This window comes from Myxine glutinosa, chromosome 1 (assembly GCF_964187855.1).
Source record: "Myxine glutinosa chromosome 1, kmMyxGlut1.1, whole genome shotgun sequence".
Lineage (NCBI taxonomy): Eukaryota > Metazoa > Chordata > Myxini > Myxiniformes > Myxinidae > Myxine > Myxine glutinosa.
In genome coordinates this window covers 90,909,752-90,977,489 of record NC_136261.1, presented here as the reverse complement: position 1 = coordinate 90,977,489, position 67,738 = coordinate 90,909,752, and the positions used below count along the sequence as shown (strand labels likewise).

At 41.9% G+C, this 67,738-nt stretch overlaps 2 protein-coding genes across 3 annotated transcripts in view; one reads left to right on the top strand and one right to left on the bottom strand.

The window, feature by feature from the left end:
• The window catches only part of LOC137426115 (ribose-phosphate pyrophosphokinase 2), a gene marked incomplete in the record, with an annotated part of 39,609 nt that extends 35,036 nt beyond the window's left edge, over positions 1-4,573 (top strand). Inside the window, 3 exon segments of the mRNA XM_078774593.1 lie at positions 3,095-3,268; positions 3,382-3,541; positions 3,673-4,573. Coding sequence (XP_078630719.1) covers positions 3,095-3,268; positions 3,382-3,541; positions 3,673-3,765 — 427 coding nt within the window.
• A 2,434-nt stretch (positions 4,574-7,007) lies between these two features.
• Positions 7,008-49,922, bottom strand: LOC137426132 (uroplakin-1b). 2 transcript variants are annotated; one of them, XM_068114828.2, is made up of 9 exons: positions 49,845-49,922; positions 38,137-38,236; positions 35,787-36,002; positions 35,513-35,587; positions 35,204-35,302; positions 34,913-35,098; positions 30,987-31,070; positions 22,717-22,757; positions 7,008-7,198 (listed from the first exon to the last, which is right to left on the bottom strand). In XM_068114828.2, exons 2-9 carry the CDS (start codon positions 38,200-38,202, stop codon positions 7,186-7,188), a joined length of 780 nt encoding a protein of 259 aa, XP_067970929.2. In that variant the 5' UTR covers positions 38,203-38,236; positions 49,845-49,922; the 3' UTR covers positions 7,008-7,185. The 2 variants fall into 2 exon arrangements, with proteins under 2 accessions (XP_067970929.2, XP_067970937.2); XM_068114836.2 differs by lacking the exon at positions 49,845-49,922 and adding an exon at positions 48,816-48,932.
• Between the last annotated feature and the right edge of the window lie 17,816 nt (positions 49,923-67,738).

The following is a 67,738-nucleotide window of genomic DNA, read 5'->3' as shown; positions in this document are numbered from 1 at the left end:
TGTTTTACGTGCAGAAAGTGAATGAGTGTATTCCTCGCATGAAGCACGACTCAAATACATCTGACCACTAGGCAGAGCAAGTTGCACATGTGCATTGCATTGTCGTGTGTGGTTGATGTGCACATTAATATGTACACACCTGGTCGGTTGAAGTGGGGAGGGGAGTTGTGGGTAATCAAAATTCTGCTTTTCACATCCCATTGCAGACAGGTCAGTGGTCTGTGTTATACCACCTCCTTTCTGGTCTTGCACCCTCTATGCTCTTTCCGTGCTTTGTATCCTGAACTCCCACCCCCCCTCCTCCCCCAACCACCTCTCCCCCTCCAGGCTTCTACATAGTGCACACAATTCACCATCTTCTACATAGGGCCCTGTGCTTTTTCTGGTCTTCATCAATGATCTCTGTGACTCTCTTGAAAATCCTCTCTATCTCTTTGCTGACGACTCTACTCTGTCGCTCCATTCCTCATCCCTCAGATCGGCAGTCTGCAGCTTCCTCACTCTCTGCAGACCTGGACAAAATCACAGACTGGTCAAACAAGTGGAACATGTCTTTCAATCCTGACAAATCTCACACTCTTACAATGTCTCTCCGAAAGGACCGACTGGACAACCCTCCCATCTACTTTCTCAACAATCCTCTCCAAGAAGTTCTATCGCTCAAGCTTTTGGGTCTCACTATCTGCCATGATCTTTCTTGGGAAAACCACATTTCCAAGCTGGCCTCCAAAGCCAGTCGCCGACTGGGCATCCTCCGTCGTGCGAAGCCCTTCCTTGGCACACCTGAGCTCCTCACCACATACAAGGCTTTCATCCGCAGCTCAATGGAATACTGTTCCCCCCTCTGGGCTGGTGCTCCTGCCTCACACCTTGCTTGGCTTCACGCTGTTGAGGCCAAAGCTTTCAGAATCATTGGAATCTCCTGCGATGTAGTCAACACCGAGGGCCTTTCACTCACTCACCGCAGGCAGGTTGGTGGTCTTTCTGTCTTCTACCGACTCCTCTCCGGCCTTGCTCCCCCAGCTCTCTCTGTGCTCTGTCCCCCCAATATTCCTTCAGGTCGCACAAGATCTGCCTGCAACCCTCTTATGGTTAAACTGCCAAAGTCTAGGCTCTCTGCTCACCTTCACTCTTTCATTCCCCTTTTCTCCCGCCTCTGGAACAAACTCCCCCACTCCCTTCAATCCCAATCCTCCCTCCAGGTCTTTAAAACAGCTGTTCACCACCATCTCCTATCTTCCCCCATCGAAAACCTTGATCTTTTCTACCCCCAGTAATTCACCCCAGAGTCCTTGCAGTGTTCATATGTTTTATTCCTCTCCCACCTCCCCCCAAGTCCTCCCGATGTCCCTGCTCTCAAATGTTGTGTTTGTGTCCTTCCCCCTCTTCCCCCTCTCTTTTGTGTCCTTCCCCCTCTCTCCCCATCTTGTCTGCCGCTCCTTGTTTTTTGTGTTTTGTGTGTCAGTTTGTCTTTTTGTGTGATTAATGTTAGCTCTTTCACGAGCCTCGATCTTGTATACAAAAAAAAAAAAAAAAAAAATCTCCCTGCTAGTGAAACTACCTAAATCCAGGATCACCGCTTACTTACACTCATTTGTCCCTCTTTATGCCCCACATATGGGACCAACCTCCACATCTTCTTCCATCTCATTCTTACCTCCAAGTCTTTAAGACGACTCTTCACCACCATCTCAGATCATGCCCATCTAAAAAACCATATTTTCTATCCCAGTTAATCCCCCATCCTCAAGGTCACATTCTTCAAAATTTCCAGTTTTTCCTCCTGATAACCTGTTTCTGTGCCGATCTTGTCCACCCCATGCATTAATCTCCTACCCCTCATTCCTCCCCACACGCATTTTTTTTTTTCCCTCAGTCTCTATCTTTTGTCCTTCAACTCTGCTGTCGATGTTTCACTCTCCCCCACCCCCTCAAGCTCTACTGTTTATTTTGTTCTGTTATGTTGCATCCTGATGGGAGGAAAAAAATCAAAACGAATTTCTTTGGATTTGGATTTTCTACTTTGGGAAAACGCCATGTTAAGGTTATAGATAGCACCTTGAGAGTAGTTTCATGCAATCATGGAATTTTTACAAGGCCACTTTCAATAACAAAAGTAATAACAATAACGATATCAGCTTAATATTAACATTATTAAATAATAAACAATGACCCAACCTGGTCATTTTCGTCAAGAGTGGCTGCTTCTCGTGTTCAACAAATGGACAAGGAAAGGAATGGGGGAACTGTTTTTATCGTTCCGGTTTGCGCCATTCTATTGCTTTGAGTTCCTTAGGCTATGTCTAGACTCTAGATACCAATATTGTCTGGTTTGAGGAAAATGGTGGCGATGACGACTGGAAGAGAGTACAGAGTTAGCAAAGTGTCTGACGAATCTAAGGAGCCAATCAGCGAGGGAAGGAATATTAAAATCATGTAAAAGGTCAGCATCGGGAAGATTCGGAAAGGTGATCATTCGCAAAGCTCTTTTGGAGTCTATCAATATCTGCAACTTGAGGTAACGAGACCTGAACTCCATACCAGTGCTCAAATTTCTAAATGGGGCGATTGTACATCTTGTAGGCCATTACCAAGTCTCCAACTTTCACGCCATTCTTCTTGAGCTAATAGAGATGTACGTACGTACATGCGTCCTCGAGGCATTGCTAACCATGTCTGTTGATTCCACTTCAGATTGTCCTGAATTATGACACCGAGAAGATTCATAACCGAAACGGTTTCCAAGGAAACACCATTGATCGCTAGTTCAAGAGGAGGTAGTGGGTTGTGAAGAAGTGACATTCACATTTCCCTACATTTCTCACTGCACCATTCACTAAATAAGTCCAAATGTCACCACATGTAAGACTTCAGTTTGTTGCAATATTTTGGCGTTACTGAGGTCATCAATGTATTTCCTTTGGTCTATGCATGCAGTGGCGGTGTCGTTGACCATCACGAGTTAGCGAAATGGTTTGCAGGGAACAATCCTCAACCGTTTGTCCATTATGTACGGTTTTGTTTGTTTTGAGGAATCCTGCTCTGTAGAATGGCTCAACACCATTTCCTTTCAACTTGCATTTCATCACTCCAGGGTGACGTCCATTGCCGATCGACTGAATGTGGACTTTGCATTGATCCACAAGGAGCGCAAGAAGGCCAATGAAGTTGACCGCATGGTCCTTGTAGGTGATGTGAAAGATCGAGTCGCTGTGCTTGTGGATGACATGGCGGACACATGTGGGACAATGTGCCATGCTGCAGATAGGTATGCTTTAATTTCCTGTTTGACTTGGCACTGCAGATTTGCGCACAAGACAACACAATTGAAACAGCATGCTGAAATTCCACACTGACCATGTACCTGTGGTGCCCCTCCAGACTGGTCTCTGCTGGTGCTACCAAAGTGTATGCCATCTTAACCCATGGCATCTTCTCTGGACCTGCCATCTCACGTATCAATAGCGCGCAGTTCGAAGCGGTCGTTGTCACAAATACAATTCCTCAGGAAGAGAAGATGAAGCAGTGTGCCAAAATTCAGGTATTTTTGTGATGGGGTTTGCTTTTGATGTTTGGGGTTTGCCTGTTGGTAACGTCTTTAGATGTAACTACCTTTATGGGAGGTCATGTGAGGCTTCAGAATCTAATCAGAATTATTCCTTTTCTCACCAGGTGATTGACATTGCTATGATCTTGGCTGAAGCAATTAGGAGAACACACAATGGAGAATCGGTCTCGTATTTGTTCAGCCACGTTCCTTTGTAATAGGTTAGAGCACTATTGGTCTTTGGCGAAAAGTCATGGTGGCAGGCAGACACAAGGCATCCCGGCTATTAAAGTGAAATGGATTTGTGCGTCTAATTGTTGGAGCATTTCTATTGAAAATGGCGAAGTGTTAAGGATAAGGGGAGGAAAGCCAAATGCTTTTTTTGTATCTCGTGTGCTCCTCTTGTTAGACTGAGGTTGCATTCAGCAACCCTGTCATTAGCTTTACTGACACGCAGATGGAAACTATGAAAACACAACTCAGGTCACATTGATCTGCTCTCAGCTTGGACAGGATTGGAGTCGGAACGTTGTTCTCAGCAGCTTTGTTTTTTGATCAGGGAAAGTAACGGGGATGGAAGATTTCATAGGTTTCCTTCTTGTTGATGCTTTTTTTTTCTTTCTTTTTTTTCTTTTTCTTGGTGTTTTTTGAACAGACCAGATTTGTTTCAATATCATCTCGTATTTTCTTCTTTTGCATGGTTTTTACTCGCCATTTAATTACAGCTGTGAAGTTATCAAATGATATTTTAATGTTGCTTAACCACTTCCTCATGGTTTTTTTTTTCTTCTTCTATTGTAGCAGAGCTGAAGAAAGTTGAAAGTTTACTTCGCTTAACTTCTGCCTTCAAAACTGTAATTGTTCATGATTGTCTTGAAGTAGTTGCTCAAAACTAGCAACAATCAGTCATGTTGCTCACTCTGCTGTAGTGCGCATCAAAACATCATTATTCACGAACTCTGCAGTTTCTGTGTGTAAGGAGTTTCTTTGAACTTGCTTGGCTTAAATAAACACATTTGCCATTTGCTTTGAAGTATTTTCATTTGGTGACATTAGTCTTGTCCTGAAGGGGATGCGAGACCTCCAATGCCCCTGTCTCTGTCCTCGTCTGTATATGTTTTGCTTGAAAAATGTTTTTCTTTTCAACCAGTTGTCCGATCGATGCGAAACCTTAAACATAGGAAGGACTCCTCATGGAGAATATTTTATTCCGAACTCTGACGTCATAGGTCCACATGGTATGGCAGCCATATTGAATTAAAGGGAAAAATTGGGCATTTTCTGCAAAACCACACAACCTAAAAAATTGAAACTTGGCATATGTCATCAACTCCTCATGGGGGTTAAAGGGTGATAACGATGATGTTATTGAAGAATTGGTATTCCAGCCATAATTGATTGAATTGAAATTCCTCCCTGAAAAATCTGAAACTTCATATCTTATATATGACCTGATGGGAGTGAAGAGTTAAATTTTAGACGTTCATAACCCATGCGACAAACCTATGGCATAATAGGGTGCATGGATGACACGGGTATATGGGCCATAATCGTGGCGTGTTCAGTTAACGATGGTACATTTGTTCAGAATGAATGCTCGAGGCAAGACTATGTACCCTACGAGTTTGCCATTGTAGTTCTTCAAGGAACAAGACCCGAGACAATTTGGGGAGTCTCCATGCTTTATCAATCATGTATTAAACTGTCAAGTTATTTTTGACGAGACATTACATCTGAAAATACTATGTATCTGACTTTTTTTCCCCCAAAAACTTTTGATTATAAACCTGTTTTTGTGTTGTATAATCTGAGATTGAGGGCATAAGATCTGACGATAAGCTAATCGTGTATGTTGAGCACATTGCAGAGATGCTTGGTTGGCTGCTATCCTGTCTGCAGCAGTGTATGGGAATGATCAATGATGGTATTTAGGCTGTTGTTGTTTTTTCTGCCCCTTTATTGTAATTGAGAGGAGAGTAACAAAGAAAGTAGGTGTTATGACTTCATTAGGCAAAGTAACCAAATAGCACACGCCTGTATCTTCTGCAGGTGTCGCTATAGCAGGAAGTTGAAATTTGACTACATGGCTGATGTGCGGATGGCTGATGTGCGGTCTGCTTTTCAAAGCATTTTATGATCTAATATTGGTGACGACACTGATGGTACTGGCAGTTACATTGTGACTTTGTACACAGTTCAATGTCAGATTGAGGAGGGAGAAGGGAGCAAATCGTGTGCGTATTAATTCATAATAGAAATTGCTTTCTTAGGGGCCCAAGTAATCAATCGAGTAATCTTCAACCAGGCCTACCTTAAACGCAATTTAGTTTTTACAAACATAAACTCTAACCATTGAAACCACGTTTATGTGTACAAACAGTTTATGTTTAGCCGAGTGGAAATCTACTCTACTAATTTCATGGGATATATGCCCTCCAGAGCACTTTTGGAGCTGCACGTGACTGATTGGACCAATCACCTAAATACAGTAAACATGACAAGTCAAACATTTTCAGTTTCCTGCAAGGCCATGTGGTATCCCTGTTAAAAATCTGTGTCCAAGCAGCTGAGAGGTCTTCAAATGCAGTGGTGGGTGTCTGCTTGTGTGTGGTGCCGGCAGTACCCCACACAGTATCAGCTTGAGGGTTTTCCTGCCACTCTCTTACACATCCCACCCATCAGCACCCTTGGCTGGTGTCCTCCAGTCGCTCGGTGTCCTCCAGCCCCATCGTCGACTGAAGCTGACACCTCCACGTAGGGTGATGACCTCTACCCTAGATGAAGCCGTGTTGGTTCCTGGCATCAATAGTTGACAAGTATTTCACCATAAATGGTTGTGTGCTGTCCATATGCTAAATTACATACTTTGAGTTTGCTCCTTTGCTGTTTAAAGGTTATAAGCTCTGCTGCTGTACTACATGATCTTCAATCATTCATTCTTCTTTGCATTTTGTGATAAACTTCCTCATTCTGATTTTCTTGTCAACATGCCTTCCACATCTTTCCACACTGCTCGACAATCACCAGGTCTCGAGTACTTTTGCTCTGTTCTTCGTCGTTGGTATGCAGTACAAGGCTTTGGGCTGGTATCATTGGCTGGGGACGTGGCTGTGCCATTGATATAATGCCCTCTGCTGGTTAGGTCAGGAATTTGTAATTTGATTCAGGATGCCGGCGATAGCTCACCTAGCCTATGCGAAGGACAATGGGGATCTTTAATATTCATCAAAAAATGCGGGCAAACGTCCATCCATTGATGAATCACCCTGCCTGTGAAACACCACGATGGCAGTTTATAGCTGGCTCGGGGTTCAAACCCGGGCTAGACAGCTTAGAGGTGAGTGTGTATGCTTTTATTGATATCCCTTTTGCTCTCAGACATATCTTCTTAATTCTGATAGTGTAAACCCCATCGTTTAATTTTTTATGAGCTTTGACAACGATATAAAGGGTTCAAATATGGACATAGTGATATGAATTTTATTGTTTAAAAATAGTAAAAGGATCATGTATATATTTCCAGAACCCCGAGCTCGACAGTCTTTGTTCCACTTTGTCGTTTGGTGAGTGAGCTCTGCTGTTATTCCCACACTCCGATGTGCTTCCATCTCCCACCCATCTCACTTGTCTTCCTCTTCTCACAATATTGAGCTGTGAAGAAAGACACTGAATGAGCAACAAGGTTGAGCTAAAGATACAATATCGATGATATGGTAAAGACAGGAATTTAGGTTTTATTTTATAAAATAGTGAGAAAGGAAAATATAGAACCATAACTTATACAGAGAGAGGCTGCAGTCATGGAGAACATCAAGTTCTTGAGGACATTAAGCTGCAGAAATTAAATATTGCATTAAGAACTAAGAAGAGAAAGTGTTTCACAAATGGGCACAGTGCACAACACCAGGCGATGATTCTCGAAACCGACAGTAATGTTCTTTGTGGATGCCTGCTGTTTACCTTTGTTGGTGTCCCTTGATATCGTTTTATTATCTAGTACGATGAGGAGAAGCAACTGACCGTGTGTGTGGTGTGTGTAGTATGTGTGTGTGGATCCAGCATGCTTGATTCTTAACAGTTCCTGGTGTCACGCAAAAATAAAAATGGCAAAAACTAATAATCGATTTATTTGGTCGGAAAGCTAATAATCAATTTCCTTGGTTGGAAAGCTTATAATAGATTTTCTTGGTCTGAAAGCTAAGAATTGAATACCTTGGTTGGAAAGCTAATCATAGATTTTGTTGGATGAAAGCTAATAATCGATTACCCTGGTTCGAAAGCTAATAAATTTCCTTGGTTGAAAGCTAATATAATCGATTGCCTTGGTTGGAACGCTAATAATTGAATACCTTGGTTGAAAGCTAATAATAAATTTCCTTGGTTGAAAGCTAATAATCGATTGCCTTGGTTGGAAGGCTAATAATTGAATACCTTGGTTGTAAAGCTAATAATTAATTTCCTTGGTCGGAAAGCTAATAATCGATTTCCTTGGTCAGAAAGCTAATAATAGATTTTCTTGGTTGGAAAGCTTGTAATAGATTTTCTTAGTCACAAAGCTAATAATCAATTTCCTTGGTTGGAAAGCTAATAATCAATTTCCTTGGTCAGAAAGCTAATAATAGATTTTCTTGGTTGGAAAGCTCATAATAGATTTTCTTGGTCGGAAAGCTAATGATGGATTTTCTTGGTCGAAAAGCTAATAATCGATTTCCTTGGTCAGAAAGCTAATAATAGATTTTCTTGGTCGGAAAGCTTGCAATAGATTTTCTTGGTCGGAAAGCTAATAATCGATTTTCTTGGTCGGAAAGCTTATAATAGATTTTCTTGGTCGAAAAGCTTATAATCGATTTTCTTGGTCAGAAAGCTTATAATAGATTTTCTTGGTCGGAAAGCTTATAATCGATTTTCTTGGTCGGAAAGCTTATAATAGATTTTCTTGGTCGGAAAGCTTATAATCGATTTTCTTGGTCAGAAAGCTTATAATAGATTTTCTTGGTTGGAAAGCTTATAATAGATTTTCTTGGTCGGAAAGCTTATAATAGATTTTCTTGGTCGGAAAGCTTATAATAGATTTTCTTGGTCGGAAAGCTTATAATAGATTTTCTTGGTCGGAAAGCTTATGACAGATTTTCTTGGTCAGAAAGCTAACAATCGATTTCCTTGGTCGGAAAGCTAATAATCTATTTCCTTGGTCAGAAAGCTAATAATAGATTTTCTTGGTCGGAAAGCTTATCATAGATTTTCTTGGTTGGAAAGCTTAAAATAGATTTTCTTGGTTGGAAAGCTAATAATAGATTTTCTTGGTCGGAAAGCTTATAATAGATTTTCTTGGTCGGAAAGCTTATCATAGATTTTCTTGGTTGGAAAGCTAATGATCGATTTCGTTGGTCGGAAAGCCAATCGATTTCCTTGGTCAGAAAGCTAATAATCGATTTTCTTGGTCGGAAAGCTAATAATCGATTTTCTTGGTCGGAAAGCTAATAATCGATTTTCTTGGTTGGAAAGCTAATAATCGATTTTCTTGGTCGGAAAGCTAATAATCGATTTCCTTGGTCAGGAAGCTTATAATCGATTTTCTTCGTTGGAAAGCTTATAATAGATTTTCTGGGTCGGAAAGCTTATAATAGATTTTCTTTGTTGGAAAGCTTGTAATAGATTTTCTTGGTCGGAAAGCTTATAATAGATTTTCTTGGTTGGAAAGCTTATCATGGATTTTCTTGGTCGGAAAGCTCATAATCAATTTCCTTTGTTGGAAAGCTTGTAATAGATTTTCTTGGTCGGAAAGCTTATAATAGATTTTCTTGGTCAGAAAGCTAACAACAGATTTTCTTGGTTGGAAAGCTCAAAATCAATTTCCTTTGTTGGAAAGCTTATAATAGATTTTCTTGGTCGGAAAGCGAATAATCGATTTCCTTGGTCAGAAAGCTAACAACAGATTTTCTTGGTCGGAAAGCTAACAAGTTCAGATACATTCAAAGTACACCACCCCCATGCCAAATAATTAAATATCCGACAGCGCGGCATTACCGGGGTGCCTCCGGCGCCCGGCAATACCGCAGTGCAGCTCATTGAGGCTGCATTGGGAGGGAGAGGTGTACGCTAATTGATTGATTAATTGTATAATTAAAATCAATAAATATTTTCTTAATCAATTGGCGAAAGCATAACTAAACCACGAGTGCTTCATCCGAAGATGTATCTTTTAGAAATTTAATTAAATAGGTCATTAATAAAAAATTAAATAATTAATTGATTAATCAATAAATAATTAATCGATTAAATGATTAATCATTAAATCAAAACTATCCTTGATAGCCACATCACTTGGTCACTCATGTCCAAATATTAGCTTCTGAGCTCAAAAGGTGCCTGAGATATTGGCCAAATGAGAAAGAAAATAAATGATTAATAATGAAAATAAATAAATAATAATCATTAAAAAATTAAATTATTAATCAATTCGGTCATAGAACACATAAACCACCACCATTTCATCAGAATCTGTAACTGAAAAAAAATAATTTTTTTTTAGTAATTAATCGAATAATTAAATAATTAATCGATAATTGATTAATCAATAAATCAAAAATATCCTTGATAGCCACATCACTTGGTCACTCATGTCCAAATATTAGCTTCCGAGCTCAAAAGGTGCCTGAGATATTGGCCAAATGAGAAAGAAAATAAATAAATGATTAATAATGAAAATAAATAAATAATAAGCATTTATTAATCAATTCGGTCAGAGAACACATAAACCACCACCATTTCATCAGAATCTGTAACAAAAAAAAAAAAAAAAATATCATTAATCGAATAATTAAATAATTAATCGATTAAATGATTAATCAATAAATCAAAAATATTCTTGAGAGCCACATCACTTGGTCAGTCATGTCCAAATATTAGCTTCCCAGCTCAAAAGGTGCCTGAGATATTGGCCAAATGAGAAAGAAAATAAATAAATGATTAATAATGAAAATAAATAAATAATAATCATTTAAAAAAATTAATTATTAATCAATTCGGTCAGAGAACACATAAACCACCACCATTTCATCAGAATCTGTAACTAAAAAAAAAAAAATTTAGTCATTAATCGAAGAATTAAATAATTAATTGATTAATTAATAAATCAAAAATATCCTTGATAGCCACATCACTTGGTCACTCATGTCCAAATATTAGCTTCCGAGCTCAAAAGGTGCCTGAGATATGAGAAAAGAAAGAAAAATGAGAAAAGAAAGAACCACCTTCAGAGGCCATTTTTCCCTGCAGAGCAGGGGTTGACCTTTTTCGGGCACCATGGTCCCCTTTTTGAAGCAATGTTTTACGGCCGGATGCCCTTCCTGCCACCAACCCTGTTAGTCGACTCTTGCGACACAGGGAATTACCAGTGAACTGGTGCTCAATTTGCCGACCTCGGAAGGATGACAGGCTGAGTCAACCCCCCTGGTGTTAATTCAGCGATCGACCAGGATTCGAACCCAGGATCCGAGGATCCCAAGCCAGCACCCTAACCACTAAGCCAACACCAGGCAATAGGCCAAATAAGAAAGAAAATAAATAAATGATTAATAATTAAAATAAATAAATAATAATCATTAAAAAATTAAATTATTAATCAATTCGGTCATAGAACACATAAACCACCACCATTTCATCAGAATCTGTAACTTTAAAAAAAAAAAAATTCGTCATTAATCGAATAATTAATCGATTAATTGATTAATTAATAAATCAATAATAGCCTTTGCAGCCAAATCACCTGGTCATTGGCATGTCCAAATATCAGCTTCCTAACTCAAAAGGTGCCTGAGTTAATGGTCAGAAGAGAAAGGAAATTTGATTAATTAAATAAGTACTTAATTAATCGCTAATAATTAAATAACTCCTCAATTTATTGATTAATCAAAAAACAAAAAATACCGTTTTTGACAAAGGACTTGCTCACTATTGTGCCGAAATTTCAGCTTCCTAGCTCAAAGGATGGCTGAGATATCGTCCGGACAAACAAACAAGCAAACAAGAAAGCAAGAAAACAAACAACGAGAGTGAAAACTGAGTACTCTCTTTCAGCGTGCGTCACTGCCGAGCCCCCTTCGGTGCCCGGCAATGACGATTTGCAATGCCTGGAGACGGCATAGGAAAGGTGCGGTGTACAACAAGAAAGAAAGAAAGCTAGAACACAAACAACCAGAGTGAAAACTGAGTACTCTCTTTCAGCGTGCGTCACTGCCGAGCCCGCTTCGGTGCCCAGCAATGACGATTTGCAATGCCTGGAGATGGCATAGGAAAGGAGCGGTGTGCAACAAGTAAAGATACATTCAAAGTACACCGCCCCCCTTCCAAATAATTAAATATCTTACAGCGCGGCATTGCCGGGGCACCTCCGGCGCCCGGCAATACCGCAGTGCAGCTCATTGAGGCTGCATTGGGAGGGAGAGGTGTACACTAATTGATTGATTAATTGTATAATTAAAATCAATAAAAGATTATCACAAAATATTTTCATAATCAATTGGCTAATAGCATAACTAAACCACTAGTGCTTCATCCGAAGATGTATCTTTTAGAAATTTAATTAAATAAATAATTTTAAAAAATTAAATAATTAATTGATTAATCAATAAATAATTAATTGATTAAATGATTAATCAATAAATCAAAAATATCCTTGATAGCCACATCACTTGGTCACTGTCATGTCCAAATATTAGCTTCCCAGCTCAAAAGGTACCTGAGATATTGGCCAAATAAGAAAGAAAACAAATAAATAATTAATAATGAAAATAAATAAATAATAATCATAAAAAAATTAAATTATTAATCAATTCGGTCACAGAACACATAAACCACCACCATTTCATCAGAATCGGTAACTGAAAAAAAAAAATTTTTTTTAGTAATTAATCGAATAATTAAATAATTAATCGATACATTGATTAATTGATTAATCAATAAATCAAAAATATCCTTGATAGCCACATCACTTGGTCACTCATGTCCAAATATTAGCTTCTGAGCTCAAAAGGTGCCTGAGATATTGGCCAAATGAGAAAGAAGACAAATAAATGATTAATAATGAAAATAAATAAATAATAATCATAAATTTTTTTAATTATTAATCAATTCGGTCAGAGAACACATAAACCACCACCATTTCATCAGAATCTGTAAGTTAAAAAAAAAAAAATTTGGGGTCATTAATCAAATAATTAAATAATTAATCGATTAATTCATTAATTAATAAATCAAAAATAGCCTTTGCAGCCAAATCACCTGGTCATTGGCATGTCCAAATATCAGCTTCCTAACTCAAAAGGTGCCTGAGTTAATGGTCAGAAGAGAAATGAAATTTAATTAATTAAATAAGTACTTAATTAATCGCTAATAATTAAATAACTCATCAATTAATTGATTAATCAAAAAACAAAAAATACCGTTTTTGACAAAGGACTTGCTCACTATTGTGCCGAAATTTCAGCTTCCTAGCTCAAAGGATGGCTGAGATATCGTCCGGACAAACAAACAAACAAGAAAGCAAGAAAACAAACAAGTACACATACATTCAAAGTACACCGCCCCATGCCAAATAATTAAATATGCTGCAGCGCGGCATTGCCGGGGCGCTTCCGGCGCCCGGCAATACCGCAGTGCAGCTCATTGAGGCTGCATTGGGAGGGAGAGGTGTACACTAATTGATTGATTTATTGTATAATTAAAATCAATAAAAGATTATCACAAAATATTTTCTTAATCAATTGGCTAATAGCATACCTAAAGCACTAGTGCTTCATCCGAAGATGTATCTTTTAGAAATTTAATTAAATAAGTCATTTATAAAAAATTAAATAATTAATTGATTACTCAATAAATAATTAATCGATTAATCAATAAATACTTAATAGATGAAATGATTAATCAATAAATCAAAAATATCCTTGATAGCCACATCACTTGGTCACTCATGACCAAATATTAGCTTCCCAGCTCAAAAGGTGCCTGAGATATTGGCCAAATGAGAAAGAAAATAAATAAATGATTAATAATGAAAATAAATAAATAATAATCATAAAAAAATTAAATTATTAATCAATTTGGTCAGAGAACACATAAACTACCACTATTTCATCAGAATCTGTAACTTTAAAAAAAAAAAATTTTTTGTCATTAATCGAATAATTAAATAATTAATCGATTAATTGATTAATTAATAAATCAAAAATATCCTTTGCAGCCAAATCACCTGGTCATTGGCATGTCCAAATATCAGCTTCCTAACTCAAAAGGTGCCTGAGTTAATAATGGTCAGAAGAGAAATGAAATTTAATTAATTAAATAAGTACTTAATTAAACGCTAATAATTAAATAACTCCTCAATTAATTGATTTATTCAAAAAACAAAAAATACCGTATTTGACAAAGGACTTGCTCACTACTGTGCCGAAATTTCAGCTTCCTAGCTCAAAGGATGGCTGAGATATCGTCCGGACAACCAAGAAAGAAAACAAACAAGTACACATACATTCAAAGTACACCGCCCCATGCCAAATAATTAAATATGCTGCAGCGCGGCATTGCCGGGGCGCCTCCGGCGCCCGGCAATACCGCAGTGCAGCTCATTGAGGCTGCATTGGGAGGGAGAGGTGTACACTAATTGATTGATTAATTGTATAATTAAAATCAATAAAAGATTATCACAAAATATTTTCATAATCAATTGGCTAATCGCATAACTAAACCAGTAGTGCTTCATCCGAAGATGTATCTTTTAGAAATTTAATTAAATAAGTCATTTATAAAAAATTAAATAATTAATTGATTACTCAATAAATAATTAATCGATTAATCAATAAATACTTAATAGATGAAATGATTAATCAATAAATCAAAAATATCCTTGATAGCCACATCACTTGGTCACTCATGTCCAAATATTAGCTTCCCAGCTCAAAAGGTGCCTGAGATATTGGCCAAATGAGAAAGAAAATAAATAAATGATTAATAATGAAAATAAATAAATAATAATCATAAAAAAATTAAATTATTAATCAATTTGGTCAGAGAACACATAAACTACCACTATTTCATCAGAATCTGTAACTTAAAAAAAAAAAATTTTTTTGTCATTAATCGAATAATTAAATAATTAATCGATTAATTGATTAATTAATAAATCAAAAATATCCTTTGCAGCCAAATCACCTGGTCATTGGCATGTCCAAATATCAGCTTCCTAACTCAAAAGGTGCCTGAGTTAATAATGGTCAGAAGAGAAATGAAATTTAATTAATTAAATAAGTACTTAATTAAACGCTAATAATTAAATAACTCCTCAATTAATTGATTATTCAAAAAACAAAAATACCGTATTTGACAAAGGACTTGCTCACTACTGTGCCGAAATTTCAGCTTCCTAGCTCAAAGGATGGCTGAGATATCGCCCGGACAACCAAGAAAGAAAACAAACAAGTACACATACATTCAAAGTACACCGCCCCATGCCAAATAATTAAATATGCTGCAGCGCGGCATTGCCGGGGCGCCTCCGGCGCCCGGCAATACCGCAGTGCAGCTCATTGAGGCTGCATTGGGAGGGAGAGGTGTACACTAATTGATTGATTAATTGTATAATTAAAATCAATAAAAGATTATCACAAAATATTTTCATAATCAATTGGCTAATCGCATAACTAAACCAGTAGTGCTTCATCCGAAGATGTATCTTTTAGAAATTTAATTAAATAAGTCATTTATAAAAAATTAAATAATTAATTGATTACTCAATAAATAATTAATCGATTAATCAATAAATACTTAATAGATGAAATGATTAATCAATAAATCAAAAATATCCTTGATAGCCACATCACTTGGTCACTCATGTCCAAATATTAGCTTCCCAGCTCAAAAGGTGCCTGAGATATTGGCCAAATGAGAAAGAAAATAAATAAATGATTAATAATGAAAATAAATAAATAATAATCATAAAAAAATTAAATTATTAATCAATTTGGTCAGAGAACACATAAACTACCACTATTTCATCAGAATCTGTAACTTAAAAAAAAAAAAATTTTTTGTCATTAATCGAATAATTAAATAATTAATCGATTAATTGATTAATTAATAAATCAAAAATATCCTTTGCAGCCAAATCACCTGGTCATTGGCATGTCCAAATATCAGCTTCCTAACTCAAAAGGTGCCTGAGTTAATAATGGTCAGAAGATAAATGAAATTTAATTAATTAAATAAGTACTTAATTAAACGCTAATAATTAAATAACTCCTCAATTAATTGATTATTCAAAAAACAAAAAATACCGTATTTGACAAAGGACTTGCTCACTACTGTGCCGAAATTTCAGCTTCCTAGCTCAAAGGATGGCTGAGATATCGTCCGGACAACCAAGAAAGAAAGAAAACAAGAAAACAACCAGAGTGAAAACTGAGTACTCTCTTTCAGCGTGCGTCACTGCCGAGCCCCCTTCGGTGCCCAGCAATGACGATTTGCAATGCCTGGAGATGGCATAGGAAAGGTGCGGTGTACAACAAGAAAACAAACAAGAAACCAGAGTGAAAACTGAGTACTCTCTTTCAGCGTGCGTCACTGCCGAGCCCCCTTTGGTGCCCGGCAATGACGATTTGCAATGCCTGGAGATGGCATAGGAAAGGAGCGGTGTACAATAATCATAAAAAAATTAAATTAGTAATCAATTTGGTCAGAGAACACATAAACTACCACTATTTCATCAGAATCTGTAACTTAAAAAAAAAAATTTTTTTGGTCATTAATCGAATAATTAAATAATTAATCGATTAATTGATTAATTAATAAATCAAAAATATCCTTTGCAGCCAAATCACCTGGTCATTGGCATGTCCAAATATCAGCTTCCTAACTCAAAAGGTGCCTGAGTTAATAATGGTCAGAAGAGAAATGAAATTTAATTAATTAAATAAGTACTTAATTAAACGCTAATAATTAAATAACTCCTCAATTAATTGATTATTCAAAAAACAAAAAATACCGTATTTGACAAAGGACTTGCTCACTACTGTGCCGAAATTTCAGCTTCCTAGCTCAAAGGATGGCTGAGATATCGCCCGGACAACCAAGAAAACAAACAAACAAGAAAACAAGAAACCAGAGTGAAAACTGAGTACTCTCTTTCAGCGTGCGTCACTGCCGAGCCCCCTTCGGTGCCCGGCAATGACGATTTGCAATGCCTGGAGGTGGCATAGGAAAGGAGCGGTGTACAACAAGTACACATACATTCAAAGTACACCGCCCCATGCCAAATAATTAAATATGCTGCAGCGCGGCATTGCCGGGGCGCCTCCGGCGCCCGGCAATACTGCAGTGCAGCTCATTGAGGCTGCATTGGGAGGGAGAGGTGTACACTAATTGATTGATTAATTGTATAATTAAAATCAATAAAAGATTATCACAAAATATTTTCATAATCAATTGGCTAATCGCATAACTAAACCAGTAGTGCTTCATCCGAAGATGTATCTTTTAGAAATTTAATTAAATAAGTCATTTATAAAAAATTAAATAATTAATTGATTACTCAATAAATAATTAATCGATTAATCAATAAATACTTAATAGATGAAATGATTAATCAATAAATCAAAAATATCCTTGATAGCCACATCACTTGGTCACTCATGTCCAAATATTAGCTTCCCAGCTCAAAAGGTGCCTGAGATATTGGCCAAATGAGAAAGAAAATAAATAAATGATTAATAATGAAAATAAATAAATAATAATCATAAAAAAATTAAATTATTAATCAATTTGGTCAGAGAACACATAAACTACCACTATTTCATCAGAATCTGTAACTTAAAAAAAAAATTTTTTTTTGTCATTAATCGAATAATTAAATAATTAATCGATTAATTGATTAATTAATAAATCAAAAATATCCTTTGCAGCCAAATCACCTGGTCATTGGCATGTCCAAATATCAGCTTCCTAACTCAAAAGGTGCCTGAGTTAATAATGGTCAGAAGATAAATGAAATTTAATTAATTAAATAAGTACTTAATTAAACGCTAATAATTAAATAACTCCTCAATTAATTGATTATTCAAAAAACAAAAAATACCGTATTTGACAAAGGACTTGCTCACTACTGTGCCGAAATTTCAGCTTCCTAGCTCAAAGGATGGCTGAGATATCGTCCGGACAACCAAGAAAGAAAGAAAACAAGTACAAATACATTCAAAGTACACCGCCCCATGCCAAATAATTGAATATGCTGCAGCGCGGCATTGCCGGAGCGCCTCCGGCGCCCGGCAATACCGCAGTGCAGCTCATTGAGGCTGCATTGGGAGTGAAAGGTGTACACTAATTGATTGATTAATTGTATAATTAAAATCAATAAAAGATTATCACAAAATATTTTCATAATCAATTGGCTAATCGCATAACTAAACCACTAGTGCTTCATCCGAAGATGTATCTTTTAGAAATTTAATTAAATAAGTCATTTATAAAAAATTAAATAATTAATTGATTACTCAATAAATAATTAATCGATTAATCAATAAATACTTAATAGATGAAATGATTAATCAATAAATCAAAAATATCCTTGATAGCCACATCACTTGGTCACTCATGTCCAAATATTAGCTTCCCAGCTCAAAAGGTGCCTGAGATATTGGCCAAATGAGAAAGAAAATAAATAAATGATTAATAATGAAAATAAATAAATAATAATCATAAAAAAATTAAATTATTAATCAATTTGGTCAGAGAACACATAAACTACCACTATTTCATCAGAATCTGTAACTTTAAAAAAAAAAATTTTTTTGTCATTAATCGAATAATTAAATAATTAATCGATTAATTGATTAATTAATAAATCAAAAATATCCTTTGCAGCCAAATCACCTGGTCATTGGCATGTCCAAATATCAGCTTCCTAACTCAAAAGGTGCCTGAGTTAATAATGGTCAGAAGAGAAATGAAATTTAATTAATTAAATAAGTACTTAATTAAACGCTAATAATTAAATAACTCCTCAATTAATTGATTATTCAAAAAACAAAAAATACCGTATTTGACAAAGGACTTGCTCACTACTGTGCCGAAATTTCAGCTTCCTAGCTCAAAGGATGGCTGAGATATCGTCCGGACAACCAAGAAAGAAAGAAAACAAGAAAACAACCAGAGTGAAAACTGAGTACTCTCTTTCAGCGTGCGTCACTGCCGAGCCCCCTTCGGTGCCCAGCAATGACGATTTGCAATGCCTGGAGATGGCATAGGAAAGGTGCGGTGTACAACAAGAAATCAACCAGAGTGAAAACTGAGTACTCTCTTTCAGCGTGCGTCACTGCCGAGCCCCCTTCGGTGCCCAGCAATGACGATTTGCAATGCCTGGAGATGGCATAGGAAAGGTGCGGTGTACAACAAACAACCAGAGTGAAAACTGAGTACTCTCTTTCAGCGTGCGTCACTGCCGAGCCCCCTTTGGTGCCCGGCAATGACGATTTGCAATGCCTGGAGATGGCATAGGAAAGGAGCGGTGTACAACAAACAACCAGAGTGAAAACTGAGTACTCTCTTTCAGCGTGCGTCACTGCCGAGCCCCCTTTGGTGCCCGGCAATGACGATTTGCAATGCCTGGAGATGGCATAGGAAAGGAGCGGTGTACAACAACCAGAGTGAAAACTGAGTACTCTCTTTCAGCGTGCGTCACTGCCGAGCCCCCTTCGGTGCCCAGCAATGACGATTTGCAATGCCTGGAGATGGCATAGGAAAGGAGCGGTGTACAACAAGAAAGAAAGAAAGCAAGAAAACAAACAACCAGAGTGAAAACTGAGTACTATCTTTCAGCGTGCGTCACTGCCCAGCCCCCTTCGGTGCCCGGCAATGACGATTTGCAATGCCTGGAGATGGCATAGGAAAGCTGCGGTGTACAACAGAGTGAAAACTGAGTACTCCCTTTCAGCGTGCGTCACTGCCGAGCCCCCTTCGGTGCCCAGCAATGACGATTTGCAATGCCTGGAGAGGGCATAGGATAGGTGCGGTGTACAACAACCAGAGTGAAAACTGAGTACTCCCTTTCAGCGTGCGTCACTGCCGAGCCCCCTTTGGTGCCCGGCAATGACGATTTGCAATGCCTGGAGATGGCATAGGAAAGTTGCGGTGTACAACAAACAAACAAGAAAACAACCAGAGTGAAAACTGAGTACTCCCTTTCAGCGTGCGTCACTGCCGAGCCCCCTTCGGTGCCCGACAATGACGTTATGCAATGCCTGGAGATGGCATAGGAAAGGTGTGGTGTGCAACAAACTGAGTGAAAACTGAGTACTCCCTTTCAGCGTGTGTCACTGCCGAGCCCCCTTCGGTGACCAGCAATGACGATTTGCAATGCCTGGAGAGGGCATAGGATAGGTGCGGTGTACAACAACCAGAGTGAAAACTGAGTACTCCCTTTCAGCGTGCGTCACTGCCGAGCCCCCTTTGGTGCCCGGCAATGACGATTTGCAATGCCTGGAGATGGCATAGGAAAGTTGCGGTGTACAACAAACAAACAAGAAAACAACCAGAGTGAAAACTGAGTACTCCCTTTCAGCGTGCGTCACTGCCGAGCCCCCTTCGGTGCCTGACAATGACGTTATGCAATGCCTGGAGATGGCATAGGAAAGGTGCGGTGTGCAACAAACAGAGTGAAAACTGAGTACTCCCTTTCAGCGTGCGTCACTGCCGAGCCCCCTTCGGTGCCCAGCAATGACGATTTGCAATGCCTGGAGATGGCATAGGAAAGGTGCGGTGTACAATAATCGATTTTCTTGGTCGGAAAACTAATAATCTATTTCCTTGGTTTATCTTATCTTATCGATTTCCTTGGAACAAAAATTTGACGTTTTAATCAGAGATGCATGTCTTTCTGCGATTGAAGAAGAAGCGAGAATGGGAGCTCAATGAAACTGGTTCCAACGGTAACATTTATTCTTCCACAACAGCAAGAACCCTTAAGAAGGACACGGATAGCAACACACAAAATTATACATCGTAATTAATACTCCTTGAAGCAATAGAAAAAAATATATATCGTTACAAGGACGGAACACACAAACAGCCACAGGTACCACATGTTTATTTCACAACACCCTGATGGAAGCGAGGTTACATTATTATATATACAGTACCCATGCGTAGCTACCCGTCACTTCTCTGATGGATTTAATCAAAAACAGCACATTGTCCTTCACAAACATATGGCATGTTCATTTGTGAATGCCATATGTTTGCACAGATGAACATGCCAGATGTTTGTGAAGTACAATGTGCTGTTTTTGATTAAATCCATCAGAGAAGTGACGGATAGCTACGCATGGGTACTTTATATATAATAATGTAACCTCGCTTCCATTTTCCTCATGGCATTAATACAGTATGTGTATATAATACAGTATGTGTACAGTATGTGTGCTGTATTAATACAGTATGTATATATATATATATATATACCTACACGAGCGTCAGTCAATAAGTAACCTAAAAATGGCGATATAAATTCGAGAATGTAATGTGTGTAGTTGTAGACGACATCTGTTATATATACAGTGCATTCAGCATGTATTCAGACCCCTTCACTTTTTTCACATTTTGTTATGTTGCAGCCTTACGCTGAAATCGTTTAAATTCATTTTTTCCCTCATCAATCTACACTCAATACCCCATAATGACAAAGAGAAAACAGGATTTTATAAAGTATAGCAAATTTTTTTTTTTTAAACAACTGTAATATCACATTGACATAAGTATTCATACCCTTTGCTATGACACTTGAAATTTAGCTCAGGTGCCTCCCATTTCTCTTGATCATCTTTGATATGTTTCTACACCTTGATTGGAGTCCACCTGTGGTAAATTCAATTGATTGGACATGATTTGGAAAGGCACACACCTGTCTATATAAGGTCTCACAGCTGACAATGCATATCAGAGCAAAAACCAAGCCATGAGGTGGAAGGAACTGCCTGCAGAGCTCAGAGACAGGATTGTGTCGAGGCACAGATCTGGGGAAGCCTACAAATTTTTTTTTGCTGCATTGAAGGTTCCCAAGAGCACAGTGGCCTCCATAATTCTTAAATGTAAGAAGTTTGGAACAACCAGGACTCTTCCTAGAGCTGGCTGCCCGGCCAAACTGAGCAATCCGGGGAGACGGGCCTTGGTAAGAGAGGTGACCAAGAACCCGATGCTCACTCTGGCTGAGCTCCAGAGATCCTGTGTGGAGATGGGAAAAACTTCCAGAATCTATTATTTCCGTTCTCCAACCTAATGAGTACACTCTGTGACGTCACCGTCACGTACGTGCGCTTTGCCTGCCAAGCTCCGGAGGAGCCATCTGGCAGTGCGTCATAATTTATCCGGAGGAGCCATCTGGCAGTGCGTCATAATTTATCCGGAGGAGCCATCTGGCAGTGCGTCATAATTTAGATCTTAGTTCAGATACTGTCACAAGTGCATACAAAACTCGCAGTTACCGACCTGGTTTCGCCCTTGTTAGGGCTTCATCAGGGCAACGCAGAGAGTCGTGCATACACTTGTGAATCTGAAAACCTTTCGGTTATAAACCAGTCATTATGCGACTCCATACCATCAGTGGTGGACCGCCATTAAGGTATCCTATCCAGCTTTCGCTGTACCTTAATGGTAGCGATAAGCACCGCCTGCCACACGGTACATTACCTCTGGTATCCATTCATTATTAGGCGACTCCATATAATGAGTGGATATCAGAGGTAATGGGGGGGGGGGTGGGGGGGGGATGCCAGTGCATATATACATACCCCCTTTGTGCCAGCTTTGGGCCATCACCACAAATAGGATGTTAATTCAATCATTTTATAGTTATGGTAACATTCTTGAATTTAGAAGAAGAAAAAAATTGCCCCTTTTGTCTCGTTTAATCAGCCCACTGTGAAAATGCTTCCTCAAACGTGATTAACATTGGTTAAATGTACCATGTTTGCCATCTTGTTCTCATCCATCGATATTCGGTGTTTTAGATACTTGATTAAAATGTTGATTTTTTTTTTCCCCTGACATGATAGGTGTTCCGGAAGAGAACAGGGCGGCAGTGCAGGGTTAAAACAAAAATAATTAGAGTGAGGGTACTTCAAACTTACAATGTTGAGAATAAGTACATCATTCCCAGCACCACCAAGAACTGAGGAAAGACAGCATAATATTAATGATCACACAAAAATTCAGACATTTATGACTACTTGTATCATTCCTTATTACCTCCACCACCGAGGGTCCGGATGTTATGTTTTCACCCCTGTCTGTCTGTTTTTACTTGCTTTTTCCTGATTATGCGGCAGCAGTACGACAGCTGGTTTCAAATCCAGATGAGACAACTCAAATATGAATTTCTCTGAACTTTGTAGTCAGCTCATTTAAGACTGATATTCAAAGCCGAAGGCATCAGCGATTAGCACAGCTTCCCAGCAGGCAAGGCTCAGTTCTGTCCTTGTAAAGTTCCAGGACTAAAGTCGATGGCGCTTTTTTCTTGACTATGATGAGTTTTTGCCAGTGATGCATCCGTGGGTTGATTCCTTTCTCATGGAGGGTTGGAAGTAGGGCCTGGCATTGCCACAAAATAGCTTTTCAAGCCTTAAATAGACTGATTAATACTGTGGTTAGCGGTGTAGAAGCTGACACTATGCAATCAGCAGTGGGCGGTTCTGTCTTTCACCGAATGCAGGTATGCCAGAAATGCACTTCAACTTTATTACTTTCTCCGCGACAATTCAGAAACTTTGTTTAACAACCAAATGGATGCTGAAACAGGGTGGATGCATACAGTAGACACACCCCCTGTTGATCAGCATCTTTGCAGCAAATGTTTTGGTGTCAGGTCAGTCTTTTGGGACTACCACTGGTAACATGTAATCCAGTGCTACCTGCCGCATGGTCGGGTTGTCGGCGACTAAACTGACACCCCTCACTGGCTTTGGCTGGTGACTGTGACACCCTGCCAGGACTAAAAACAACACCTGACAAAGCGGGGATGTGCTCCTGAAGGGAGCCAACAGCCACCCAGAAAGGAAATGGTGTGTTCTAAAAAATACCCATCCGATTTGGACTGGTTTGAGCCATACCAAAGACTTTAAAATGGTACGTGCTGCTTCTTTGCTTGAAAAGGATAGAGCACCAACAATCCCCATCGGTTGACAGGCATAGAGAGGAGGAAATTCCTCTTGACGAAATGCCCCACTGAGGAGAGCAGCGAGAAAAGCAGCGCCATTGTTTTGACCGGTTGGTGGTCTCTGTCTTCTTCTGTCTCATTTTGGTCTTTCACCCTCTGCCCTCTACATGCTCGGCCTACCACATCCTCCCCTTCCTCCCTTCCCCCCCAGGCATCTGCAGGACTTATGCAGTCCGTCAGAAACATCACCCCTCCTACTCTCCTAGTGAAAATGCCTAAATCCAGAACCATTGGTCACCTCTACTCATTTATTCCTCTCTTTTCACCACCTTCCACACTCTCTTTCTTCTCATTCTTCCCTCCAGATCTTCAAAACAGCTGTTCACCACCATCTCAAGTCATCTCCCATCCAAAGCCATGATCTTTTCTGCACCTGTTAACCACCCTCCATCCCTCCAAAATTTTTGCTTATGCATGCATCTTGTCCCCCCCCCCCCCCCCCCCCCACCCACTCCACCCCTCCTTGTGTTCTCCCCTACCATTCGTCGTTACCAACATCCCTTGTTTGTCCATCTCTTTCGACCTTTTCCCTCCATCCTGCTGTTGGTGTTTCCCTTTTCTCCTTTTGTTCTCTTTATGTTTCATCCTGATCTGTTATGTGTCTTACCTCTTTCACGAGGCTAGATCTTGTATAAAAAAGAAAGATGTGAGTACACCTCATTTTGTTCTGTCAATGTAGATTCACCATGGACATTGTTTTATCCCAACTCAAGCAGTTTGTTCATTTGATAAGACGATGCATGATACAATACTGCATTTCTCCAAAATAATACAGAACAACAAGTTCTATGATAAACAGTGCCCTGCATAAGTATTGGAACAGTGAAGTCAAATTTGTTATTATTGCTATAACCTCAAGAAAGTTGAATTTGAGATCAAAAGATAAATATGAGGTAAGAGTACAGAAGGTCAACTTTTATTTCTTGGTATTTCTATGCATATATGTTTTATCATTGTAGAACAATAGCACATTTTATGTTCAGCCCCCTCCAATTCAGGTAAGCATAGTCACGTGAAAAAGTAAGTACACCCCATGTAAAGTTTTGACTTTTTCAACATATTTCAACATACAGCTATTTGATCTTCATTTCAACAATATTGATAGATAAAGGTGATATAATATAACAAATATCATGAAACATTTACATTTTGTAGTCCATTGTATAATTTAAATAAACATAAATGCAAATTTCGCATGTGGAAAAAGTAAGTACACCCTTGGCTCTAATAGGTGGTATTGCCCTCTTTGGCAGAAACAACCTCAAGTAGGCGTTTCTTATAACTGTTTACCAGTCTCTGACATCGACTGGGAGAAATTTTTGCCCACTCCTCCATGCAGAATTGTTTCAGCTGTGCGATGTTTGAGGGTTTTTTTTGCATGCACAGTTCGTTTCAACCCCCCCCCCCCCCCCCCCCCACAACATCTCGATGGGATTTAGATCCGGGCTTTGACTTGGACATTCCAGAACCCTCCATTTCTTTATTTTCAGCCATTCCTTGGTGGATTTACTGGTATGTTTAGGGTCATTGTCATGTTGCAAGGTCCACCTTTGGTTGAGCATCAACTCTCTGACAGATGGCCTTACATTACCCTCAAGCACCCTCTGGTACAATGAAGAATTCATAGTGGATTCTATGATGGTGAGCTGCCCAGGCCCTGATGCAGCAAAGCTGCCCCAAACCATAATATTTCCACCACCATGCTTTACAGTTGGTATCAGGTTCTTGTGGTCAAATGCTGTCTTTGGTTTTCGCCAAACATATCTTCTGGTACTGTGGCCAAATAGCTCTACCTTTGACTCATCTGTCCAGAGCACATTGTTCCAGAAGTGCTGGTCTTTGCCTAGGTGTTCATTGGCAAACTTTAGTCTTGCCCTGATTTTCTTTCTGGACAGCAAAGGTTTCCTCCTGGCACACCTCCCATGTAGATCAAATTTGTGCAGCCTCTTTCTAATGGTAGACTCGTGCACTTTGACATCAACAGTGGCAAGAGATACCTGTAGGTCCCGTGATGACATTCTTGGGTTCTTAGAGACTTATTTCAGCATCTTGCGGTCTGCTCTCGGGCTGAACTTGCTGGGGCGGCCTGGCCTGAACAAGTTGGCAGTTGTTTAGAATCTTCTCCACTTGTAGATGATCTTCCGGACAGTCGAATGATTGATTTCAAATTGTTTGGAGATCTTTTCAAATCCCTTCCCAGACTCGTAGGCATCTATGTATAACCTTCTTTCTGAAGGCCTCAGAGAGTTCTTTTGATCTCGGCATGGTGACGCCGCACACTTCAACAACAAAAAGCAAACCAAACTAAATGTCTGAGGTTTAAATAAGAGAGGTTCCTCCAAGATCCTCTCTAACGATGTTCTAATGATTTGCACCTGAGCTGGTGCACCTGATTCTAATTTTAGGTATTTGAAGTAGTGATAAATGTAGGGGTGTACTTACTTTTTCCACATGCAAAATTTTCATTTCCGTTTATTTAAATTATACAATGGACTACAAAATGTAAATGTTTCATGATATTTGTTATATTATATCACCTTTATCTATCAATATTGTTGAAATGAAGATCAAATAGCTGTATGTTGAAATATGTGGAAAAAGTCAAAACTTTACATGGGGTGCACTTACTTTTTCACGTGACTGTAAGTATTGGAACAGATCAACTTGAAGTAAATTACAATTAGTATAAATTAATCATTAGTATTTGGTTGAATATCTCTTCCATGCAATAACTGCATCGAGCCTGTGACCCATCGACATCACCAAACCCTTGGTATCTCTCTTTGAGATGCTTTGTCAAGCCTTTACTGCAGCCATTTTCAGTTGTTTGTTTTTTGAGGTTTCTGACTTTACCTCTTTACCTTTTAGTGCGATACTCATCACATCATGTGAGTCCTCTGGCATGTTTGGAATTTTCTTTTTTTCATTACAGACTGCTAAGCTCATGTTTCTCACCATTTTAAAGTTGTTGGATATTAGTAAAGACAACTTCTTCCCTTCAGCAAGTGACATACATGCTCCATTGGATTTAAATCAGGATATTGACTTGGCCAGTCAAAAACCTTCCACTTTTTTCCCCCTGATGAACTCTTTGGTTGTGTTGGCAGTGTTTTGCATCATTGTCTTGCTGCATGGTGAAGCGCCGCTCGATGTGTTTGGAGGCATTTTCTTGTACGTAGGCAGACAAAATGTTTCCGTACACTTCGGAATTTACTCTGCTGCTGTCATCATTAGTTACATCATCAATAAAGAAATAAAGATGAGTGAGCTAGTTCCAGAGACATCCATGCAAGCCAAATCCATGACAATACCTCCACCATACTTCACAGATGAGGGAGTATGCTTTGGATCATATGCAGTTCCTTTCTTTCTCCACACTTTCACCTTTCCATCACTTTGTAAAGGTTTATATTGTTCTCATCTGTCCATAAAACTTTGTTCCAGTACTCACTGGCTCATCTCTGTACTTGTTGGCAAATTCTAATCTGGCCTTTCTATTTTTGGTGCTGATGACAGGTTTGCATCTTGCGGGGTAGTCTTCGTAATTCTGCTGTCGAAGTCTTCTGTGAACAGTAGATTGTGATACTTTCACCCTGCACTCTGGAGGTTTTGGTGATCTCACTGATTGTTGCGTTTGGGTTTTTCTTCACAGCTCTGATGATATTTCCGTCAACACCTGCAGTTGTTTTCCTTGGCTGACCTGGCCATTGTCTATTGCCAAGTACTCTAGTAGTCTCTTTATTTTTGAAGATATTCCATGTTGTATTTGCTTTGCCCGGTTTTTGTGCTGTGGTTTTAAATTAATTATTACACTTTGTGTTCACACAAAATTATTGCACTTTCATTGAATTATTCCACTTTCACTCGGTGTTCTTTCAGCTTCCAAATTACTTGCTTTTCTTTCATAGACCATTATCTGGTCTTCATGGTTTTTATGCCAAATAACTCCAAAGGCAGAATCCCAAGGTAAAAGCAAAGACGAAAAACAAGACCAGACATTCACAGCTCTTTTATGTGTGAACAATCATTGCAACAAACTTGAGCAAAAAGAAGCACTTGTTAGTCATCTGTTTTAATACATATGCTTACCTAAAATGGGGGTACTGAACGTACAAAGTGCTATTGTTCTAAAATGGGGGTACTGAACGTACAAAGTGCTATTGTTCTAAAATGGTAAAACATATCTCCATAGAAATACCAATAAATAAAAGCTGACCTTCTGTACTCTTGCCTTATATTCATCTCAAATACAAATTTCTTCAGTATATAGCAATAATAACAAATTTGACTTCACCGTTCCAATACTTATGGAGGGCACCATAATACCATTATTTTCCAGTTCTTTATTCCATTTCCTTGATAAAAATTTCAATCATATCTGCTTCGATATTACCAAATTTAAACGTATTGTGTTTCTCAGACATGATCTGTTTCCATTAATGTTTTGAATGCTATATATATATATATATATATATATATATATATATATATATATATATATATATATATATATATATATCTGCATATCTGCTTCGATATTACCAAATTTAAACGTATTGTGTTTCTCAGACATGATCTATTTCCATTAATGTTTTGAATGATATATATATATATATATATATATATATATATATATATATATATATATATATATATATATATATATATATAGCAGTCCTGCCTAAAAATATTGGCACCCTTGCACTTTTTTCAAATAATTCACCATTTCTTCCAGAAAATTGTTGAAATTTTAAAATATTTTGGTATCCACACATGTATTTCTTTAGTTTGCAGTGGAGCAAAACAAAACTAGAACAATGCGACTATGTCGCCAATATGCCTCCGCATAGTCCCACAACGGGTAGATGCCATCACTCTGCATATGTATGGGTAGAGGATCACATTTGTGAAGTTTCGTGTTGATCAGATAAGGTTCGTTTTTCTATCCAAGATGGCTGCCAAACCACGTGACCTATGACATCATTTTCAAACTATATGCAATAGTGCTGTTTGATGATATTTGTAAAATTTCGCATCGATAGGGTGAGCGGTTTCAGATATATAATTATTTAATATTTTCCTTCTTTTTTTTCTTTTTTTTTCACAATACAATATGGCTACCAAACCATGTGACCTATGATGTCATAAATTTAATATTTCAATACAAATGGGTCATAGATCATGTACATGCAATTTCAGATTTTTAGGATAAGGAATTCGATTAAAACATTTTTGGCTGGTATACCACTTCACCTATGATGTCATCATTATCAAGCTTTTGTTCCCCATTGTGAGTACTTGACAATGTGCCAAGTTTCAATTTTTTCCATTCAGTGGTTTCCGAGAAACAATTTTTTAATTATTTGCTTTTAATCCAAGATGGCTGCCATACCACGTGACCTATGATGTCACAGTTATCATAAAAACATTCTGCATGGGTGTTACTTCTACCCTGAAAGTTTTGTCTCACTCGGACATGTGGTTGCTGAGAAAAACAAGTTTTAGCCCGTATGGAAGAAGGACGGACGGACAACCCGAAAACATAATGCCTCCGATGACTGTCAGCGTAGGCATAAAAAGCTGAAAAAATGACTAAATCTTCGCTTATTCCACACAGAAATCCTAAAATGGTCCGGACAATATTATTGGTACCTTTTAGAAGTTGTTGGAAATAATTGGATTTCAAGCAGGTGATTCTCCTTTACTTTGGAAATGAACTCACCTGTGGTGATGAGATACAGGTGCCTGCAATATAAAAATCACCCATTCAACCAGTTTGAACAGAGAAAAGGAGTCATTCTGCTGTTTTGTGTCACTGTGTGTACCGTAATGAGCATGGAGAAAATAAAGAAAACCAGAGAATTGTCTGAAGATGTCAGACACAAGATTGTAGCCAAGCATGGACAATCTCAAGGCTACAAGTCCATCTCCAAAGACCTTGATGTTTCTGTGTCCACCGTACACAATGTTATCAGGAGGTTCAAGGCCCAAGGCACTGTAGCCAACCTCCCTGGTCATGGCCGCAAGAGAAAACTTGATTGAAGATTGCAGCGATGGATTGTTCGAATGGTGGAGAAAGCACCTCGATCAACTGCCAAACAGATTCAAGCTGACTTTCAGACACAAGATACGACAGTTTCAACTCGCACCATCCATCGCCCACTCAATGAAAGGGTGTTTCTATGGTAGGAGACCCAGGAGGACCCCACTGCTGCTGAGAGAGAGACATAAGAAAGCCTGACTGGAGTTTTCCAAAACACACCTGCACAAGTCAAAATCCTTCTGGGAGAATGTCCTGTGGACAGATGAGACCAAATTAGAGCTTTTTGGTAAAGCACATCATCTCTATGTTTAAAGAAAAGAACACCTTCCCCACAGTCAAACATGGAGGAGGTTCAGTGATATTTTGAGGTTGCTGTGCTGCCTCTGGCAGTGGGTGCCTTCAATGTGTGCATGACATCATGAAATCAGGAGATTACCAAGGCATTTTGGAGCGCAATGTTCAACCCAGTGTCAGAAAGCTGGGTCTCCGTCGAAGGTCATGGGTCTTGCAGCAGGACAATGACCCCAAACACACTTCAAAAAGCACGCATGAATGGTTCAAGACAAAACGCTTGACTGTTCTGAAGTGGCCAGCAATGAGTCCAGATCTAAATCCCATTGAACACCTGTGGGGAGATCTGAAAACAGCAGTTTGGAGAAGGCACCCTTCAAATCTGGAAGAACTGGAGCAGTTTGCACAAGAAGAGTGGGGCAAGCCACCAGTAGAGAGGTGTAGGAGGCTTATTCATGGCTATAGGAAGCGCTTGACTGCAGTTATTTTGTCCAAAGTCTGTGCTGCCAAATATTAATTCTAAGGTGTCAATAATTTTGTTAATGCCATTTTTTTATTTTCTGATTTAAAAGGATATATTAAGTTCTGTATCAAAAACAACGGTTCTGTGATATTAACAGTGAAATAAAGAATTGTGGACACCAAATACGTTTGTCAATTTCAACTTCTTTTTCGAGAAAATTGTGAGTTATTTGAAAAAAGTGCAAAGGTGCCAATATTTTTGGCCACGACTATATATATATATATATATATATATATATGTGTGTGTGTGTGTGTGTGTGTGTGTGTGTAATTATGGGGGGAGGCCCCTTACTGCAGTATGTCGATGGACAGATAGTTGCATGCCTTACCTCCCAGCAGAGGACGCAAAAGCCATACCAAGCAAGGCGGAGCGCATTGCGATCCAGCGGTCCCTTAATGAATGGCAAGCAGCCCTGAAAGGAAAGAAACAAGGCAGATGTGCCTCATGAGCCTGTCTTTGGTGAAATAACTTTGCATTGGTTGTGCTTGTTTTCTGCACCTTCAACAACTTGAAGGATTAAAGAGCTGTGTCGTACACATGCACTATACAGTATAACGCATGTAAACGGCACCAAATTTAAAGGGGTAAAGTATGGTATGCTCCAAACTTGGCAAGCCCCCTGTGCTTGAAGAGCAACCTCCCGTTGTCCTGAGCGCACATATAATATCTTGCAGTCGGGAAAGCACATGCCTGAGCAGCCGAACATTCAAATACCATGTACGGTTTATCAGCTGCCTTTATTTCCTTCATAATGAGGTTACTTTCATACTGAAGTATCCATTATCATGTGTTGGTCCAGTTTATCTGCGACATCAAATCGGGTAACCTCAAACAAATTGCAAAATAAATGATTTGACTGGTTTTACAATCACTAATGAATGATGCATAATATATCAAAAGTCTAGAAACATCATCAAGCAGATAATCTCAGGTAATCTCAAAAGAATTTGGGACCATTTATGTATCCTCAAGAATGTCACCTTGAAGCATGGAAGATGCATTAGAACAGCTGACACTACAACAGTCTCCACATCCAACTGAACACTGGAAGCCATGTTTCTTGCAGTTGCAAGGTTTGGTGTCGGTGTGTTTTAAAATGACAGTCTGATAACCTTGAGTAAGATCTCGGGGGCTGGAGGCAAGTGAATGTGGATAGGACGAAGCTTCTTGTCTTCAATCTCATTCTTCCCTCCAGGTATTCATGGCAGCTGTTTACCCATCATCTCAGATCGTCCCCAATCCAAAACCATTATCTTTTCTACCCTCGTTAACCCTCCATGCTTACCCCAATCTCTCCTTACAAATTTCCAGTTTTCCCTCCTGAGAAATTCCGTCTGTAGCCATATTGTCCACCATATGCATCCTCTCCTGTCTCCCATTCCTTCCCACAACCATTGTTTGTTTACGTCTCCCTGTATCTTGGCCTTCAACTCTGCTGTTGGTATTACCATCTGTCTCTACTGTTCCTTTTGTCTTGTTGCGTCCTGATCCATTCAGTGTACTATTACTGTTCGAGTATTCAAATAAGGATATGGGTAGGGTAGGGTAGGGTCAAATCTCTATCTCGTAATGGACTCAAAAGCTATAAATGTGGTGATGTACGAGCCTAATCTCCCCAGGAACGGAAAGGTTACACGTTTCCAGTTCCATCTGTGTTGCCAATGTTTGTTCGTTGCCCACGCGTTGCCCATGCATCTCACCGGAACACGGTGAAGAGCTTTCCCAAAACAACGCCTCATCCAAATGTTATTGCCGTTTCATCAATGTCGACGCATTGGGCAAAACTCCTTGCTCTAAGTACTACTGAGCATACTCGGCGCACATATCCAGTACATGGGGAGAGTGTCGGACATCAGGCACATCCTTTACCAGTTTGTCATGAGCATGCCATCAAGGGTTCCAGCAATGGTGTTGGTAGACAGTTGGTTTGTTGGGCAGAGCATCTTTTTAAGCGTCAGCAGAGGGTTTATATCAAGTGTTCGCCATAGCACATGCGTGTCACATCTCTTGATCAACTTTGATTTTGATTTGATCAAAAAAGCTTCAATTAGCCTCTCCCTATCTATGTTAGTCTCCCTATCCTCTCCCTATCTATGTTGGCCTTCAACTCTGCTGTTGGTATTACCCCCTGTCTCTACTGTTCCTTTTGTCTTGTTGCGTCCTGATCCATTCAGTGTACTATTACTGTACACTGAATGTACGCCCATCCTTTTTTATTCAAAATTGGCTTGAAAGAGAAGTGAACATTTTCAGAATCATTGGAATCTCCCGCGATGAAGCTATCTCCGAGGGCCTTTCACTCACTCACCGCAGGCAGGTTGGTGGTCTTTCTGTCTTCTACCGACTCCTCTCCGGCCTTGCTCCCCCAGCTCTCACTGGGCTCTGTTCCCCAAATATTCCTGCAGGTCGCACAAGATCTGCCTGCAACCCTCTTATGGTTAAACTGCCAAAATCAAGACTCTCTGCTCTCCTTCATTCCTCTTTTCTCCTGCCTCTGGAACAAACTCTCTCACTCTCTTCAATCCCACTCCTCCCTCCAGGTCTTTAAAACAGCTGTTCACCACCATCTCTTGTCTTCCCCCATCCAAAACCTTGATCTTTTCTACCCCCGTTAATTTCACCCCAGATCCACTTATTTTGAAATACCGACATCTGTCCTGGAAGTTCTAGCAGTGTCCAAGTGTTTTATACCTCAACCCCCACCTTCCCATGCCTCCTCTCCCCAAGCCCTCTCCCTCACACAGATCTTCCGATGTCCCTGTTCTCTGCTGTTGCACTTGTGTGCTCCCCTCTCTCCCCATCTTGTCTTCCGCTCCCTTTATTGTATGTTTTGTGTGTCCGTTTGTTTTTTTTGTGATGTTAGCTCTTACACGAGCCTCGATCTTGTATACAAAAAAAAAAAGTGTACCTTTACCAAGAACGATTCTATAAATGAACTATCGATGGAAGAGGCATCTGTGCTTGTATAAGCAAATTAGAATTTAAATTGTAAAACACATACCAGAGAATCGAATGCATAAATGTGACAAATGTACGCCCATTGATGAAATGTAATTCTTGATCAATCTCTTTCTACTGGTTGTGCCTAACCTGAATGAACTTTTACTAACTATTTATATTGGAATATTGATAGCTATTTTGCAGCTGAATGAGGTTAAAAGTCTCATGAATACTCAACTTAAACCTACTGCATATTATAAGGTCAATTTCATTTTTAATATATCTTTGTGGTAGATTGTATTTTTGTGCTTCCCAAAAATATGTCCTTCATGGGATACTGGACAAGTCTGATACTCGTGAGAACTTTCTTTGTTCTACATTTGAAAGCACAGATGTACTATTGGAAAATGTCTTCAATGGGAAGTGACATTTGGGTAAAACTCACAAAAACTCTGAGCTTTCTTTCGATGTAGATAAGCAATGAGTTATGCAGTTGCTAATTACTTGATGGTTCCATCTGTATCGCTCGTCTTATTAATGAAACAGAGGCCGTGAGGGTAAAATAAAAGTAATTTTTAGGTCATCTCATGTCGATTCTTGAAGAGATTAACTTGTAAAATGGGTCGTGATGTCCGTCCATCCATTAGCTTATTGCTATTTTTGCTACTCCTGCCTCATCACCCGACTGATTGTTCTGCAACTTGTCATATGAATACAAGACAGTGTCACGCACAATCGCTCAGGCTTCGATTTTTCCATTTCGGTCATGGGTGCTCTCAGTGAAACTTCAGATCCCTACTCATCCCTTATTTACCATCCCATTACTCTGAAACCCGATACAGCCCTTCTACTTGATGGTCTGTAGGATCACTCATCCTTAGATTTTTCGATTTCAGCTCATGGGGGCTTCTAGGGGATCAGGAGGGCTCCCAGGGGAGGTCCCCCAAATCAGCAGATGTCTGAACGACAACCTCAAGAGATGACCATCAGCCCACCCCAGGCTATTTTGCAATATGGCCAGAGTAACAGCACTGCAAAGACCTCCTGCCAAAAATTAGTTGCATGTTGATGCAATGTCAGCAAATAACAATCTAGTAGTGTGTGATGGGATTTCAACGACATTGCGAATAACAATCAACGACATTGAGAATGAAGTCTACATGCGACAAATCAGAGATGAGAAAATGTACCATTGATGTAGCCAGACAATAGCGTCAAACAAAGAGGAGGGAGAGTGAAACATTAGTTATATGTTAAGTGTCCTGTGTTTGATTATATCGTGTGTGTCAGACTGTGACATAGGACAATGTTTACTTGGCTTGTCACGGAAGCCTGTTCTCCTAGTATGCAGGCTTCTTTTGAACCAGGAATGTTTCCTTCCACGTCCTCGTTGCAGCATTGGCGAGGCCATGGGAAATTTTCCATAGCATGGCCCTCGTCTCGATATTTTGATGTGTACGATATCCAGTCTTCTGGTCCATTAACACCACAGCATGAGTGCTAAAAATAAGAAATGAGGGCAGATTGATGTTGTGTTCAGCAAACGAAAAGACAAAAGTCTATTAAATGAGTTATTTATGAGGAGTGGTGATCTAGAATCCTGACTTTCTGCATTATGGTGTTCCAGGAAGACGTGAAGTCCTTGTCTGCTTTTACACCCTGGTACTTGTCCAGCATGTGTTTCAAAAAGAACTCCGGACCAAGCTGAGGGTGGGTAACATGAGGCAGGAGAAGGGGAGTATGCTTGAGCAGGTGAGATTTAAAAATGTAAAAATCAGGGCACTACCTTTAACCAGAACCCAAGTGATATCATAGTGTCCTGGTCACACGGCTTTGCAAAAAAATGGTACATATCCAAGTATCAATAAATGTTTCAGCAGACAATTATGACGAGATAAACATGGCACGTCTTACATAATCCCTTTGTGTGGCCGCCAATATGCAGGAAGTCATCTCAAAGATGAACACCACAATAGCACAGATGATGTACTGGAGGAAGAGGGAAAAATGGGATAATTAATGGGAGGCGAAAGTTGTGGATTTCTTTGGCTTTGGAGAGGATGTACAAAAATTAAACAAGAAAGTCTCGGGCGGATGGAGAAAGGTGTCCACACAATTTATGGAAGGCATGAAGAATAATAATGAAGTGCAACAGGGTCCAAGAGAATCTTTTTCAAACATTACGTACGATGAAAAGCAAGATGCGCGAGTAGTTGAAGGCAGCCACCATTCCAAGAATGCCAAGAAACAGGAAGGCCAGACCTGTAAATACAGCAATCCAGCCCGCAGCAAAGATGGAAGCACTGCCAGTGTGGTCAGTGTGAGTGTTGTCCAGGATTGGACGAATTCCCCATGGATCAGAGACCACGTAAACTCCCAGGGCGAAGAGAACCACGCCCATACACTGCGGGGTAAAGGGGTGTTTCTTATGTTTCTACATGAAAATGAATGGATGTGATAGAATGGGATTCAACAATCCATTGCAAATAAGAACAAAGAAACAAGAGATTTTTTTTCATCCATACTTGGGGAAATGGTGGTAGGAAAGAATGGTGAAAATTTCACGCCCGTCAAATATTGGCACCTTCCTCAGATTTCCCAATTCCTGCTATTCCAAACTGCTTTCCTTTTTCTTCCCACTTCTTCTCTTTGCTCATTGGATAAGCAAACCCACATGTGTTACACCTAATGTGTATATAACCCAACCACAGATCATTAGACACACAAGTTAGCTGCCATTGCAAAACAAACATTGATGGGCAGCCATTTAAATCTTATAAGGCCTCCCATACCTGAATCACATCCTGGACCATTACTTTAAATTTTCCAATTTTTGATACATTTGAGGTGGCATTCTACACCCTCATGTAGTGTGCCACTTCATTCTTTCAGATTTTGGCCTCATTGTTGAGCTCGTAATTAGTGTTCCAAAAGATCGCAGACTGCGCCGTCAAATTTGATCATTGTGTTCCTCTACTTGTTGCTACACAAAATCCGTTTCCACATTTGGAGGCCCAAGGATACCGGCGTTCATTGCACCACGTCATGGAATGGTGTTTATTGACCTCACCGATGAAAGGCTTGTTCATGGCTGGATGTACTGTAATTACGAAGTTGTCGGTTGACAACTGTCATCTCCAACAACTCCCGCAAACTCTTTCATCATCAGAGACATTTTATGTGATGAAAGAGTCACATCTATTCTGTCTGCAGAAACTTTCTTCCCTCTTGAGGGGATCTCCGATGGTCTGCCAGATGAATGGATGATCATGGCGGGTGCTGCCTGGAGTCGTCCACTTCATGATGAGGTTTGCTGGAGTAGATTTGTGGATGGCTGGGATGATTGAAATACTATTGATGAAGACCTCCACTCTCTAACAGTCGATTAAAATTAATTCGTGCAAATGTCAAGTCCTTCTTCTAGGTCCTTCTAGGTCTACTGGTGGGCCACAGCACGTTTTCCATGTGGGCCACGGAGACTGTCCAATATTTGCCCAAATAAAATAATCTTTTCACGCACAAAGCCTAAAACAAGAGTTCAATTATGTGTGTGTTGGTGGTGGCCAATGGTAGCCACCCACTATTCCCTGCATATATTTTTAGTCTTGTTTTTTTTATATTTTTCCTTTTTTTTGCAGCTGAAGACAAAGTTGGTGCAGCTGAAGACAAAGGCTCGGAACCACTTTGAATGTGAGGCAGATCTTAGATGTGCGCTTTCTGCAACAGAACATAGGATTTGGAAACTGGTGCAGAACATTCAGGAGAACATCTCTCATTAAAGTAGCTTTAGGTTAAACTGGTTTGAGTTTTCAAATATTTTTTATTTTCCTGGTTATTATTGCAATGTGTTAATAGAGTTTCATTTCTTAATTTAAAATAAATATTTGTTTTTTTATGGAAAAGCCTTGAAGTCTGAAGTGTTCATTTGCCTTTTCAATTGATTTTCTTGATGTTCTGTTCTAAAAATTTCTGGCAAGACCCTTTGTCACAAATAAATTTGCTTTACTTTACTCGCATTAATTCATTTCACAAAGAAATTGCTCAAATGAAAAATATTGTTCCATTAAATACTCTAAAAGTCTAAATTTAATTAAGTTGTGGCTCTTATTGACATTTCTTTGGTTTCAAAAAATTGCTATGATCCCCACTGGGCCATGACATGTCAGGTCAAAAGCCAGTTGGACCACATAGCAAAAAAAGTTGGGAAACATTGTTCTTGGACATGATGCAATGAAACGGAGCAATGCGGCTGTTTCCTGACATCATTGATTTTCACAATTAGGCAATTCCGAATTCCTGACACTCCCATCATTCTGCATTTTGCAACATTTGATTTTCACGATTATGCAATTCAGAAATGCGATTACAATTCACGACTAGAAAGACGACTCCTGTGACTTGTGGTAAGATCATGTAGATTGCAATTTTCTTGATGTCAGGAAGAGCATGAAATGTTTCATGTGTGGCGCAGTGATGTCATTGATATAATAATACGACAACAACGTAAATGGTGTGTCAGGTGTGTTTGTATCTCTCACAGCCAATGCAAAGTTGCCGAAGACAAGGAAACGCTGTATGCACGAAGTGATGGGGCCTTGAGCCATCCTGAATAGTGCTCCTCTTCACGACCACGAGCAACTGGAAAAGAGGAATGAAAATATTCAGGTAAATGGTGGTTGGCAAGTGGGACAAAAGGGGAAAACTAGAACAGCACTCGGTAGAACCTACAGGAAGAAGAACCACCTTTAGAGGCCATTTTTCCCCGCAGAGCAGGGGTTGGCCTTTTTCGGGCACCATGGTCCCCTTTTTTAAACAATATTTTGTGGCCGGATGCCCTTCCTGCCGCCAATCCTGTTAGTCGCCTCTTGCGACACAGGGAATTACCAGTGAGCTGGTACTCAATTTGCTGACTTCAGGAGGATGACAGGCTGAGTCAACCCTCCCTGTCGTTATTTCAGCGATCGACCGGGATTCGAACCCAGGATCCTAAGGTCCCAAGCCGGCACCCTAACCGCTAAGCCAACACCAGGTGATAGAACCTATAGATAAGCCTATATAGTAGAACACCAGGCTGAACAGTTTATGTTTTGTATCCCACTGATCTTGTTACTTAACCAACTCGTCCACAACTTTTTGAGATATTGTGCTGTATGTCGTTTTTGGTCCCATCTCTCAATGGTGAAGAATCAGTTGAAAATTTTAAAAACTCTAGGATCCAGATCTGCATCTTCACCATAATCGTTCAACAACAGCACCCAAACTGTCCACCAAGTTTCGGCTGAATCCGTCCACACCTTTTTGAGATATCCTGGTCACAAACGGCCAAACAAACAGGTAGGGGTGAAAACAACCTCCACCCACCTTCGGTGGCCGGAGGTAAAAATTGGTCTTGATTACACAAAAAAAAAATTCCCCATGATTTTGCCTGTGACTCTTTTCGAGTAAAACCACATTCCTTCAATGTGACAAACTCATCCTCATACATGATATAGTAGTCATCTGCCAACAGTACTCAAGGATATGCCACAAAATAGCTTACGATAGAGTGTGCATGCCTTTAAGCCGTCCTGCTATCCCATGAGTCACGAATAACCAACCATTAAAATTAAGTCTCCAGTATTGAAAAACACAATACAGTAACAACTAGAGAGTTCGTTGAGCACCTGACGCCACACAGTCTTGAGCAACAGGACACGGGAAGAATCGTTTAAACTCTTGCTTTGTGTTTCCGAGCACAATCTATGTTCGTTTTGTTCATGAACCTTGTATAACAGGTGTGATGGTAACCACACAGCGCTGTGGGCCACCATATTTGTCAGAATGCAGAAGTGCAGCTATTCTGCCCTCAGGGCATGAATACTTTGTCCAAGTACTGCGAAACGGAAGGTTCTTGAGTGCCAAAAAGGCGATTTGTGTTGTGCAGTATTCAACTACAGGGTGTTTCAAAAAGATTGATACAACTTTGACTTCCTGCCATTTCTTTGTTTTTTGCCCCATACTGTTTTCCTTTTCAGGGTTTGGTGGTGTTATCGTGGTATTTGTTCCCTGGGATTTCTACCTCCGTAGCTCAACTAAGCATTGACAGTAGAGCAGAAGACAAAAGTGGTGTCTCTGTGGTATGAGACTAAATCAACAACCACAACAACATTTTCTGGGGGGCAGAACCACCTGAGGAGATCACTGAGTGGTACCTGAAAGGGCTTCATGTCACATGCTTCTGCACCTTCAATGCCAGGTGGGGAATGCTAGGGACTTGCGGGTTTAAGAATGACAACAGCAGGATGGTGACGATCAATGGTGAGCGCTACCAGGCCGTGCTCCAGAAGTTCCATAATGATCTAGCCCAAAAGGTCACCCCAAACCAGTTCAGCATGACCTGGTTTATGCAGGATGGTGCACCCCCCGCATGCATCTGGTGACACCAACACTTTCCTGCAGCAGCTCTTCAGAAACCGCCTGTCTACATCAACCGCCCTGACACACTGGATGACCTGAAGCAGGAGGTGTCAGACTACCTCCAGGCAGTGCCACATGAGACCTTCAGGAAAGGTGGACAGACCTTTGGAGTCAGGATCAATGCCTGTCTAAACTGCGGAGGGGTACACATCGAGAACGTCAATTACAAGGATTTTGTGTAAATGCCGATTTCAGACCTTGGGCTCTCACTAACTCTAGCAGTGACGTCCTGCAATAGCAATCAGTGATTTAAAATACCAAGTCATAAGCTTTCAAGAAATGTTTGGTTTACGTTCCTGAGGTTTCGGTTTCTTTTAAAATAAACGTTTAAAGTTGTATCACTCTTTTTGAAACACCCTGTGTATAATTCACTTGAAATAAAATATAAACATTTTATAGGTTGTCGAAACATTTTTTGGAAGTATACCGCCATTGTTGCAGCGTCTCTTACACCACCTCATTTACCATGTTACACTCGGTCTTCTGCTTGTTGTTTGTGTCCCTTATGATGTCATTAAAAACAGTAGGTTTCGTGTTTGTAATGATTTTCAATTTTGTTTGACAGACAGACAGACAGAGTAAAAATATTATCTTGCTTCTCTCTGCACATGAGTGATCAGGATGAATTCAGAGTCAATGTACTGTAAACTACAGGTTCATTTTCCGATTTGTTTAAAATATATAACATCCAATTGAAATCAAGTTGTTCCTCAATCATAAACTGACGTTTGTGGAAACACAGACAGAAGTGAACCAATTGCTTAACCCAACTTTTCGCTTCGTTTACGTGGGGTAAATGTATCGGGTCACCAGACTCCAGTTAAAAAAGCAAAACTTTAAAACTGCACCATCAATAATCAACAAGTAGCATCTTTGCTCTTTACGAAAAAAATTCTAACCATGGATATCCAACCATCAAAACGTACAATATTGGTGTACAGAGTGAACGACACCGAGCCACCAACATGACAATAAAGCTAACGTCTGACCACTGTTACGTGCTCCTCCCCAAGCACCGGTCACGGTGTACCTCTGAGCCCCGAGAGGAGTCACGGCAGAAAAATGTGTTATCAAACCAGACCCGTATGTTATCTACCAGACCCGTATGTCAAAGATCAATGGTGAAGCCACACCAATTGTTACCAACAAACAAATATTGTATAAAGATCACACAAGAATAACAGTACAACAACAATAGTAATCAATTGTACAACCAATATATATTTCCTATGATGGTACCATCAGGTTCGTACAATATAACTCACTGTGCTCCAAGTGAGCGAAAAGAAGAACATTCCCCAATGTCTCTATTCCGGCATAAAGCCCAAGTCGATCCGCTCCAGCGATCGTCAGAACGATGTCCAATCGAGACCAGAATCCCGTTCGGATGACTGTCACAGTCACGTGGCCAAAGCTGCGCAAAGGTGCCCTCAAGGCGACGGGGAAATCCAAAGGCGCCCTCCAGGCGACTGGGAAATCACACCCTCGGGTATGGACGTTTCACGGCTCCAAATCGGCGAACTGCAGATTTACCTTCAGAATCCACGTTACACACACACACACCAGATAATCGTCTGGATGCGGTGAAAATAGTTGAAGCGAAGCGAAAAATCTTGCGCGATGCGCAAAGCACGCAGGTCAAAATGGCCGATGGCCCATTCTCGAGGCGTAACGGCCCTTCGATGATTCTCTTCGGAATCAATCGCAAAACCTGACACGCAGGTTGATCTGTCACAGCGATAACAACTCTGTCGCAGGAATCCCATTCCTGGGAAACCCAACGTTCACTCGTGACTATCGTTCGTCAACGTGTGCTCCAGACCTCGAAGCAGCTAGGCTTCTTCCCCGACTTCACTCGCTCCGCCTTCTTTTCCTCCTCCTCCTCTTCGTCGTCGTCCGGTTCCGGTTTCATTTAAAACATTAACTTTTTTTCCTTTTAAAAATAGAAATCTCTATCTCCCTCAAACGACAACAATAATAGTACATGGAAACAAAAATGTTTACAGTGGATGAAAACCACAACAACGGAAGTGACGAATCCTTAACACTTCCAACCCTCAAGAAAGAAAGTTTGAACATAGTGAAAACTTTCTTTGCAGGCAAAAACTCTTTTAACAAACAAAAGTAAAACTCACACCCAAATCATCAATTCCCATGAGCAACGATAATTAATATTTCCCAAAATAAAGCAACAAAACTTCCAAACAACCTACAGAAATTTCCAAAGTTCGTTCACTCTGGACAAAGCATCAGCAACGACATTGTCCCTGCCCTTTACATGCTCAATTTCCAAGTTGAACTCCTGCAAAGCCAAACTCCATCTCATCAACCTCTGGTTTTTATTTTTCATTTTTTGAATGAAGGTTAAGTGATCAGTGAAGACTTTTATAGGAAAGGTAGTAGTTCCCAGATACACCTCATAATGCTGAGGTGCTAGCAGGAGAGCAAGGGTCTCTTTTTCCACAGTGGCATAATTTGCCTGATGTTTGTTAAACTTTCTGGAGTAGTAGCACACCAGGTGATCCACTCCATCCTCATCTTCCTGTAATGGAACTGCCCCAGCCCCCACATCACTTGCATCAATGGCCAACTTGAAAGGTGCTTGAAAATCCGGGGCTGCTAGGACAGGAGAGCTCATTAATATTGTTTTGACATGGGCAAAGGCAGCCTGGCATTTGTCATCCCAAACCAACTTGGTCTCTTTCCTCAGAAAATTCGGTAAAGGGGCTACCACATCAGAAAAATTCCTGCAGAACCGCCGGTACCAACCAGTCATACCCAAGAATCTCATAAGCTCCTTCTTCCCTTTTGGAACTTGGAAGCGATCAATGGCTTCTATCTTGGCTGTCACCGGTTGCACCTGACCCTGACCTACTACATGGCCGAGGAACACCACCTGTGCCTTTACAAACTCACTCTTAGATAAGTTGATGGTCAACCCTGCCTCAGTCAGTTTCTTGAAAAATGCATGAATTTGTTTAATATGATCTTCCATGGTCATGGTGTGGATGATGACATCATCCAGATAAGCCTCCACCCCCTCAAGGTCTGCAATAAGCTTATTAATCAGCCGTTGGAATGTAGCAGGCCCGTTTTTCAATCCAAAGGGAAGAACCTTGTATTGATACAACCCATTTGGTGTGACTAAAGCCGAGATTTCCTTGGCTATATCAGTAAGAGGAATCTGCCAATATCCTTTCAGCAAGTCAAATATAGTTACAAATTTAGCTGGGCCTATTCTATCAATACAGTCATCAATCCTCGGGATGGGATATGAGTCGGTCTTGATCACTGCATTAACCCGTTTTAAATCCGTACAACAGCGAAAACTGCCATCGGGTTTTGGAACCAACACACATGGTGAGATCCATTCACTGCTGCTTGGTTCGATGATGTCATTCTCCAACATATACTGAACCTCCTTCCGAAGATACTCCATCTTCACAGGGTTCATCCGATACGGGTGTTGCTTCACAGGAGTGGCTTCCCCCACCTCAATATCATGATATACCAAGTCAGTACGACCAGGTACATCTGTGAACAAATGTGCAAACTCAAAAATTAGGCTGGATAGTTGTCCTTGTTGTTACCTCGTCAAATGACCTAATTTCTCATCTAAATTGCTCAACACTTCCATGTTCGTCAATCTGGGACAAGCCTGGTCATAAATGTTATCAAACTTCACACCGGCCTCAACCTCTGGATTCTCTTGCACCCCGACTACAGGCACGACAGGTGAGACAGGAACCATTTTTTTCACAGGCTTCCTCTCATAATATTTCTTCAGTCGGTTGACATGACACAGCTGCCGCTTTTTCCGTCGGTCGGGAGTTGTCACCACGTAATCTGTTTCATGAACCCTCCTTTCGATTGCATGGGGACCAAAATATCTAGCCTGTAGTGGCTGACCTGGAACAGGAACAACACTAACACTCAGTCATCAGGACTGAAATCTCTTATCTGAGATTTCTTGTCATGTCTCACCTTCATTTTATCCTGTGTCACTTTCAAGTTTCTTCTCGCAACTTCACAAGCCTTTGCCAATCTGTGCCTAACCGTTGACACATACTCCACCACTGTTGACTGTGACTCCTCCTGTAGCCACTGTTCTTTCACCAATTTCAACGGTCCTCGCACTGCGTGTCCAAACACAAGTTCAAAAGGACTGAATCCCAATGACTCCTGAACAGATTCCCTCGTAGCAAACAACAATAAGGGTATTCCTTCATCCCAATCCTTGTCACATTCAAAACAATACGTTCTGATCATATTCTTCAATGTGTGATGAAACCTTTCCAAGGCCCCTTGGCTCTCGGGATGGTAAGTACTTGATCTTACTTGCTCCACTCCCAACAGGTGTACCACTTGCTGAAAAAGCGTTGACATGAAATTGGAACCCTGATCAGACTAGATGACCACAGGTAGGCCGACCAAAGTGAAAAATTTAATCAAGGCCTTCGCAATAACTGCCGCAGTAATTTTTCTAAGAGGCACTGCCTCTGGGAACCTTGTGGAAGCGCACATGATGGTCAGCAAATACTGATGTCCAGCCTTAGTTTTAGGTAAAGGGCCTACACAGTCAATAATGACATGGCTGAATGGCTCTTCAAAAGCTGGAATGGGTTTTAAAGGTGCGGATGGGACTTTCTGATTAGGTTTCCCCACCAGCTGGCAAGAATGGCAAGATTTGCAGAACTCCGCCACGTCGCAATCCTGGCCAGAAAAAATGTACCAATATTCTGTCACAGGTATTGTTCACTCCAAGGTGCCTGGCCAAAGGTGTCTCATGCGCCAAACTCAATATCTCCTTCTGGTACGGCGGTGGCACCAGAATTTGGTAATGAACTTTCCACTCATCGTTTGCTGGCACCTCCGGTGGTCTCCATTTTCTCATGAGTATTTCCCCTTTCATGAATTAACCAACAGGTATCTTCATAGCCTCTTCCTCTGTAACGGCTTTACCAATTAAACTCTGGATCTCCGAATCTCCGTGTTGTTCTTCAACAAGTCTCTTTCGGACCAGCACCGTTTGCTCAACCTCGTTCCCAGATGTCTCCGACGGACACTCCATTTCCTCTTTGGTTCCAGATGCCACCTTTTCCTTAAGTTCCTTGATGTCACTCCCTTTCCTATTACCTCTTTCAGAATTTTCCTCCAATACCTCTAAGGAACCCAAATCCACATCACCTTCCTTCTCCTTCTCTTCAGAGCACTTCCTTCCCATAGCACGAGTCACTGCACAAGATGGAAAGATACCCGGAATCTCCTGCTCTAGCTATGCGGTGTTATTTTCCATACTGGGCTTTTCAACCAACATTGGGTTACCAGAAACTCGACCACCGGCCAAATCATTCCCGATAATAAAAGAGATTCCCTCGACAGGAAGAGTGGCTTGTAAATCTACGGTGACCGGTCCTGACACCAAATCAGACTTCAAATGGATGACATGAAGTGGAGCTTTAACATAGCCACCAACCCCCTGTAAAAGAACACTAACACCAGTTGCCGTCTTCTCTGACAATGGCAAAATGCCCTCAAGCATCAAAGATTGATGTGCTCCTGCGTCCCTCAATACCCTAACAGGTCTATGGTTCATTAAGTCTCCATCCAGTGACACAAACCCCTCTGAAATAAAAGGTTTGTAACCCTCTTGAACAAGGTCGTTCTGTGATGCCGTAACTTTGGCACGGGAACCTTCACAAGGCACTGTCCTCCAAGGACGATTTCTCGCATTGGCCAACGCATTCGGAGTTGCACTAGTCTGACTCCGCTCCTGATTTTTCCTTTTCAGGGCATAACATTGGGACATCAAATGCCCAGGTTTCTTGCAAAAAGCGCAAGTTGGCCCGGAGGAAAAACTCGTGGTCTGCCTCGGGCACCCCGGAAGACAAGTCTGTCTTGGAACTGTAGTCTTCTGATCCCTAAAAGTCGCGGTATCAGATTTGCCCCATAGTCATCTCTAGGCCGCCTCCATGAATATTTGTTCTTCGCACCTGATTTACCATAACTCCCCTGGCTAACTCTAGGCGGGAAGTTAGGTTTGTGGAACCCCATCCTGTGTGGCAAGGCATAGTCATCTGCCATGGTTGCTGCCTCATACAACTCTGGTACTTTCTTTTCATCCAGATGTACTTTAATGTCCACATGGACACACTGTTTGAATTCCTCCACCAAGATCAATTGGCGCAACAGGTTGCCCAATCCCCTTCGAGTCACACCACCGATCAAACATGGTTTCCTTCATTCTGGCAAACTCCACATGGGTCTCACTCTCCCTCTTCCTGGCATTCCTGAATTTTTGCCGGTAAGCTTCAGGGACCAATTCATAGGCTTTGAGAATGGTTTTCTTCACTAACTCATAATCTGCACATTGGTCAATCGGTAAAGCCGAAAATATATCTTGAGCTTTACCCACCAGAACACTTTGCACTCACATAGTCCAGGACCCCACAGGCCATTTTAGCATTTGAGCCACTTTCTCAAAGTGTAAAAAAAAAAACTTGGCTACCTCCTTCTCATTGAAGGGTGGAACCAGCCTCACATGCCGACCAACATCCCAAGTGTTCTGAATAGTTGTCGAACTAGCCGGCATGGATACTACTTCTCTCCATTCTCCCATTAATTCCAACTCCTTGAGTTTAGGTTCCTTCTGATACTCCATGTCACGTTCCTTTAACTCCCTTTCGGCTCTCCTTTCCTCTGCTCTTTCCTCTGCTCTTCTTTCTTCTTCAACTCTCCTTTCCTCTGCTCTTCTCCCCTCGAGTTCTCATTCCTGTTCTACTCTTCTTTCCTCGAGTTCCCTTTCAGCTCTCCTTTCCTCTGCTCTTCTCATCTCGAGTTCTCATTCCTGTTCTACTCTTCTATCCTCGAGTTCCCTTTCAGCTCTCCTTTCCTCTGCTCTTTCCTTCTCTGCTTTCCTTTCCTCTGCTTTTAACCTTTCCTGGCTCTGCAGTTGCATCTCCATTTTCCGGAGCTCCACATTTTCTTTTTTCCTCGGGTAACCAATCCAAGGCTACCTCTTTCCATGTTCCTTGTCCCACCAGAGATTCTACCGCCAATGTCTGCATCTCTGCTTTCTTCATATGAGCTCGGACCTCCAAGTTAAAATGTTTGGCCAATATCAAGAGTTCCGATCTTTTTAATGCTTGGAACTGTGCCTCATTAGGGGACGCCGCAAACTTTTCTGCGTCAAACACCATGGTGACTATCAGTTAACACATGTTAACCTTCACACAAAAATTTCAATTTTTAAATTTTTTTTCAAATTTGGGAATGTTAGAAAAATTCCAAATTTGGGAATTTTGGGAATGTTAGGGAATTCTATCCCAGACGAGTGTTAGGGAATTTAATCCCGAACGAGATTTAGGGAATTTAATCCCGGACGAAATTTAGGGAATGTTGACAGCAAAGACCAGCCCCCAATTTCAATTTGGGCCAATTTTGGACGAGCCCCCAATTTCTGTTACGTGCTCCTCCCCAACCCCCGGTCATGGTGTACCTCCGAGCCCCGAGAGGAGTCACGGCAGAAAAATGTGTTATTCTGTATGTCAAAGATCACTGGTGAAGCCACACCAATTGTTACCAACAAATAAATATTGTATTAAGATCACACAAGAATAACAGTACAACAACAATAGTAATCAAGTGTACAACCAATATATATTTCCTATGATGGTACCATCAGGTTCGTACAATATAACTCACTGTGCTCCAAGTGAGCGAAAAGAAGAACATTCCCCAATGTCTCTATTCCGGCATCAAGCCCAAGTCGATCCGCTCCAGCGATCGTCAGAACGATGTCCAATCGAGACCAGAATCCCATTCGGATGACAGTCACAGTCACGCGGCCAAAGCTGCGCAAAGGTGCCCTCAAGGCGACTGGGAAATCCAAAGGCGCCCTCCAGGCGACTGGGAAATCACACCCTCGGGTGTGGACGTTTCACGGCTCCAAATCGGCAAACCGCAGATTTACCTTCAGAATCCACGTTACACACACACACACACCAGATAATCGTCTGGATGCAGTGAAATGGTTGAAGCGAAGCGAAAAACCTTGCGCAATACGCAAAGCGCGTGAGTCAAAATGGCCGACGGCCCGCTCTCGAGGCGTAACGGCCCTTTGATGATTCTCTTCGGAGTCAATCGCAAAACCTGACACGCAGGTTGATCTGTCACAGCGATAACAACTCTGTCGCAGGAATCCCTTTCCTGGGAAACCCAACGTTCACTTGTGACTATCGTTCGTCAACGTGTGCTCCAGACCTCGAAGCAGCTAGGCTTCTTCCCCGACTTCACTTGCTCCGCCTTCTTTTCCTCCTCCTCTTCGTTGTCATCCGGTTCCGGTTTCATTTAAAACATTAACTTTTTTTCCTTTTAAAAAGAGAAATGTCTATCTCCCTTAAACGACAACAATAATAGTACATGGAATCAAAAATGTTGACAGTGGATGAAAACCACAACAACGGAAGTGACGAATCCGTAACACCACAAACAACAAAACCCCAGAAACTGAAACTCAGCCGAGAATACCAGCAATAAAAAACACCATATGGATGTGCAAAACGTTCCCGGTGTTCGAACGGGTCGCTTTCCGTTTCCAGCAGTAGTTGTCAGAGTAGTTGTCAGACAATTCAGGAGCTCGCATATATAGAGCTGAAGGCCGCTTTGAAGGAATATTGCAATCCGTCTCCTTCAGTCACCCTGTCGGTTCAATTCCTACATGTGCAGACAGCAGCGAGGTAACACCTCAAGTAACTCTTACATCTATGTGAGTTTGGGGACACGATTGACGACATGCTCCGTGATTTGCTGGTGGTTTGCATGTCCGATGACCGCACTCGCAGACGCCCACTTGCTGAGAGAAGACTGGCATTCCAAAATGCCAGAGACACCGCCATTTCCATGGAAAGTGCTGAACGCAACGCTTCAAGCATCGGTGCTAGGTTCGTCTGTTAACGTCCCTGCTGTGATGAGCCAAAGTGTTGGAACAAGTCTCCTCGTCATAAGCTAGTGCAGTCTCAACGCTGATTAACATCAGCACATTAAAAAGGGTTATTAACATCAGCACATTGAAAAGGGTTATTAACATCAGCACATTGAAAAGGGTTATTAACATCAGCACATTGAAAAGGGTTATTAACATCAGCACATTGAAAAGGGTTATTAACAGCAGCACATTGAAAAGGGTTATTAACATCAGCACATTGAAAATGGTTATTAACATCAGCACATTGAAAAGGGTTATTAACATCAGCCCATTGAAATGGTTACTAACATCAGCACATTGAAAAGGGTTATTAACATCAGCACATTGAAAAGGGTTATTAACATCAGCACATTGAAAAGGGTTATTAACATCAGCACATTGAAAAGGGTTATTAACATCAGCACATTGAAAAGGGTTATTAACATCAGCACACTGAAAGTGGTTATTAACATCAGCACATTGAAAAGGGTTATTAACATCAGCACACTGAAAGTGGTTATTAACATCAGCAAATTGAAAAGTGTTATTAACATCAGCACATTGAAAAGGGTTATTAACATCAGCACATTGAAAAGGGTTATTAACATCAGCACACTGAAAGTGGTTATTAACATCAGCAAATTGAAAAGCGTTATTAACATCAGCACATTGAAAAGGGTTATTAACATCAGCACATTGAAAAGCGTTATTAACATCAGCACATTGAAAAGGGTTATTAACATCAGCACACTGAAAGTGGTTATTAACATCAGCAAATTGAAAACGATAATTGGAAAGTAAAGTAATCACTCAAACCACACATACCTCAACTCAATGAACTCTGCACCTGCTCTCAGATCACTGCCTCACCTCTGTCTGTATACTTTCCCAAATGAACTTTCTGGGCATTGCCTGTACAGGTGTGTTTCACGTCACATGTAATGTATTGCGATTGGTTTGACTCATAAGGATGAAGGGAAGAAACCTGTTAAACAGGTTTGTTGCTGTTTAAAACAATCTTATTCTATATCTACTTGCCTTCTTTTCTCTGTATGTTCGATATATGTATGTATGTATGTATATATATATATATATATATATATATATATATATATATATATATATATATATATACTATATATATATATATATAATTATTATATATATATATATATATATATATATATATATATATATATATATATATATATATATATATATATATTAGGGTGGTCCTCAAATGTACACCAAAAAATAAAATTGGACTTTTTTCAGGTGCTTGTTGCTAAAATTGTTCCTTTTTGTGAAAAACTGAAATGTGCCAAAGATGGTTTCTATACGACTTTATTTACTACTGTCACACATGGGTTGAAAATTACAATGTTTCAGTATCGACACACAAAATTGTTTTTAATAAACTAACACTCAGATGTAATCCCAAATCAGTAAGAATGTATGACAATCATCATAAACACACAGAGGAAGAGTCCTCCAGACCATTGATTCCTCATTAATAAGTTCTGTGGTAAATTATTTCCTCCTTATCTTCTTTGAGTCAGGGAACTGATGGCGATGCCACTCAACAACTTGCAACAGGTACTGGCGCTGCTGTTCATCCTTTGTCAAGACTTGATTGTAGTCCTGTATTAATGCTACACCACGTTCTGCAAAGTCGTTGACAGTGGCAATACTGCGCAAGACTTGCTGTGATGACTGAAATGATGGGTCATCGGCCCACTCACCAGGGTCCTTTTCTAGGAAGTCTGTATTGACTTTGAATGCAGTAAAAATTCGCAATGAGGCAGAAGTAACAAAATCTGCAACAGTCTTGGCAGCGATGGCTTATTTTGCTGTAAGATCCACATGTACCCGTGGTTGAGGATTCTCTTGGCATTCTTCTTTAAGAGCAGCCACTATCATTCGCTTGACATCAAGCTCAACACTATCATCAAACAGAGCAAGTCCTGCCAGTTCTTCGCTGAGGTACCACAAGTGATTGGAAAGCTTTTTGCTGGTGGCTTCGGCAATCACTGAATCAGGATAGAAAATGAGTGCTTTTAAGAGAGCTAGGTCTCCAGCGGGAGCACCAATGGCAGATGGAGCGCTGAACCAGGCTTTGGTATACACTGCTCCAACAAATGCTGTAAAACGCTTTATGCCAGTGAGTTCCTTTGGGGTCAGTCGAAACTGATCACGGAACAAGTAGATCTTGATTCCATAAATCACACGGGCCATCCATCTTGCCCGATGCATGGCTCCTGGCTGCATGAACCTGAATCCTCTCGGAGGACACTCACCAAACAGAATAATAGTCAACTCAAGAAGTTCACGGTAGTCATCTCGTAGTTGGCCCGATTCCAGTTTCTGGATGCAGAATGAAACGACATCTTCTTTGCAACTTAAAAATACACCTGAAACTACAGAGTCCAGGTCATCAGGCATCATTGGCTTAAACTTGCTTTGGTCAATGGAATTCCACTTTGACTGGAAATGCTTGAAGACGGCTATCTCAGGTCCTTTTGAGGGACCAGGAAATGGTTTGAATGCTGCCATTGCTGCCTCTACCACTAGTTCCAGAATGTGATGCCGGCATGCAAAATGTAATAGTGGTCATCCAAGCTTTTGCTGCAAAATAGTGCATGCACCAAGTGCTGAACCAGTGTTGCTGGCTGTCGTCTCAAAGCTCATACCTGCCACCATGTCTTGCAAATGCCATTCTTCGGGGCATTGCATAACAGCAGCAGCTGTTGCTAGTTCAGTTCCTGCTGGAAGCTTTGGCACACCCAGAAGCTTTCCAGTTCCTTGTGGGTCACTGACAATGACAGGAAGGCGATCAACTTTTTTAGTCCCATCGTCTGGAAGGAGCTTGCCATTCCAATGAACCACCAGACTTGTGTTTGGAGCATAGGATGCCTGGATGTCACCTGCAATTGTCTTCCGTTGGATCCGCCTGGATTTCCTGATCGATGTGCGGTTGATGGCCAACTCTGAAGGGTCGTGTCCCAGAGCAGAGGCTGCTGCTGACAAGATGTGAACAGCTGATCGATCGCTAACCTTGGTGCGGTCGAGAGCTGCTGATAGGTCCGGTGTAACAATGCTACTTGCACGCTTTCGGCTCTGCCTCTTTGAAGCAGATAGAACAGCAGAGTCGTCATGATCACTGGCTTCAGCACTGCTGTCTGTTGATGATGCTAGCTCAAGAGTCTCCTCTCAGGCTGCTTGCTTCTCTTTTTCATGCTGCTCTCTTTCAGTCAACACCTTGTCGCGTTGATGTGTCCGCTCCTCTTTTCCTGCTAGCACCTTGTCAACACCAACCATAAAGCCCCGTCGACCTGGCTCCTGTTGTGCCTTAAGGAATTCACGGTCCTCTGGTATTTTGATCAGATCAAGGACATCAACATGAGCAATGTCAAATAAGTCATGTAGACCGGTCTGAAACTGCTCTTCTTTCTTTATCTGAGGGACAGATCGCCGGCTCTTTCCTTTCAGGATGGATCTGTATTGTTCTACTTTTCTCTCTAGTTTTGCAATGATATTCCGCTCATCTGCAGTGGGGATCCGTGCTTTCTCCCAGATGCATAATGTCTCACGAACAACAGTTGTTGCGGCACTGCTTATGTCCAATTTCTCCGCATGATGTAGCTTAAAGTATCGCTGCAGAATCTCTTGCCAAGATGGGAGCCGAGTTGCTGGTAGTTTTTCAATATGGCAGCCTATCAGCCACACATGGTTCTTTTTTCTGGTTGCTCTTCTTGAAGTACTTGCACTCGCCATCATAACTGAAACAAACCGAAATAATTTCTGTATAGTGCTGATTAGCAGGGGCCATGTGACAGTGGTAAAAGTTTTCAAAATGAAATGAAATTTTACCCAATTTGTTCTCTCTACAGGTGTAATAAAAAAATGGAAAAGCACTTTAGAAAAGTTAATGTTTACATTTGAGGACCACCCTAATATATATGTATGTATACATATATGTATATATATATATATGTATATATGTATATATATATATGTATATATATATATATGTATATATATATGTATGTGTGTGTGTGTGTGTGTGTGTGTGTGTGTGTATATATATATATATGTATGTGTATATATATATATATATATATATATATATATATATATATATATATATATATATATATATATGTATATATATATATATGTATATATATATATATGTATATATATGTATGTGTGTGTGTATGTATGTGTGTGTGTATATATATATATGTATGTGTATATATATATGTATATATATATATATATATATATATATATATATATATATACACACACACACACACACACACACACACACACACACACACACACACACACACACACACACTGTATAAAACATTAGGAACAGACTGATCAGGTTAATCCAGGTGAAAGCTGTGATCCCTTATTGATTGCACCTGTTAAATCCACTTCAATCAGTGTAGTTGAAGGGGGGGAGACAGGTTAAAGAAGGATTTTTAAGCCTTGAGACGATTGAGACATGGATTGTGTATGTCTGCCATTCAGAGGGTGAATGGGCAAGACAAAAGATTCAAGTGCCTTTGAATGGGGTATGGTAGTTGGTGCCATGCGCACCGGTTTGAGTGGGTCATAAACTGTAACGCTCCTGGGTTTTTCATGCTCAACAGTGTTCCGTGTGTAACAAGAAAGGTCACCACCCAAAGGACATCCAGCCAATGGCAAGCCAGTGGTCAAAAACGACTCATTGATGAAAGAGGCCAACGGAGGCCGACATGAATTGTGCAGAGCAACAGGTGGGCTACAGTTAGTCAACTGACAGTCCAGTACAACATTGGTGCCAAAATACCCATAAAGTAATTAAAATAATGTACAGCTCGTCATACCTTGACACGAATGGGGTATGGCAGCCGAAGACCGTACAGAGTTTCAATTCTTTCAGCAAAAAACAAGAACCTGTGTTTGCAGTGGGCTAAGGAACTAAAACAGTGGACAATAGACGATTGGAAAAACTGGTCTGATGAATCCTGCTTCCTGCTGTTTCATGCTGATAGGAGGACTAGGGTATGAAGAAAACCACATGAGTACCTGCATCCATCATGCCGTGTGTCAACGGTGGTGGTGTGATGGTGTGAGGTCTGTTTTCATGGCACACATTGGGCCACTTGATAAAAGTGCAGCAACGTTTGAGTGCCACAGGATATCGGAACATCATTGCCAATCAGGTGCATCCCTTCATGGCAGCAGTGTATCCATCTGCGAATGGGTTTCTTCAGCAGGATAATGCCCCATGCCATAAGGCTAGGATTGTCCAGGAATGGTTCCACGAACATGACAGTGAATTCAGCTTGTTGCCGTGGCCTGTTGAGTCACCAGATCTCACTCCAATCGAGCATCTGTGGGATGAGATGGAACGAGCTATTCGGAGTCGAGATCCACCACCAGCCAACTTGACACAGCTGTGGGAAGCATTGGAGCCAACATGGGCCAGGATCCCTGTGGAACGCTTTCGCCACCTTGTGGAGTCCATGCCCCAACATTGTAGAGTCCATGTAGAAAGACATTTAGTGGGGGGGCAAGTGGTCCTAGACAATGGGCCCGTAGGACTTTCATGATGAGAAGTTGGCACCTATTTAGATATGTTCTACATATGTCTAGGAACAGGAAAATTGATGTTGCCAATTTTGGAGCTGTCAAATGGCGGCCATTTTGAATTCCAAAATGGCTGCCATGATCATGCTTTTTTCTTCAATGAATACAATTATTGCTCATATTTTAAAAATAATATCAAAATTTTATCCCATAATATGAGTGAACATGAATAGGAGAGACATTATGATTTATTGTATGCATATTTAAAATAATTATAAGGTCATTTTGAATTTCAAAATGGCCGCCATTTGAAATTAGCTGTTTATTTATTTAAATATTCTTCTAAATCCATTGAAATAGAGTAATTTTTTTTTTTTTTTTCTAAGAAACTTTGGGATGCTACTTCTAACAGACAATAATTATATATTAAATAAATTGGCCCTTTTGAGTATCCGTAACAAATAATTAGCTATAGAGGGCAGCATCTGGGTTACCTGCTGCCTCTACTACATCCATAAGCACATGGCATTGGACAGAAGTTTCTGCTGTATTGTCATGCAAAGTGATCACAGCATATATTGTTACTAAGGTAAGTTTAAGTTACAGTACTTGTTTTTAATTGTGCTTACATGTCCAGAAAGCTTTGAAAATATATCAGCAAAAAGTTTAAAGAAAGGCTTTTATAAGAAGCTAATGAATTAATGTGGAAAGCTTATCACCCATAGGCCTATATCATCCATTATAACCATTGGCAAAGTTGTAACAATAGACTGAAATATATAAACATAAAATGTCTGCACATATTTTCCCTCAATAGCATTCTAAACAAATTGTATTTTTATAAAACATGGCAACAACGCCAACAAGGTGTCAACAATGCTAACGAATTGGTAATTACAGAAAGCCGTATGGGATACTCTGGATAACCTTTAAATTAAAATATATCTCTATTAAAACACAGTATGCTAACATGTAGAAATACTTCCAATCACTGACCCACATAACCACACATGGACACATAAACACTACCCCAGTACACTTTTTTTTTTTTTTTTTTGTATACAAGATCGAGGCTCGTGAAAGAGCGAACATTAATCACACAGAAAGACAAACAGACACACAAAACAAATAACATCGGGAGCGGTAGACAAGATGGAGAGAGAGGGGGAAGGACACAAACACAACATTTGAGAGCAGGGACCGAGAGACATGGAGACATCGAGAGAACTTTGGGGGGGAGGCATGGGAAGGGGGGGGGGGTGGGAGAGGTATAAAACATATGGACACTGCCAAGACTTCCAGGAAAGAAGTTGGAATTTCAAACAAGGTGGATCTGGGGTGAATTAGTGGGGGTAGAAAAGATCAAGGTTTTGGATGGGGGAAGATAAGAGATGGTGGTGAACAGCTGTTTTGAAGACCTGGAGGGAGGAGTGTGATTGAAGGGAGTGTGGGAGTTTGTTCCAGAGGCGGGAGAAAAGAGGAATGAAAGAGTGAAGGTGAGCAGAGAGCCGAGATTTCGGCAGTTTAACCATCAGAGGGTGGCTGGCAGATCTTGTGCGACCTGTAGGAATATTTGGGGGACAGAGCACAGAGAGAGCTGGGGGAGCAAGGCCGGAGAGGAGTCGGTAGAAGACAGAAAGACCACCTACCTGCCTGCGGTGAGTGAGTGAAAGGCCCTCAGAGATAGCTTCATCGCGGGAGATTCCAATGATTCTGAAAGCTTTGGATTCAACAGCGTGAAGCCGAGCCAGGTGTGAGGCAGGAGCACCAGCCCATAGGGGAGAACAGTATTCCATTGAGCTGCGGATGAAAGCCTTGTATGTGGTGAGGAGCACAGGTGTGCCTAGGAAGGACTTCGCACGACGGAGGATGCCCAGTCGGCGACTGGCTTTGGAGGCCAGCTTGGAAATGTGGTTTTCCCAAGAAAGATCATGGCAGATGGTGAGACCCAAAAGCTTGAGCGACAGAACTTCTTGGAGAGGATTGTTGAACACATATTATGGATTTATGTTATTTTTTTTCTTGTGAACTGACCCACCTTGGAGTAAACCCAACTGCTAATGGGAAATGGATGCTTTTGGACCACCTAGTGCAAAGACGTCAAGGCAGGAAACAAATTTTTGTCTCTGCATTATCTGTCAGCAAAAGACTGATGAAGAACTTGTTAAGAGACCAACTTTCCACCAAAATGTTATCGACTTCATCAGAGAACGCGCAGGGTATGGTGATGGTGAATATCCAGAAATAGATCGACGGCTTCGCGATTCAACAGCAGACAGCCTTAAAGCAGTTGCCGCATCTTGGCATAGAAGTTGTTATCAGAACACATGTCACCGTGACAAATGCAAAAGAGCCAAGGAACGTTTTGAGCAACACGTGTTTCATGGACCTTTCAAGGTTCACTTATGAATGTTACAGATGAGCAAGTGCCTCCTGAACTATATACCTTCTTCAGATGGGTTCTGCAAGGAACTAAGTCTAACGTTTCTTCAGAAAGCAGAACAGCGGTCGTTGACGAAAGAGCAAAAGTACTCGCCCAAACTACAATTTCCCTGCACCTTTCTGATCGCAAAGCACGGCGTACATCTAACGAAACTAGAAATCAGGAAACGCCTCAACAAATAGCCATCGGCGTTGCAATTCGTCAAGCAACACGAGGGAAAAATGTGATCAACATCTTGAACAAATTTGGTGTTTCAGTATCATCCGAGCGCCTTCTCAGGTTGGAAACTCAAATTGCTAATACTGTAATTCAGAGAATGCAAGATGATGAGGTCTATATCCCAGCAGATATTGTTAGTGGCAGACATGTGCTTTTCGCGGTAGACAATGTTGACTTTGCTGAAGACACGCCAAGTGGTAAAAAAAAAATACCCTGCATGGTACAGTAACAGCTGTTTACCAAAGACGAGATCCCCAAGATACAGTGACCCGTCTAGAATTACTGCCACAACCAACCCAAGCAAGGTCAATCAAGGACCCTCCTGAAGTTGATTTCTCCAATGTCGAATGCTAAAGTCTCCCAAACCACAGAGTCCGACCTACACAACCTTTCCACTTGAAGAACACAAAGTAAGCAGTGAATGCAAAGACGATCTGGTATGGTTGATAGGACAAGCCATATGTGGACATGTTCTTCCATGTTGGGCAGGATACAATTCAATGCTCAGCAAAAGCCTACCTCTTACTAGTTGGCACACTCCTCCTTTGATCGCTGCTCCAGCACATGAGTGGCAAACGCTACTTACAGTTTTAAAGCAAGCTCAAAACATATCAGCAAAGGTAGTCGGCCCTCAACGAAAAACCATAATCACGCTTGACATGGGGTTGTATAAGCCAGCGAAGCAATTGCAGATGTCTCGACAAGACTGCGATCATATGATTCTTCGCCCAGGTGAACTCCACACGGTTATGGCTCAGTTGCGGACTATTGGAACATTTATTGATAACAGTGGTCTTGACTTGTGTTGGACAGAAGCTGATTTGTATGTACCAGCTACGGTTAGACAGATACTAGAAGGAAAACATGTAAAGCGAGGTGTTCAAGCCCACATGACATCCTTACAAGCCCTTTTCAAATTGTATGGGGATGCCCTTTTCAAGCAACACCCACATGTTCTTGAATCATGTACAGCAACAGCTAAGCTTCTGATCAAAGCATGTGCAAGCGATAATCATGAAGATGTTCAAGTTGCCCATACAGATTTCAAACAAACGATTGACTCCTTACGTATCTCACAGCTAATGGAAACATTTGATGAAAATCTTGGGCCACTTGGCAAGGCATTTCTCGACTATATGCAGATGGTACTAGAGATGGCCATGTACATTCGGGCAATCAGAACGGCAGATTGGCAGCTTCACCTTGATGCAACAGAAGTTTTTGTCAAGTACTACTTTGCCCATGATAAGTTGAATTATGCTCGACTCATCCCGCTATATCTAGCCGATATGAAGCAGTTGGCTGTGTCGGATCCTGAAATATGGGCAGAGTTTGAGCAAGGTAACTGGGTAGTAAACAAAAATACTGTCCCATTTTGTGCCATTGGAGCTGACCATGCTTTGGAACAGGTTAATAGAATGATGAAAGTAGGCGGAGGCCTTGTTGGCATCACTCAAAATCCTAATGCTCGCACAAAGTTCTTTCTTGTTGCACCAGAGCTTTCTCATATTGCAAATGAGGCTCGGCAAATGGCTGGTCTAAACTCTGCAGAGTAGAAGAGGCATCATGAGCTCACAGATGCCAAAGCAAGTCAACAGCAACAGAATGTCACTGCCCTGACAAACACAATCAAGAAGTTTGTGGACCCCTTTACTGATGAATATGATGAAGTCATAAATATCGTAACTAAAGCCATCATGTCTGAGAAAATTCAGCAAGACATCAGCAGAAGAAACGAGAAAGGACAAGAAATGTTTGCCACATTTGTGTCCGAAAGGATAACAAGCAACAAGTTAAATTTCTGGGCACCCATGAAAAAACTGAAACTCCACACATGGTCATCAAGTGCTCAAGCAGTTGTGGAAGAATTTCGTGTATGACTCACAGGACTCCAATGACCGCACACAGGTTTACAAAATGTCTGGTTTATTAACTGTATTTATTTCATTTCCAATTACCAAAATGATACCGCATAATATAATGGATCAGGTTAACTCTTTTCGCTGGTCCTTCTCGTTCATCCGACACTCCCGTTCGGTCAGCGCTTCACGTAGCAAGTCCCTTCGACTCCACGTTTGCTCTAGTTTATATGGACGAACTGGACTTAATCCTCTGTCCGCTGAAACGTTAATCCTTCTTCCGCTGATGTCCCGAGGTCATGTATTGCACCAAGCCCTGGCATCAACTCGCTCCCCTCCTGCTGTGATTTCCATTTACACAGTAGGAGGGTGCTCCAGCCTGGGGCTGTGACCAGGTGGACAAGAGATTACCATGTTCGGGCACATTCCTGACACTCATTTACGAACTCGGCTTTCACAGAGGTTGCAGGTAAAATGTATCTGCTTCGTTACCAGTCTTAATCAATAAGTTACCAGTGCCAATCAATAAGTTACACTGAATTACACTTCCACACAGTGAAAGTCAAGGATGGAAGTAAACTGATAGAGCTGCGAGAAGACAGAGCCTTATTTGCACGGCTTTTAGTAGTGTCCAAAGCCAGAGAGATTGATCTCCAGCACAACATCGGGATGTATGAATTCTCTGTAGTACCCAGAGCACTCTTTGCACCAGATGGATCACTTCTCCACACTTCCTCCAAGAGTGATCTGATGCATCTCCTTGAAGCACTACCCGGAGACACATCTATGGTGGAGACTTTACCTTTTCCTTCTTTACCTGCGGCAACAGTAATAAACAAGTCTTCTACTGTTCCTGATGATAATGTGCTTGAGGATATGGATACCAATTCTGCTACAGGAGGCCTACTTGAGCGTTGCCAACATGTGGCAATAGTCGATGGTATGGCTGATCTATAGGCAATGGACAAACCGGAGTGGGTGCAATCATGCTCTCAATTGGCTTCTCACTTCATTGAACGTTTCTGGGGGAAGTATAATATTTACGATGAAGTACACCTAGTGTTCGATCGCTATGATTTTGGTGACATTTCCCTTAAAGCATCAACACGTGAAAGGCGACTAGCAGGTAACAAGGCTGTGTAACTTTTTGGTGGCCATTTTGAATTTCAGGATGGGTGATATCGTATGTAATTTTAACAAAATATTACTTACATTGATTTTGAAGTGTAAACAACAATGAAAACCTATCATTTTGCTTTCAAAATTGAGGTAAAATACTTTCATTGAAACTAACCAAGCGAAAAATAGTGGCAAAACATCGGCCATTTTGAAATCCAAGATGGCTGCCATCTGCCACACTTCCAAAAATGGCAACATGCATTTTCATGTACTTTGGTACCTAGATAATGAATTAAAATAGGTGGCACCTTCTCATCATGAAAATCCTACAGGTGTCCACTTGCCCCCCCACTAATTGTCTTGTGACTTATGGTAAGATCATGTAGATTGCCATTTTGTTGATGTCAGGAAGAGCATGAAATGTTTCATGTATGGCGCAGTGATGTCATTGAAGATGTGTGTGACCCACTCCCGGAGGTGTGTGACCCACTCCCCCGTGTGTGTGTGTGTGTGTGTGTGTGATCCACTCCCCCGTGTGTGTGTGTGTGTGTGTGTGTGTGTGTGTGTGTGTGTGTGTGTGTGTGACCCACTCCCCCGTGTGTGTGTGTGTGTGTATGACCCACTGCCCCGTGTGTGTGTGTGTGTGATCCACTCCCCCGTGTGTGTGTGTGTGTGATCCACTCCCCCGTGTGTGTGTGTGTGTGTGTGTGTGTGACCCACTCCCCCCCCCCCCCCCCCCCGTGTGTGTGTGTGACCCACTCCCCTGTGGGTGATCCACTCCCTGGTGCAGTGTGCGTTATGTGGGAGGGATGGGGTGGGGAGGGAGAGGATTTGAGCTCTTGAAGTTACATTTTACATGAAAAGTTATTACACATTTCAAACTGCATTTCCCATGATCACGCACATGCATTCACATGTTATCAGAAGTAAATACATTGTGTAGATTACATCATTTGTGGATCTGATAAATTGCCAGTAACCAGTTTGTAAAACTGAATGTGCAACATCTAAATGAAGATGTCCATGCCTGTTGGATTCCCACGGGTGACCCCACTAGTATATATATTTAATACAACATCAGCAACAAGTAAATGTTGTATGCACGAAGTGATGAGGCCTTGAGCCATCCTGAATAGTGCTGCTCTTCACTACCATGAGCAACTGGAAAAGAGGAATGAAAATATTCAGGTAAATGGTGGTTGGTATCTGGGGAAAATTAAGGGGAAACCCCAAAGGCACATGGTCAATTAAAACACATACATCCCAACTCCAAACGGACAGAATGAATGGTCATACAATTGGACCCCTCCTCCACATGAGTGAGTCCCCATGACTTCAGACCCAGGTGAGACAGCCCAGAGGTGAGTGCGCATACCTTTTAGGTATCGTGCCAGACTGATAACCAATAAGATGATAAAATATAAAACATTTGCATTTCGTAATCCTCTTCATCAAATGCATGATGCACAAATGTTTCAGATTCTTGAACTTGGATTCCTTAAAGAGATGCAAACTCGAAATTTCTGAAAACATCACTCTCGGACCATGAAGATTGTAATTGTAAAATTCCTGCAAGAAACAGGGTGAGATTGCACTTCTAGCAGATTGGTGAAAGAACATTGGAATGTTTGACTTATTCGTACCCTTCTGTTGTCTGGAATGTGCCCATTCGAGTCGGCCCAGTATCGAGTTGAGCTGGGATGGAAATTTCATCAGAGATCTCCATCAAATGATAGGACATACATTTGTTGTGTTGTCATGCGACTAAAAATACCGTCCTGCTGTGCAGGTGCTTTAGCTGCGATGGTGGTTGCATCTTGGTGCTTTCGACGTAAAGCTTCGCCATGTTGGTGCATTTACATGGTGGATGGTAAAGTTTCCATTGTAACTCTCGTCAAGCATCAGCCACTGTGTGCCGGTATCATGGCCGAGTTCCTTTTTGTTCTTTAACACAAGTTTGTCATTTGATGGATATATATCTTTAAGTTTTTTTTTTTTTGTACAAACCTCGAATGATGTACGTGTCTGCTCCCTTTGATAAAACTTTAAGGTTAAATTTGACGCTTCTAAATGTTTCGGATCGGCTGTTTGAGGTAATCTTCGGGGTAAGGATATTTTCCAAAAACTCGAAACAGGCTGCCTGCCAAGGGCCAAAAAAAACCTTTGATGGAATCTTATGTTAAGGGTCGGCATCTATGTTTAAAATGTTCCTTGGTGTGTGACAATCATCACCTGGGGGAGATGCACGCTGGATTTTTGTTTCAGGTAATTTGAGGTTAGGCCATCTGTAGGTTAGGCCACCTGTAGGTTCGGCCATCTGTAGGTTAGGCCACCTGTAGGTTAAGCCATCTGTAGGTTAGGCCACCTGTAGGTTAGGCCATCTGTAGGTTAGGCCACCTGTAGGTTAGGCCATCTGTAGGTTAGGCCACCTGTAGGTTTGGTCATCTGTAGGTTAGGCCACATGTTCCTGTAGGTTAGGCCATCTGTAGGTTAGGCCATCTGTAGGTAAAGTCACCTGTAGGTTAGGCCACCTGTAGGTTAGGCCATCTGTAGGTTAAGTCACCTGTAGGTTAGGCCATCTGTAGGTTAGGCCATCTGTAGGTAAAGTCACCTGTAGGTTAGGCCACCTGTAGGTTAGGCCATCTGTAGGTTAAGTCACCTGTAGGTTAGGCCACCTGTAGGTTAGGCCACCTGTAGGTTAGGCCACCTGTAGGTTAGGCCATCTGTAGGTTAAGTCACCTGTAGGTTAGGCCACTTGTAGGTTAGGCCACCTGTAGGTTAGGCCATCTGTAGATTAGGCCATCTGTAGATTAGGCCACCTGTAGGTTAGGCCATTTGTAGGTAAAGTCACCTGTAGGTTTGGCCACCTGTAGGTTAGGCCACCTGTAGGTTAGGCCATCTGTAGATTAGGCCATCTGTAGATTAGGCCACCTGTAGGTTAGGCCATTTGTAGGTAAAGTCACCTGTAGGTTTGGCCACCTGTAGGTTAGGCCACCTGTAGGTTAGGCCATCTGTAGGTTAGGCCATCTGTAGGTTAGGCCACCTGTAGGTTAGGCCACCTGTAGGTTAGTACTGCACTTGCTTATTCTTGGATTATAAAGCTAATTATTGTAAAGTACAAACGTAGTTATTATTTGGAATATTATAGGTTTTATTTCCCATGGTGATTTTGTTATTTTATGTGTTTTATTACAACTTTCTGTAAATAAAATAGTCTTAGCCTTTGAATTTATTGTTTGGTGATTATGCAATAAAACCGAAATGTATTCCTATTACCCTCGCCAGGGGAGAAGATGTTGGATTTGGGTCCGGTTGTTTGTTTGTCTGTCTTTGTTTGTCTGTCTATTTGTCCGCACAGAACAAGTATGCTTTTCTCTGCAAACGTTGGTCCAATTAACATGAATTTTTCACCATAGGAGTGCCTCCCCCTGTAAACGTTTTCAATGATAAAAATGACGTCATAGGTCACGTGGTATGGGCGCCATCTTGTAAAAACCGCAAAACTTGACACCTCGACATCTCCGAAACCGCTCCATGGAAAAAATGAAACATGGCTCATTGTCAAGTACTCCCCATGGGGAACAAGATATATTAATAATGATGCAATCGGTACCTTCAGTAAGACGTTATAATTAGACAAGTATAACGCTTGATCCGATCAGTTAAAAATTTCTTGAGCATGATCAAGACAAACATTTATATGGGAGAATTAAATTGATGACGTCACCGTCACGTGACTGAGCAGCCATATTGGATTGAACACAAAGCTAAGTCGTCAATAAAGCACCCAAAGACAGCAGCTAATCTGCAATCTCATTGCTCTTCCTTGTTTATTATTATGATTATCTCGCTGCGGCATTGATATCTTGGTTATAATAACAAAGGATAGCTCCATGACTCACACATATTGCTTCAATTGTCTTAAAAGAAACTTGTGCCTTCAGATGGGACTGCACAGGAATGCCCACGTCCAATGTTATTACAACCAGGATGTCACAACTCTGTTTTGTGAGAAACATCTCGCAGATGTCCATATGCTTTGACAAAAGAGAGACTTTTCGGACCTCTTTTTCATTTTGTTCACATCTCAATGGAAATTAAATTCACGAGGTAGTCAATCAATGTACCGCTCGGCCTCTGGAAAATTCGTCTTTGGCACAACTCTTGATGAAGATATAAAGCCTGCTGACAGCGCCACCAGACACGTGTTCTTATATGAGTATTTATTTAGCCTGTCTGGTGGTCTTCATTGACCCCATGGTAGTGGCATGGGTCATGACCGTTGCCTAGTACGTCGCGGAAATTCTACACGAAGACAGATAAACAACTGGGAATTCTACACGAAGACAGATAAACAACTGGGATAATGGAGAGAAGGCGGGGGGGGGGGGGGGGTGTTTAGATACAGACACTTGCGTGGGGGACTAGAGCTTTATCATCACATGCTCAACACGTTTTATCACGATATAGCAAAAGCACCCGGGGCGTTGCCGGGTAACAATGAGTCGCTTCCTGATGGGAATATGAATGAGGGGGGGTAAGGAGAGGAGGAAGCGGGAGGAGGTGAGGAGGGAGGGGGAAGAGAGAGGGGGAAGGAGGGGAGAGGGGAAGAAGGGGGATAGAGGGGAGAGGGAAGAAAGGGGGAGGGAGGGAAGGAAGGGGAAGGGAGGAAAGGGGAAGGGGTGAGGAGAGGAGGAAGCAGGAGGAAGGTGAGGAGGGAGGGGGAGGAGAGAGGGGGAAGGAGGGGAGAGGGGAAAGAGGGGAGAGGGGAAGGAATGGGGATAGAGGGGAGGGGGAAGAAAGGGGGAGGGAGGGAAGGAATGGGGAGGGAGGAAAGGGGAAGGGGTGAGGAGAGGAGGAAGGGAAAAGGGGAGGATAGGACAGGAGAGATGGGAGCTGGAGGGGAGAGAGGGAAGGGGGAGAGAGGGGAAGGGAGAAGGAAAGGGAAGGGGGGAAAGGAAGATGGATGGAGGAAAGGAAGGGTGAGGGAGGAAAGGGGAAGGGTGAGGAGAGGGCGTGGGAAAGGGGTAGGGGAAGGGTGAGAGGTAGGTAAAGAGGGATGGGAGGGAGGGAGAAAGGGGGAGGGGAAGAGAGGGAGGAAAATGGTGAGAAGGAAATGGGGGGGAGTGGGAGTGGGAGGGGGAGAGAGGAGGAAGGGGGAGGTGAGGAGAGGTGGGGGTGAGGAGGAGTGGGGGGGGGGGGCAAGGAGGGGAGGAGCAGGGAGGAGAGAGAGAAGGGAAGGAGGATGGAGCGAGGAAGCGGGAGAAGGAGTGGGGGGATTAGGAGAGTGATGATATCTCACAAAAATGTTAGTCAATGAAAAAATGGGTACATAAAAACAAAAGGGCAGCTCTGTCTACTGTAACGACATGGCTTGCAAAAGCAGCATAAATCGCGTTCACCATATGGTGCTTAAATCATTTTCAAAAATATATGCAATCTGGGTCCATCATCGAGAGGGAATTTTAAAAACAGATCCAGGTGCAGTGAAGTAGTGGCATATCAAGGAAAAATGAGGTTCGGGGTGAGGTGCCAAATTGCCGCCCCTCATAACTGCCCATAAGTCTTTGAATGGTGTGTGTGTGTGTGTGTGTGTGTGTGTGTGTGTGTGTGTGTGTGTGTGTGTGTGTGTGTGTGTGTGTGTGTGTGTGTGTGTATGTGTGTGTGTATGTGCAACGTTCGTGTCAGGGCTGTAACCTTTTTCCCATTTGAGTTTTGTCATCAAATTTTCACCAAAGCTTTATTATGAGAATGTAGCGTGGTGCTACACACGCAACTTGTTTGCCAAAGAAGGTAAGCCACAACGCGTACGATCAAAAGAGTCTTTATTGTAAAGCTCAAACTGTAGCACTGACTCGCTCGGCACTGCGAGTCCCGTGTATATCCCGAGGCCACGCCTACCCCTCGGGCGTGGCCGACACCCCATTGGTGCGCGGAATGATGTCACCGTGCCAGCGAGCCATCGTGTCCGCCACACGCGCCCCCCCCCCCCCCCAGAATTCCCACGCACCTGAAGGGTCAGTTTGCGGGGCAAACGGATGACCCGGCCGAAGCGCCCTCTGGTGGCTGGCGGCGTTTGGGATGCCGGGATGCCATCTGGGATGCCTCTGGCGGCATCTGGAATGGGTGCAGGAACAGGGGGGTGGCGTGCCGGCGGGGCTGGGCGGTGCCGGGGTCCGCCCGCCGGGGGGCGGCCCCGACGCGGGGGCCGAGCCGCTTGCGGGGGGTGGTCCACGTCGAGGTGGGCCGGCTTGAGGCGGTCCACGAAAACGTGGTCAGGAGTACCGCCGATGTCCAGGGTGAAATGCTTCGCCCCGGTCTCCAGCACGCGGAAGGGCCTGTCGTACGGGGGTCGCAGCGGTGTCCGGTGGGCGTCGTGGCGGACGAAAACGTACTCCGCCGTATGAAGCTCCGGGGCGACGTGCGTTGGCGGGCACCCGTGGTGCGCAGTCGGCACCGGGGCGAACCTCCGGGCGGTCTCCTGCAGTGCGGAGCGCTGCTGCGCCGCGGACCATGGTGCCGTGGAGTCGGGGAGGAACTCGCCCGGCACCCGCAGCGGTTGTCCGAAGACCAACTCCACCGCGGATGCGCGCAGGTCGTCCTTGGGCGCCGTCCTGTGGCCCAGCAGGACCCAGGGGAGCCTATCGACCCAGCTGCCGTCGCGGAGGGTGGCCCGGAGCGCGGCCTTCAAGGAGCGATGGAAGCGCTCACACAGGCCGTTGGCCTGGGGATGGTAGGCCGTGGTGCGGTGCAGCTGGACGCCGAGCCCCGGCGCTACCGCCCCCCAGAGCTCTGAGGTGAACTGGGGGCCGCAGTCGGATGAGATGTCCAAGGGGGCGCCGAACGGGGCAACCCGGGTGGCGATGAACGCCTGCGCGACATCCGCCGCCAAAGGCACGGCCTCTGGCCACCGGGTGGTGCGGCCCACCATGGTGAGGACGTGGGTGAAACCCCGCGAGGGGGGCAGAGGTTCCACCAAGTCCACGTGAACGTGGTCGAACCGACGTTCGGGCACAGTAATCGGGGCCAACGGGGCCTGGGTGTGGCGGTGCACCTTCGCGCGCTGGCACGCGAGGCACATCCTGGCCCATTCGCGGACGGCCTTCAGGAGGCCATGCCAGACGAACTTGTCAGCAACCAGCCTCTGGGAGGCCTTCGTGCCCGGGTGGGCCAGGCCGTGGATGGCGTCAAAAACCCGGCGCTGCCAGCCCGCGGGCACGATGGGGCAAGGCCGGCCGAGGGAGACGTCGCACAAGAGGGCCGTGCCCGCGCCGTCGAACGGAACCTCGGTGACGCGGAGGCCCGTGACGGCGGTCCGCAAGGCCTGGACGTCGGGGTCGGCGGTCTGGTCCGCCGCCATCCGGGCATAGTCGATCCCGAGGTGGACCGCGTGGGCGACGGACCAGGAAAGGCAATCCGCCACCGGGTTGTCCTTCCCCGCGACGTGCCGGATGTCCGTCGTGTACTCGGACACGGCCGAGAGGTGACGCTGC

Bases quoted from the DNA above. Each gene is read 5' to 3' on its own strand.
- LOC137426132 (XM_068114828.2), bottom strand. From the start codon at position 38,202: ATGGCTCAAGGCCCCATCACTTCGTGCATACAGCGTTTCCTTGTCTTC. The intron at 31,071-34,912 runs GTAAACATTGTC...CTTTCCTTTCAG, and splicing joins AGGCTTCCGTGACAAGCCAA to GGCTGCTTGCCATTCATTAA. The intron at 22,758-30,986 runs GTAAGGCATGCA...GTCTTTCCTCAG, and splicing joins TTTGCGTCCTCTGCTGGGAG to TTCTTGGTGGTGCTGGGAAT.